The following is a 72,089-nucleotide window of genomic DNA, read 5'->3' as shown; positions in this document are numbered from 1 at the left end:
TTCCGAACCCAATTTGAAACAATTTGATATCTAACCAACTCCTGTTAAATAAAACAGAAAGAAACAAATCCAACAAGATAGCAGAGCCACCCTTCAAATAGCATCAAGTCAAGAGATAGGTTCGTTATACCATTCAAAAGTAGAATAAACGAAATTACCACTTTTTACCTTCAACCATTCCCAAGCTCGTATTCTGCTTCTATCAAATAGCTCTTCAGGATCAAAATTGCCATTTTTGAAAATCACCTCATTCCTACCGTGCCAAATATGCCAAATCACAGAGAGCTAAATAGCCATGAAACCCTTTCCTCCTAGAACCCGGCATCAACCCCACAAATTGTACCAAATGATCCTTGCAGGAGCCTGGGAACGTGAACAAGACTCCAAGCTAGGATAAAACCAGGGACCATATATTCCATACACAAGGACATGTGAAAAAAAGACGCAGTGCAGATTCATCCTCAAGACCACAAAGTGAGCACAGAGAGCTACCTATACCTGAATGTGTCTTCTCATTAAATTATCCTTTGTCTAGATTCTCAGTTGTCCAGCAAACAACACTTAGATGAGATTATAAAAAAGCTGTGATTATGTTATGAATTTGAGCTATTACCTGAAGATACTCATCAACTTCGAGCATGCTTAGTCCACGGTCCACCTCTTGAGAATATATTTTGCAGGAATAACAATTATATTTAAATAATTAAGTATTTGAAGAGCATGTCAACAAAGTAGATTGATAAACTGAAAAATTGATAACTACACCCAACACAGAACAAGAAAAGAGAAGGTAATAACAAACCAAACCACTAAATTTTCGGATAATGTTTGTTAGAATATAATATAAAACCATTAAAGTGGCCCTTACCCAACAGCTTAAGCTTTTGGGATTAAGTGGTTGTCTGACATGGTATCAGAGCCTCTATGACCGAGAGGTCTAGAGTTCGATCCTTGCTCCCCTCACTTTCTAATTAAAAAGTGGAATTTAATTAAGCACATGGTAGGTGGGCCTGTGCATTTATCCACGCTTCAAGCCCAAAGGGCTCTTGCGTGAGGGGGCGTGTTAGAATATAATATAAAACCATTAAAGTGGCCCTTACCCAACAGCTTAAGCTTTTGGGATTAAGTGGTTGTCTGACAATGTTGCTAATGAATCAGTTACAACCTTTTACAGGTAGACTAATAGGCCATATGAAAGGTCTCTAAACTTAGAAGTGTGCAGCAGCAAGCTTCACTATCCAGTACATAGAATCACTAAGTCATTAATACCTAATAGACATCATTACTATTAGGCTATCATGACTAATAGGTCATATGAGGCTATTTGAATTGACAATCAACATCAAGTTGAATTTCATAGAAGAAGATTAGTTATTTGTTTAATTTGATTTGAAGGAATGAAATAGAATGCTTCATCTTCTTCCATTTCCCCAACCTCTCAGAACATTGAAATGATTGTTGATATCTTTAGCAGTGCAGCCAACATTCTCTCTCTTTCAGGTTGTCGACTTAAACTTAAAAACTAATTTTTGGCGTATAGTATATCGAGTTGTCATTTCAACTTTAACAACTTGAGAGACAAAAACTCTCTTTTGTGTGGGCAGTTTCTGCTTGCTATTAGAGGTTGCATGCTCCTGATTATGTTCTTTTGCAAAAGATGTAACAACATATTTTCCACTTGATGCTCGATCAATGGTGATGTGTCCTAAACACCCCGGTTCTGATATCATTACGAGAAAATTTTCCTTCATAATCTTTGATCCTATTAAAAGCCTCCTTTTAAGCAAACATATTATTGAGATATCATAATCTTCTTATCTAATTTGCTTTTATTGAGATCTTCATGACCTCACTCATCCCATCATTGACTCTATAACCTATTTTTAGGTAGTAGGTGTGAGGCTCAAGATCTAGTCCTCACTAACAAGAGACCATTGGTTGTTAAATCACTGTGGATAGCTGGCGGCTAAGAAGGATCCAACACTCCATGTGCACCCAGATTTTAGGCACTCATGACACCCCTGAGCTACTCATACCCTACAAACGGGTATATAAGGCACTCTCACAAGAGGCGTCATGTACGCTATCTATTCTTCATAACATTGATATTTTCTTGGGTGGTCCAAACACTAAATTAGGCATCAGAGTGCCTTCGTAAGGACCTCTTTCGGGCTAAAAAATGATGCTTGGACCCCCAACCCACCCTCGTCACGCCTGACAAGCAAAGCCCTCCCCAACCAAGGTTCCACCACTTCCTCCTCAATCAATCCCTAGGTAATTTGATTGGCCTAATCCCATCAGAATTATTTTTAACATCAAACTCTATGCTAACATATTTTTAACATCAAACTCTATGCTAACATATTGGGTACAATCTTCTTGAGCCACTTCATGCTTTATATTTTCCTTCCACTTAACTACAAATAAGAAAATATATTAAAGACAAAATGCTTAAATGCTTATATTCTTGACTCAACCCGTTATAAACAGAGAAATGACTTATCCATTTTTGTTTTGTTGTTAATGTAAATAAAATCAGCATATTATATAGTACATTAGGACTTATTTATTGTGTGGTGCTAACATTATATTGTATATGCTTATTCATCAGCCTATCAAAAAAAATATGCTTATTCATCAATCTACTCTTATGCATTAAAATGATAGATTATTTAATTCACCATATAGATGATGAATAAGACATGGTATGAGTGTGATGTATAAGCTACCTGTAAATATTTAATCACCCCCACCCACCACTATCACTCTCCATCACCACCCTCCAACACCACTGTCACCACTACCCTCCATCGTCGCCACCACCATTTCCTCCATCGCCACCACCACCACCGCCACACTCCACTACTGCCATTACGTTGTTGCCACCACTGCTACCATCGTCGTCGTCATTGCCACAACAACCACCATCATCACCATCACCTTCCAACACCGTCTTCACAACACTGCGACCACCATAATACTCTCCACCACTACCACCAACACCGTCTTCACCCCCCTCCACCATGATCGCCATCATCGCACTACCTACTACCACGACCCACCACCACCACCACCAATACCGTCACAACCACCTCCCTCCACTGTCGCCACTACTCAGCATCATCACTACTATCTCTACAACCATCGCCAGAACCTCTACCCTCCATCACCGCCACCACTACCGTCGTAACGGCTACCACCTCCGTGCATCCTTTCAACTACACAATAATACAAGTAATACAACTACACAATTCTAATGTCACAATCTTGCATCTCATCGATCAAATTCACTAACTCTTATCACGGAATTCATAAAAACCACAGTTAGACCTCCAAAACGAACAACCTTCTCCTTTAATGATCATGTACATGTCCAAAGACTTCTAAGTAGCTTAATCCATTAGCCAATGATTCAACCTCGTAAGTAATCAAAATTTGTATCCCATTGTCCCTCTAAACACGTAGCATATAGGATCAAAGGACACAATCGGTCGACACAAAACCTAAACTTGTTACATACATGTAGACACAAAACCCTTCCTCGAATCTCTATTTTGGTTCCACAAAACCCTATTGGTAAAAGAATCATCAACGTTCACGAATTGAACATTGGTCCCCAATTAATCACTTCATTATAAGAGTCATCGAACTTCCAAGGATTCAAATCTTAATCCTCTACAACCAAATACTTATAACCAACCCCTAAACTTCTTAATACTCAAGATTCCGCCTCCAAATTTTCATAGCTCACCCATTTGTCCCAAAACTTCCACAAACATAATTAAGTCTCCAAATAAAGGTTAACCACATAGCTAGGTTTAAATAAAAGGTCATCATAAACTAAGATCTTAGTCATCGAGAAATTTGAAAGTGACACAATTATGTAAAATCAAAGACTTTAAAGTCTAGGCACCTAAAGTCTATCCTTGCATTTGCATATAAACATTGGTTCTAAAACTGTGAAGCACGGGTACTTTGAAATTGGCTACGCACCCGCACCGGGTACGTACCGGGTACCGGTACTCCGTGGGTACGCCATGGGTACTTTGAAACCATGCTTTTTTTTTTACAAGCTTTACCATGTGTTTGAATTGTTATTATATGCAAGATATATGAATATTGAGAGATTTGATATGTAATTAATAAAATTATGTAACATAGATTATTTGATATCTATTTTTTTACTTCACTATATATATATATTTATATATATTTTTAATATATATATTAACGTACCTATAACGTACCCGTACCTAGGATTTTCTAAAAATGCCGTACCTCGTACCCGGTACCGTACCCGTACCCGGTACCGCACCCGTACCTGTGCATCCTAGTTCTAAAATAAGTCCTCCAAGTAGCTCACTGTGTAAATTTATTCGTCTAACAATGAATCTTAGAGGAGACTTACGAATTTCTTGTGTCATCCTCAAGTTACTAATTCTCGCATGGCCTTGTACTCAGGATAGATATAACAATAGTTTCCTCTAAAGTTTCAATTGTGTTTGGTTACCCCGAAATAGATAAACAATAATCAGATATTGACATGTGAAACTAAAAGTTTAAGTCTTCTTCCAGTACGTAAACAACAAGAATTAACAAAAACTAAATTCAATTCATCAAGTGTAAGGTAAAAGCAGGCAAAGTACTAGGGTAAGGATTCTTTGTTGTCATCATTATTCAAAACAAGCATGGCTATCACATACTTACATAGGTTACATTGATATTAAGTCATGAACAGTGCAGGTATCTTGGGAGATTTACATTCACAGTCAAAACCAGTGGCTTTTAATATGTTATGCAACTAAGGAGGCTCGTTAACTTCGACCAAAATAAAGAACAAACCAGATTGTATCATAATGAACAATTCAAGAGTTCATACTTCAAGTCTAGGGCACACACACTAATCCACATTTTGCCTCATTAAATTTTTCAAAGCATTGGAAAAATGAAAAGCAAAATTGAAAACGGAATTATGAACTGGGAGAACATATAAACTTTGCAATTATCATTTGATCACAGCGAGGATCATAGTGGTGCCCCTGGTTTCTCCATTGGCGGCCGGATTTGGCCGGAAAACCAGAGAGATGTTGACGTCGCCGTTCCCACTCTGTTTTCTCGTCGTTTTCTGCACTATTCTGTCATGGTTTCACTCCCCGGAGACAGAGGAGAAGAGACGATGGAGGTGCTGCGTCGTGCTTGCTCGAAGACCCACGGTGGTGGCTGTTCGCATGCTCAAGGCTGCCTACGGTGGTTGTACAAGAGATGGAGATCAATAACAGTGGTGGTGCTCTAGGGCTCGTGATTGAGAGAAAGGTGGTGGTGGTTGTCAAAGATCAAAAGATGACAAGATATATAGATAACAAGAAATCTGTTCTGGAAAACTGTATGGCTCTTAGTTGGCCTTGCTATCTTAAATAGGCAGAAATCACTAACTCTACAATTACAAGAAGGTGAATTCTGTGGTACCCGCAATATTTTTGGGGTGTGATACCCATATTAGGTGATTCAGTAGACTAATGACATGTTATAATTGAATTTATAATTCTCAATGTTATAATTCTAGTCTCAATAGTACTCTCATTCATTGGGCAACTCAATTGTCCCCCGACAACCTTTGTTGACGTCCACCACGACCTTGCAGAGGTTGTAGTGAGTCTCGACCTTAACATTGAGTCTGAGCGACATGATTTCGATCAAGGGAGAGGCTTAACACCTATCTAATCGACGCCATTAATCGTAAGATACATTATTGAGAAAATACAATTGTTGACTCATGTGATACATGAGTATTTATTACTAGACTAACTCATTTAGGGTACCATACCTTAACCTGAAGTAAGGTACCACAACAAGCACCTTACAAGAAAGGCTACAGTTACAAACTAATTACACAAGAAAAATATAACAGTTACAATTAAGCCTAATATTAATTGCAACAGACTAGCCTAATAATCAATAGTTAATGTCCTGCTAACATTAACATCCCCCTCAAATTGATGCTGGTAAATCAACCAGTAGCAATTTGCTCACAAGAACGTGATGTCGCTGTCTCGTCATAGCTTTAGTAAACACATCATCCATTTGAAGATTTGTGGATATATATGGTAGAGAAATAACTCGGCTGTCCAATGCTTCCCGGATATAATCGCAGTCAACTTCAATATGTTTGGTGCGTTCGTGAAACACAGGCTGAAGACATGGCGCGTTATTCAGCTTCAATAGTGGATTTTGAAACACGATCTTGTTTCTTACATTTCCAAGAAATCAATGCATCACCTAGAAACACACACCATCTTGTAGTTGACCGACGAGTATCAGGACAACCAGCCCAATCAGCATCGCAGTATGCTGCCAACTGTAAAGAGGAGCAAGCGGGGAAAAATACTCCACAAGTATGGGAGCCAAGTAGGTAACGGATAATGCGGCAAACAACAGCTAGATGCAAATGCCTAGGAGAGGACATAAATTGGCTAACTTGATGAACTGCATATGCAATATCTGGTCTAGTTGTTGTCAAGTAGATAAGTCTTCCCACTAATCTTCTATATAAAGATCATCCACCAAGTCTCCCTCATCTTTCCGAAACGTGACATTTACTTCCATAGGATTGTCCACAGAAGTGTTTCCATTCAAAACAGCCAATGAAATAAGATCTTGAATATACTTTTGTTGATTTAAAAATATACCATTATACCGATAATGAATCTCCAATCCCAAGAAGTATGTTAGCTGTCCAAGACCTTTCATGTGAAATGTTTTATGCAGCATCTCTTGAAGCTTCAAAATTAAGTCATTGTCTGTACAGGTAATAACTATATCATCTACATAAACCAAAATGATCACTATTCTGGTGGAAGACTTGTAAAAGAAAAGAGAATGATCATATTGACTTTGCAGAAAGAAAAAAAAAGTTAAGAAGTGTAATGCGGAACTTCTCAAACCAAGCTCGAGGTGCTTGTTTAAACCCATACAGTGGACGCTTGAGTTTACACACACCATTAGGAGAAGTATTAGTCATACCGGAAGGAAGCTTCATATAGATGTCTTCTTTAAGATCACCATGAAGAAATACATTCTTCACATATATTTGACGCAGAGGTCAAGATTGAGAAGCTACAATGGCAAGAATTTTCCGAACAGCTGTCATCTTAGCTACAGGAGCAAATGTCTCCTCATAATCAACTCCATATTCTTGTCAGTTACCAAGGGCTACAAGATAAGAAGATGTGGTGTGAAGAAGATGAAGAGCATGGTGGTTTCATGGTGGTAAGGAGAAGAAATAAAAAGAAGAAGAAATATGGTGATGGTGGTGAAGCTTTGTTGCTGCAAAACCAGAAAGAAAAAGAAGAAGATGGGTGTGGTGAGAGAGTGAGGTCCTGAGAGAGAGTGAGTGGTCGAGAGAGTAATTTTTTGTTTGATAGAGAAGAGAGATAGAGATGAGAGACTAGAGAAGAGAGAAAAATGTGTAGAGAGAAAGATGTGAGGAATATAGTAGATTTATAGGTTGTTTGGTAAGGGTTGTCTAAATAACCCATGAGCATATTGAGCACTTTGAGCATATTAAAATGATCCATGAAAAAAATGAATAAAAACCAATGTTCGCAGAACCTGACCGGTCATCGAACTAGTGAAGTTACCTGTTTAAGATTTAAAGGTTGGAGCAAGGTCGAACTGGTGATAATTAAAAAGGTTTTTAAATAAAATATAACATAGGAAAATAAATACACTATTTGACCACTGTATTATTTTTCTTTTGGTTTTTAAAGTGTTACTAAATTTTAAATAAATATATATATAAGAAACGAGTTAACTTTAACCAAAAAAAGTTCGTAGAGAATCTACTTTGACCACCCTTTTATTATAAAATTATTTAATTTTTGTTTGAAAAATAATACAGACATTTCACGTATCCTTTTCTTCAATTTTGTGATTCCAAAAAGATTGCCAACTCAACCTAACAACCCAATAAAATTGGCATGGCCACAATAGATTTAAACCCTAATATTTACTACACTTTCATGTTCAATCCTTTTTTAGCTTAGCTGCCACACTACCTGCAAAATGAGATACCCAGTATGGAGATAGACACTATTTGGTTGAACATGAAAGTGAAGAAAGACTTTTCTTCTAGATCTTCTTCCAGACTACCACTTTCCATCTCCTTCTCCTCTCTATGTAGGCTGTAGGCATAGGCTGAGCGCGATTTAGATGGGGCACATGCACAACGATGATGTTATTTTACCGAGCCGGGTTAGATCGGAAAAGCAACGGTTTTGATCGGCTTCACCGGGTTTGCACCAGTTCCAACAGTTTTCAACCGGTTCTTGCGTTCTCCGGTTATCTGTGCAGAACGACCCGTTCATGACATCGGTTCTCGATCAAACCGGTTAGACCGTTCGGTCCGGTCCGGTTCTACAAACACTAGTAAAAACTTAGCTAAATAATAATTTGAAACAATTAGAGCAAATATGACGTCGTTATATTATACGTCTAAGGTATAATAAGTTATATGAAAAATGACTATAATATTTATCATCATTTGAGGGAAAATAACAAACGTTAGATAGCTCAATAATCATTGAATTGAGCTTCTGAAATAAAATAATGGGTTCCATGACTTATATTCCCTCCGGTCCTTTTTATAAGGAATACTTTGGAAAAATAATTGGTCCTTTATTTTTTATAAGAAACACTCTTATTAAATAAAGTCAAATAATCAATTCCAATGCAAAGAGACAAACTTCCCATGTAAAAATTTGGAGGGAAATTGCAAGCACCCAATAAGTATTGTCACCATTTGTGGTAATTAGCATGATTGTTCTTGGGAAAAGGAAAAAAAACATCATTGGAATTAAGCATAGTGGTTTATTTTATAAAAAATATTACTTTCCTTGGTTTGTGTGATTTTATCAAAGAGTTTCTTATAAGAATTACGGGGGGAGTAAAATATAAGAAAACTATAATATTATGTCTATTTTCAAAGAAACTCTATAAAATAAAATATTTTAGAGTTAATTATCATTTAAATAATTTCTATGATATAAGAAAATTATTCCGTAAGGTATTTCCCACCATCGTGGCGTGAATAATATTTCAATCACAAATAATTAATAAAATAGTATGTGTCGCTATAATGTACGAAAATTAAATAAATAAATTATTTAACTCCGGGTCTTACACCTTCGATGTTGAACCTAAACATCTTTTAAATTTACTACCTTAGAGAATATTTTTGCCACCTAAACATCTTCTCCTAGACCATTAATGAAAATAGCAAACGACATGTGTCAATCCCACGCCTGCCTCCGTGATGAATCCAGCTCACTTCGATCCACCTCCTCCCTCTGCACTCTCCTATCTTGCCTACCCCTCCCGTCTCGTGCTAGAGAAAAAGCACGCCAGGGTTACCATGCCCTAGATGAGCGGGAAGTCATTTCATTTTTCTTGATTAAAATCACTTTAAAAAAAATTATTTGTAGTATTTATAATTGAACAATATATATTTAAGAATATGAATATTATTACATAAATTAATTAATTATTTTATCTTAAATTATTATCAATTTTCTAATATTAAGTAAATTTAATCAATGCTTATGTTAAATTTGATAGTTAAATCGTAATTATGTGTCCCATTATATATGATAGTTAAATCTTATATAAGTTTTTGAAGGAATTTAAATTTTTTCACTAAAAATCATAATTAATAATTTGTCAACTCTTGGAGCTTGAGCCTTTGCTTTTGGCGGATGCGCTAGGAACTACTTTCATTAGGACTTAGCGGTTTTTTTTTTTCTGTTTTTGCTTTTCTTCCTGTTTTTATTCGACTCTTGTATCAAAAACAAATTACTACATTAAGTAATATAAATATTCTAATGATGAATTTATAAATTTTGTATCAAATTATAATTATTTTCTCATTATTATTTGGTCAAGTCAATTTTCATTAATATTTATATAATAAAATGTAACATTTTTTTTTTGAAAGCAAAAGGAGAAATAAATATATATCAAGAGAACTGAGGCTAAAGCTCAGGAAAAACAGGGGAAACTGATGATTAGTAGACCAAAAAGCTAGTCATCTATCACTAAACTCTACCCCCAAAGAGAAACACCCAAATGTAACATTTGAACTTATAAATTATTGATTCATGGTATTATTTGATTATTTCCAAACTTTTAAATTTATTGTTCATAATTTATATGTAATCGAATAATTTTAAGATTTAGTAATGTAATAATTACTTTTACATTATATTAAATATTATATTGTTTATTGTATTTAAAATATTACAAGTTAAGTAATTATCAGTCAACAAGGTAATTAATTGATTTTAATAATATATACTATTTTATCATTATTATCAATTAATAGTGATTATTTACTATGATGATTTTTTTATTTAATAATTTAAAGATATAAATTTTTTTCTAAATGTATTTATATATACATATATATATATATTATATATATTATTAAATAAATTTATAAAATTTTACTCCAATCATAATTAATTTTCAAATTTCAATTAAATTTTATTAATTACTATTTACTATTTCATATTTAATGGTTCATAGTATTATTTGATTATATTTAATTTTTTTTAGTAATTAATTTTTATTAATGTTGAAGGAATTTTACATTTATTGCCTTTACAATTCAATTTTACAATATTAAATCTTATTAAATGTGCTTTGATTATTTAAACTCAAGAAATAGTTAGTCAATATCATCGGTAAATGTTCTTTTTTTTTTGTACATCGGGAAATAACAACACGATCAAGAAAATATTATTTGGAATTTGACTAGTGTAAATGCATTTGAAAAACTGTTGTATTCTCTCCCAATAAAAGAATTTCTCAAATTTATATCATCATCTTTACAAAGTTCTAGCTAGCCTAAATACCCCTTGACATGCGTGAGGAGACATATAGATTTTTGTCATTGCCGGATACTGGTGGTGTGCCTTATACTAGCACAGGCTTTGGAGTTTTGGGGGATTGTCTGTGTCTTTATTATAACCATGAGGAAACCCATTTTATTGTGTGGCAAATGAGAGAGTTTGGAGTTCGAGAGTCTTGGACTCGATTGATGAGTGTCAGTTATGCACATCTTCGATGTGAAAGGTATGCATTTAGTCTACCAAAAATATGCTTATGTGAAGATGGTGACATCCTGATGCTTATACATGGATTCAAAGCTATCAAGTATAACCTAAGAGAGAATAGCGTGAAACATGTTCAACACCCCGACAACAAACTTTGGCTGAATGTCAACACTTATGTCCAAAGTTTGGTTTTACCTCGTTAAGATTAAGCTATCAAGTGTTTTGCTGCACTTAAGTTTGCAAGTGTACTGGTGTTTTATGTTGCTGTGTTATGAGGCCAAGGTGGTTATTTTCCATTGTTGAGTTAGCGACTTCTTATTAGTTAGTGGCATGCTTAAAAGTATGTACTCTTCTTCACTAGGGTTTTTCCCATTGGGTTTTTCCTAGTAAGATTTTAATGAGGCGTGCTCTTTAGTAAGACTTTTTTTAGAGGGGTTGTTGTTTGTAATAATTCGGCTATAGTGCTTTCTTTTTCTCATGAGAGATTTGTTCTCATGAGTGTTCCTTTATCAATAAATCTTTTTCTTTAGAAAAAAAGATTAAGCTGCTCACTGGCAATTTGTTTTTCCTAAATCTATATTGAATTATGCATGTGGTAATAGCTATTGGTGGTTCTTTAACTCCACTAAACTTTTGCTAACTTCATTGGCGGTTGTTTATTCGTTAAGTTTCTTTGTGCTCGAAAGGTTATGCTAGAAACTTCGTAGATTAAAAATTAAAATCCGTAGACATAATAACTTTCCCATTAACATATATATATATATATATATATGATTATTTTAATTCCATAATTTTACACTAATTTTTTTTTGTAAATATAAAATTTTGAGAATAAAAGTACAATAGTCAGACACAGGACACCAACTGTTCTTTCCAGAATTTGGAGTGTACGTCTTCCCCGTGCTAGGTGTTGGCCTGAGATGACTGAGACGTTTGCCTTGAGCGAAAGACACTCTAACACTCAAGTCAGTGAGAAGTAAAAAGAGACTTCATAGTCTACGAAGAACTCATAAATGTTAAGAATTAATAACATGTTACGTAAATGAATGACAAAACCTATATTTATAAGTATGATGTGCACGTTGATTTCTCTGCAAGTAAGTGGGGAATCTTTTAAGTGGACTTTTCGCGTACACAGTTGACTTTGATGTCATCGTGCTTACGTGGTTCTCTTGGCGCTTTGGAGGGCTGTTCGGACACTTTACAAGTCATTTCAGGGTGGTCTGTTCCTAGAACAGATCATTTTGCTTGATGACACAATGTCTGCTTATAACATTTTCTATTGTGCAGGCCACCACCTCTTCGGGTGGTAAGGCTTTTAGAGCCAACGGAACACCAACTAGCCAAGAGCTAAACAATGAAAAAGTCTCCTCAACAAACCAAAGAAAAAAAAAACAACCACGAAACCCTACCAACAAATTAAACCAGAAAAACCAAACAAATGGCAACCAAATAGACAAGGCTCTGCCTCCCCTCTAAGAAAACAGCTCAAGCGAACCACCACCAAATTATAAATTCGTTTCTTTGCATAAGAGGATTTTTATTTAAAATGAAACAAAAAATTCAAATAACAACGCGTGGTCGATATTATCAAAATAATTTATCTACTCAACTTGAAGGTAGAAAGAGGCTGAACAATAGTCGCAATTAATTAAAGTTGCAGATCCTCGTGTGATGATAGTTAAGACTTAAGTGGGAGTGGAACTGAATGAGCCAAAGACAAGGCTTTTTTTCTTCTTCTCTTACATCTTTGCTCTCGAGTGGGATGAATAGCTCACATGGTTAAGCTAAAAGTAATTGCAAAAAGGTCAGGGTTCGAATCATAAGAAAAGATAATTTGTACTAATTACTAACAAATAACATTACTTATAAAAAAAATACCATTGCTCTCTCTCTCTCTCACACACATAGTCACATGAAAAAAAAGAAAAACCACATAAGAGCAAGAGAACATGTTCTATTATTTAAACGGGTTCTCCTAGAGTCCTAGGCATGCGCTGTTTTTGGTCCTCTGTGTTCTATGATTTTGAAGACTCACTAAGTTGAAACTCTGAACATGAGGCCTCAAGCTCTATGTTTAATTTGTTGTGTAAAGGGCATGACATTGACACTCTTTAAGGTCCTTATTTTGACGCCCTGTTCTTGACTGGAAAAAATAGAAATGTTCATATTTTCCCGGACCTTACTAGTACACTAGATTTGAAGGAGATCAATGAAAAAACAAAAAAAAATGTAGAACAATAATTAATTTTGAGTAAAAACAACATGCATTTATAGGGTGAATATAGAAAAATGTGTTACACTAATTTAACTTGTGTCATATTAATATCAAGGGATGTATGATCTAGCTACACCATTCTGTAAAATTGGCGAATTCTGCATATACAATAGTCAAAAGCAAATTAAATTCATATAAGGCAGCATATAATCAATTTAACTTGGAAAAAATTAGAAAGACTAGCCATTGTATTATAGTATCTAAATAAATGGATCTGGTATGCTACAAGAATGATTGTGTCGTAATGAACTATACTTATAAGTACACTGTCTTCTTTTTTTCTACCTGAGATGTGTTTCTTTTTTATACCCTTTGCTTATATGTGTTATATACTTCATTAGTTTGCCGATTCACATCACCCACACTTGTACAATCAGCTTCAATGCAAACTTCCACCATTTTTCTTGCAAAGAAGAATCATCTTTGAATTTTCTTTGATAATTTTCTCCTTGTTGTAAGTTTTTTTTTCGGTAAGCAATAAGAATTATACTGAAGTGAAGTACAAGGGGTACTTCAACGCAATACAAGAGTGATAAAAGAGAAAAAAAAAACAGCAAAATACATAGTAATTTTTGTGACAACGTGCCTACAGTGACAACTTGCCTATAGCCTAAGAAACCCACCCTCTCCAAGTAAAAAGACTTTAGAGAAAAGACCTCATTAAAACCTTATAAGGAAAAACCCCCTTGAGAAAACCCAGTGAAGAAAAAAGAATACCCTTACCTAAAGTCAAAGATAATTTCCGAGGAGAATTACAAGATACCCACCCCAAATTAACAAAATAATTTGGCAACAACTTGAAACCAGAAATAGTGACCCTCAAAACCTCCAAACTAATATAATGAACTTCCATATTTGTGGCAACAATAGAACAGGTCCCTCTTCCGCGTAGCCTTCAAGGGATAAGCCCAACCTTCACAAATAATCACGCAGTAGCCTGGAAAGAATGCTTTAGAGTAACACAAGCCACCTTAACTTCCGAACCCAATTTGAAACAATTTGATATCTAACCAACTCCTGTTAAATAAAACAGAAAGAAACAAATCCAACAAGATAGCAGAGCCACCCTTCAAATAGCATCAAGTCAAGAGATAGGTTCGTTATACCATTCAAAAGTAGAATAAACGAAATTACCACTTTTTACCTTCAACCATTCCCAAGCTCGTATTCTGCTTCTATCAAATAGCTCTTCAGGATCAAAATTGCCATTTTTGAAAATCACCTCATTCCTACCGTGCCAAATATGCCAAATCACAGAGAGCTAAATAGCCATGAAACCCTTTCCTCCTAAAACCCGGCATCAACCCCACAAATTGTACCAAATGATCCTTGCAGGAGCCTGGGAACGTGAACAAGACTCCAAGCTAGGATAAAACCAGGGACCATATATTCCATACACAAGGACATGTGAAAAAAAGACGCAGTGCAGATTCATCCTCAAGACCACAAAGTGAGCACAGAGAGCTACCTATACCTGAATGTGTCTTCTTATTAAATTATCCTTTGTCTGGATTTTCAGTTGTCCAGCAAACAACACTTAGATGAGATTAAAAGAAAGCTGAGATTATGTTATGAATTTGAGCTATTGCCAGAAGATACTCATCAACTTCGAGCATGCTTAGTCCACCTCTTGAGAATATATTTTGTAGGAATAACAATTTTATTTAAATAATCAAGTATTTGAAGAACATGTCAACAAAGTAGATTGATGAACTGAAAAATTGATAACTACACCCAACACAGAAGAAGAAAAGAGAAGGTAATAACAAACCAAAGTACCAAACCACTAAATTTTCGGATAATGTTGCTAATGAATCAGTTACAACTTTTAACAGGTAGACTAATAGGCCATATGAAAGGTCTCTAAACTTAGAAGTGTGCAGCAGCAAGCTTCACTATCCAGTACATAGAGTCACTAAGTCATTAATCCCTAATAGACATCATTACTATTAGGCTATCATGACTAATAGGTCATATGAGGCTATTTGGTTATCAACATCAAGTTGAATTTCATAGAAGAAGATTAGTTCTTTGTTTAATTTGATTTGAAGGAATGAAATAGAATGCTTCATCTTCTTCCATTTCCCCAACCTCTCAGAACATTGAAATGATTGTTGATATCTTTAGCAGTGCAACCAACATTCTATCTCCTCTAGGTTGTCGACTTAAACTTAAAAACTAATTTTTGGCGTATAGTATATCGAGTTGTCGTTTCAACTTTAACAACTTGAGAGACAAAAACTCTCTTTTGTGAGGGCAATTTCTGCTTGCTATTAGGGGTTGCATGCTCCTGATTATGTTCTTTTGCAAAAGATGTAACAACATATTTTCCACTTGATGCTCGATCAATGGTGATGTGTCCTAAACACCCCGGTTCTGATATCATTACGAGAAAATTTTCCTTCATAATCTTTGATCCTATTAAAAGCCTCCTTTTAAGCAAACATATTATTGAGATATTATAATCTTCTTATCTAATTTTCTTTTATTGAGATCTTCATGACCTCACTCATCCCATCACTGACTCTATAACCTATTTTTAGGGAGTAGGTGTGAGGCTCAAGATCTAGTCCTCACTAACAAGAGACCATTGGTTGTTAGATCACTGTGGATAGCTGGCGGCTAAGAAGGATCCAACACTCCATGTGCACCCAGATTTTAGGCACTCATGACACCCCTGAGCTACTCATACCCTACGAACGGGTATATAAGGCTCTCTCACAAGAAGCGTCATGTACGCTATCTATTCTTCATAACATTGATATTTTCTTGGGTGGTCCAAACACTAAATTAGGCATCAGAGTGCCTTCGTAATCAAAGAAACGATGCTTGGACCCCCAACCCATCCTCGTCACGCCCGACAAGCAAAGCCCTCCCCAACCAAGGTTCCACCACTTCCTCCTCAATCAATCCCTAGGTAATTTGATTGGCCTAATCCCATCAGAATTATTTTTAACATCAAACTCTATGCTAACATATTTTTAACATCAAACTCTATGCTAACATATTGGGTACAATCTTCTTGAGCCACTTCATGCTTTATATTATCCTTCCACTTAACTACAAATAAGAAAATATATTAAAGACAAAATGCTTAAATGCTTATATTCTTGACTCAACCCGTTATAAACAGAGAAATGACTTATCCATTTTTGTTTTGTTGTTAATGTAAATAAAATCAGCATATTATATAGTACATTAGGACTTATTTATTGTTTGGTGCTAACATTATATTGTATATGCTTATTCATCAGCCTATCAAAAAAAATATGTTTTTCATCAATCTACTCTTATGCATTAAAATGATAGATTATTTAATTCACCATATAGATGATGGATAAGACATGGTAAGAGTGTGATGTATAAGCTACCTGTAAATATTTAATCACCCCCACCCACCACTATCACTCTCCATCACCACCCTCCAACACCACTGTCACCACTACCCTCCATCGTCGCCACCACCATTGCCTCCATCGCCACCACCACCACCGCCACACTCCACTATTGCCATTACGTTGTTGCCACCACTGCTACCATCGTCGTCGTCATTGCCACCACAACCACCATCATCACCATCACCTTCCAATACCACTGCCGCCTCACTACACTGCGACCACCATAATACTCTCCACCACTACCGCCAACACCGTCTTCACCTCCCTCCACCATGATCGCCATCATCGCACTACCTACTACCACGACCCACCACCACCACCAATACCGTCACAACCACCTCCCTCTACTGTCGCCACTACTCAACATCATCACTACTATCTCTACAACCATCGCCAGAACCTCTACCCTCCATCACTGCCACCACTACCGTCGTAACGGCTACCACCTCCGTGCATCCTTTCAACTACACAATAATACAAGTAATACAACTACACAATTCTAATGTCACAATCTTGCATCTCATCGATCAAATTCACTAAATCTTATCACGGAATTCATAAAAACCACAGTTAGACCTCCAAAACGAACAACCTTCTCCTTTAATGATCATGTACATGTCCAAAGACTTCTAAGTAGCTTAATCCATTAGCCAATGATTCAACCTCGTAAGTAATCAAAATTTGTATCCCATTGTCCCTCTAAACACGTAGCATATAGGATCATAGGACACAATCGGTCGACTCTAAGCTCCTTCAAAACAGTCGAATCATTTCTTTTAAACCTAAACTTGTTACATACATGTAGACACAAAACCCTTCCTTGAATCTCTATTTTGGTTCCACAAAACCCTATTGGTAAAAGAATCATCAACGTTCACGAATTGAACATTAGTCCCCAATTAATCACTTAATTATAAGAGTCATCGAACTTCCAAGGATTCAAATCTTAATCCTCTACAACCAAATACTTATAACCAACCCCTAAACTTCTAAACTTCTTAATACTCAAGATTTCGCCTCCAACTTTTCATAGCTCACCCATTTGTCCCAAAACTTCCACAAACATAATTAAGTCTCCAAATAAAGGTTAACCACATAGCTAGGTTTAAATAAAAGGTCATCATAAACTAAGGTCTTAGTCATCGAGAAATTTGAAAGTGACACAATTATGTAAAATCAAAGACGTTAAAGTCTAGGCACCTAAAGTCTATCCTTGCATTTGCATATAAACATTGGTTCTAAAATAAGTCCTCCAAGTAGCTCACTGTGTAAATTTATTCGTCTAACAATGAATCTTAGAGGAGACTTACGAATTTCTTGTGTCATCCTCATGTTACTAATTCTCACATGGCCTTGTACTCAGGATAGATATAACAATAGTTTTCTCTTAAGTTTCAATTGTGTTTGATTACCCCGAAATAGATAAACAATAATCAGATATTGACATGTGAAACTAAAAACTTAAGTCTTCTTCCAGTACGTAAACAACAAGAATTAACAAAAACTAAATTCATTTCATCAAGTGTAAGGTAAAAGCAGGCAAAGTACTAGGGTAAGGATTCTTTGTTGTCATCATTATTCAAAACAAGCATGGCTATCACATACTTACATAGGTTACATTGATATTAAGTCATGAACAGTGCAGGTATCTTGGGAGATTTACATTCACAGTCCAAACCAGTGGCTTTTAATATGTTATGCAACTAAGGAGGCTCGTTAACTTCGACCAAAATAAAGAACAAACCAGATTGTATCATAATGAACAATTCAAGAGTTCATACTTCAAGTCTAGCGCACACACACTAATCCACATTTCGCCTCATTAAATTTTTCAAAGCATTGGAAAAATGAAAAGCAAAATTGAAAACGGAATTATGAACTGGGAGAACATATAAACTTTGCAATAATCATTTGATCACAGCGAGGATCATCGTGGTGCCCAGTGACGGATCCAGAAAGAAATTTTATGTAGTGAGGGCGATATATACATATAAATTCGTAATAAGAAAATTAACATATTATATTAGAAGTGAAGACATTTTTTACCAAAGGAGACACAAGTGAAGACATTTTTTACCAAATGGGTCATAAAAAATCACATACTTTTACCACTCAAGTGAGAGCATTTAGGAATGTAGAACACAAGTGGGGGCATTTAACAATGTGGAATATAAGTGAGAGCAATTTTTATCAAAGGAATCATAAAAAACCACATACTTTTACTACTCAAATTTTTTTCTAATGTATTTTTTCATATTTAAGTGAGGGCACTTGCCCTCCTACTCCACTAAATAGATCCGTCCCTGGTGGTGCCCCTGGTTTCTCCATTGGCGGCCGGATTTGGCCCGAAAATCGGAGAGATGTTGACGTCGCCGTTCCCACTCTGTTTCTCGTCATTTTCTGCACTATTCTGTCATGGTTTCACTCCCCGAAGACAGAGGAGAAGAGACGATGGTGGTGCTGCGTCGTGCTTGCTCGAAGACCCACGGTGGTGGCTGTTCGCATGCTCAAGGCTGCCTACGGTGGCTGTACAAGAGAGGGAGATCAATAACAGTGGTGGTGCTCTAGGGCTCGTGATTGAGAGAAAGGTGGTGGTGGTTGTCAAAGATCAAAAGATGACAAGATATATAGATAACAAGAAATCTATTCTGGAAAACTGTATGGCTCTTAGTTGGCCTTGCTATCTTAAATAGGCAGAAATCATTAACTCTACAATTACAAGAAGGTGAATTATGTGGTACCCGCAATATTTTTTGGGTGTGATACCCATATTAGGTGATTCAGTAGACTAATGACATGTTATAATTGAATTTATAATTCTAGTCTCAATAGTACTCTCATTCATTGGGCAACTCAATTGTCCCCCGACAACCTTTATTGACGTCCACCACGACCTTGCAGAGGTTGTAGTGAGTCTCGACCTTAACATTGAGTCTGAGCGACATGATTTCGATCAAGGGAGAGGCTTAACACCTATCTAATCGACGCCATTAATCGTAAGGTACATTATTGAGAAAATACAATTGTTGACTCATGTGATACATGAGTCTTTATTACTAGACTAACTCATTTAGGGTACCATACCTTGACCTGAAGTAAGGTACCACAACAAGCACCTTACAAGAAAGGCTACAGTTACAAACTAATTACACAAGAAAATATAACAGTTACAATTAAGCCTAATATTAATTGCAACAGACTAGTCTAATAATCAATAGTTAATGTCCTGCAAACATTAACATCCCCCTCAAATTGATGCTGATAAGTCAACCAGTAGCAATTTGCCCACAACAAAGTGATGTCGTTGTCTCGTCATAGCTTTAGTAAATACATCATCCATTTGAAGATTTGTGGATATATATGGTAGAGAAATAACTCGGCTGTCCAATGCTTCCCGGATATAATGGCAGTCAACTTCAATATGTTTGGTGCGTTCGTGAAACACAGGATTTGCTGCAATTTGAATAGCACTTGTATTATCAGCATGTAGAGGTGTATATTTAGTCTGGGAATAGCCAAGCTCCACTAGAAGACTTCGAAGCCAAACAATTTCTGAACAAGCTGAAGACATGGCGTGTTATTCAGCTTCAATAGAGGATTTTGAAACACGATCTTGTTTCTTACATTTCCAAGAAATCAATGCATCACCTAGAAACACACACCATCTTGTAGTTGACCGACGAGTATCAGGACAACCAGCCCAATCAGCATCGCAGTATGCTGCCAACTGTAAAGAGGAGCTAGCGGGGAAAAATACTCCACGAGTATGGGAGCCAAGTAGGTAATGGATAATGCGGCAAAAAACAACTAGATGCAAATGCATAGGAGAGGACATAAATTGGCTAACTTGATGAACTGCTTATGCAATATCTGGTCTAGTTTTTGTCAAGTAGATAAGTCTTCCCACTAATCTTCTATATAAAGATCATCCACCAAGTCTCCCTCATCTTTCCGAAACTTGACATTTACTTCCATAGGAGTGTCCACAGAAGTGTTTCCATTCAAACCCGCCAATGAAATAAGATCTTGAATATACTTTTGCTGATTTAAAAATATACCATTATACCGATAATGAATCTCCAAGCCCAAGAAGTATGTTAGCTGTCCAAGATCTTTCATGTGAAAGGTTTTATGCAGCATCTCTTGAAGCTTCAAAATTAAGTCATTGTCTGTATCGGTAATAACTGTATCATCTACATAAACCAAAATGATCACTTTTCTGGTGGAAGACTTGTAAAAGAAAAGAGAATGATCATATTGACTTTGAAGAAAGAAAAAAAAAAGTTAAGAAGTGTAATGCGGAACTTCTCAAACCAAGCTCGAGGTGCTTGTTTCAACCCATACAATGGACGCATGAGTTTACACACACCATTAGGAGAAGTATTAGTCATACCGGAAGGAAGCTTCATATAGATGTCTTCTTTAAGATCACCATGAAGAAATACATTCTTCACATCTATTTGATGCAGAGGCCAAGATTGAGAAGCTACAATGGCAAGAATTTTCCGAACAGTTGTCATCTTAGCTACAGGAGCAAATGTCTCCTCATAATCAACTCCATATTCTTGTCAGTTACCAAGGGCTACAAGAGAAGAAGATGTGGTGAGAAGAAGATGAAGAGCATGGTGGTTTCATGGTGGTAAGGAGAAGAAGTAAAAAGAAGAAGAAATATGGTGATGGTGGTGAAGCTTTGTTGCTGCAAAACCAGAAAGAAAAAGAAGAAGATGGGTGTGGTGAGAGAGTGAGGTCCTGAGAGAGAGTGAGTGGTCGAGAGAGTAATGTTTTGTTTGATAGAGAAGAGAGATAGAGATGAGAGACTAGAGAAGAGAAAAAAATGAGTAGAGAGAAAGATGTGAAGAATATAGTAGATTTATAGGTTGTTTGGTAAGGGTTGTCTAAATAACCCATGAGCATATCTCCACTTTGAGCATATTAAAATGATCCATGAAAAAAATGAATAAAAACCAATGTTCGCAGAACCGGATCGGTCATCGAACTAGTGGAGGTACCGGTTTAAGGTTTAAAGGTTGGAGCAAGGTCGAACCAGTGATAATTAAAAAGTTTTTAAATAAAATATAACATATGAAAATAAATACTCTTTCTGACCACTGTATTATTTTTCTTTTGGTTTTTAAAGTGTTACTAAATTTTAAATAAATATATATTTAAGAAACGAGTTGACTTTAACCAAAAAAAAGTTCGTAGAGAATCTACTTTGACCACCCTTTTATTATAAAATTATTTAATTTTTGTTTGAAAAATAATATAGACATTTCACGTATCCTCTTCTTCAATTTTGTGATTCCAAAAACATTGCCAACTCAACCTAACAACCCAATAAAATTGGCCCAGCCCACAATAGATTTAAACCCTAATATTTACAACACTTTCATGTTCAACCCTTTTTTAGCTTAGCTGCCACACTACTTGCAAAATGAGATAGCCAGTGATGGAGATAGACACTATGTGATGTAACATGAAAGTGAAGAAAGACTTTTCTTCTAGATCTTCTTCCAGACTGCCACTTTCCATCTCCTTCTCCTTTCTATGTAGGCTGTAGGCATAGGCTGAGCGCGATTTAGATGGGGCACATGCACAACGATGATGTTATTTTACCGAGCCAGGTTAGACCGGAAAACCAACATTTTGATCGGTTTCACCGGCTTTGCACTAGTTCCAGCAGTTTTCAACCGGTTCTTGCGTTCTCCGGTTATCTGTGCAGAACGAACCGTTCATGACATCGGTTCTCGATCGAACCGGTTAGACAGTTCGGTCCGGTCCGGTTAAAAACTTAGCTAAATAATAATTTGAAAGAATTAGAGAAAATATGACGTCGTTATATTATACGTCTAAGGTATAATAAGTTATATGAAAAATGACAATAATATTTATCATCATTTCAGGGAAAATAACAAACGTTAGATAGTTCAATAATCATTGAATTGAGCTTCTGAAATAAAACAATGGGTTCCATGACTTATATTCCCTCCGGTCCTTTTTATAATGAATACTTTGGAAAAAAAATTGGTCCTTTATTTTTTATAAGAAACACTCATATTAAATTAAGTCAAATAATCAATTCCAATGCAAAGAGACAACATGTAAAAATTTGGAGGGAAATTGCAAACACTCAATAAGTATTGTCACCATTTGTGGTAATTAGCATGATTGTTCAGGGGAAAAGGAAAAAAAAAACACCATTGAAATTAAGCATAGTGGTTTACTTTATAAAAAATATTACTTTCCTTGGTTTGTGTGATTTTGTCAAAGAGTTTCTTATAAAAAGTACGGGGGAGTAAAATATAAGAAAACTATAATATTATGTCTATTTTCAAAGAAACTCTATAAAATAAAATATTTTAGAGTTAATTATCATTTAAATAATTTCTATGATATAAGAAAAATATTCCGTAAGGTATTTCCCACCATCGTGGCGTGAATAATATTTCAATAACAAATAATTAATAAAATAGTACGTGTCGCTATAATATATGAAAATTAAATAAATAAATTATTTAACTCCGGGTCTTACACCTTCGATGTTGAACCTAAACATCTTTTAAATTTACTACCTTAGAGAATATTTTTTCCACCTAAACATCTTCTCCTAGACCATTAATGAAAATAGCAAACGACATGTGTCAATCCCACGCCTGCCTCCGTGATGAATCCTGCTCACTTCGATCCACGTCCTCCCTCTGCACTCTCCTATCTTGCCTACCCCTCCCGTCTCGTGCTAGAGAAAAAGCTCGCAAGGGTTACCATGCCCTAGCTGAGCGGGAAGTCATTTCATTTTTCTTGATTAAAATCACTTTAAAAAAAATTATTTGTAGTATTTATAATAGAACAATATATATTTAAGAATATGAATATAATTACATAAATTAATTAATTATTTCATCTTAAATTATTATCAATTTTCTAATATTGAGTAAATTTAATCAATGCTTATGTTTAATATATGATAGTTAAATCTTATATAAGGTTTTGAAGGAATATAAATTTTTTCACTAAAAATCATAATTAATAATTTGTCAACTCTTGGAGCTTGAGCCTTTGCTTTTGGCGGATGCGCTAGGAACTACTTTCATTCAGACTTAGCGGTTTTTTTTGTTTTTGCTTTTTTTCCTGTTTTTATTCGACACTTGTATCAAAACAAATAACTACATTAAGTAATATAAATATTCTAATGATGAATTTATAAATTTTGTACCAAATTATAATTATTTTCTCATTATTATTTGATCAAGTCAATTTTCATTAATATTTATATAATAAAATGTAACATTTGAAATTATAAATTATTGATTCATGGTACTATTTGATTATTTCCAAACTTTTAAATTTATTGCTCATAATTTATATATAATCGTATAATTTTAAGATTTAGTAATGTAATAATTACTTTTACATTATATTAAATATTATATTATTTATTGTATTTAAAATATTACAAGTTAAGTAATTATCAGTCAACAAGGTAATTAATTGATTTTAATAATATATATTACTTTATCATTATTATCAATTAATAGTGATTATTTATTATGATGATTTTTTATTTAATAATTTAATGATATAAATTTTTTTCTAAATGTATTTATATATACATATATATATATTATAAATATTATTAAATAAATTTATAAAATTTTACTCCAATCATAATTAATTTTCAAATTTCAATTAAATTTTATTAATTACTATTTTCTATTTCATATTTAATGATTCATAATATTATTTGATTATATTTTATTTATTTTTAGTAATTAATTTTTATTAATGTTGAAGGAATTTTACATTTATTGCCTTTACAATTCAATTTTACAATATTAAATCTTATTAAATGTGCTTTGATTATTTAAACTCAAGAAATAGTTGATCAATATCATCGGTAAATGTTATTTTTTTTTTGTACATCGAGAAATAACAACACGATCAGGAAAATATTATTTGGAATTTGACTAGTGTAAATGCATTTGAAAAACTGTTGTATTCTCTCCCAATAAAATAATTTCTCAAATTTATATCATCATCTTTACAAAGTTCTAGTTTGCCTACATACCCCTTGACCAACATTGTTAAGTTATTATTGATTATAAATGTAATGACAGATGTATTTTGTAATTAAATATTTTATTAATGATATATTAATTGTATAGATAATTCCTAATGAATTTATATTTCTTTTACTAGAATCATAAATTCTCTAATTAATTCTTCATCAAATAAATCTCATATTAGGAAATTGAGTAAGTATATTAAAAGATACAAATCCCTTAGAAACATATTATTTGTGATTACTAAGTAGTATATATAATGTTGTTTTATGAGCCTCTTTGATTCAGACAATTTTCTTCCCACAACAATGAAAAAGCGTACCCAACCCGTCAAGCATGGTCCCGTTGTTCTCCCTTCGGAACTTGTGAGAGAAATCTTGTCGTGGCTTCCGATGAAGACCCTCATGCAATTCAAGGTTGTTTCCAAGTTTTGGAAATCACTAATCACTACAGACAAAGAGTTCGCAAAACTGCATCTGGGAAGATCACCAAAAACCAGTCACGTACTCCTCACCTTAAAAGAAGAAGAAGAAGACAGTAGAACTTGCGTCATCGCACCGTGCTCCGTGCGTCTTTTGCTCGAGGAGCCATTGTCCATGATCGATGAAGACCTATGTTACAATTTTTTGGCAAAGTACTTAGTCGTTGGATCATGTAACGGCTTGGTCTGTTTGGGTTCGGGAAACTTTTATGATTTTTATTTTGGCACTATGGACAATGAAATTCTGGTTCTCGCACACAGGACAGATGTCGAATGCGATGTTGGGACAATCGGTTCGACAATTGCACAACAGTACAGAAATTAAGCCACAACGTTTAATACAGTAGAAACAGCACAGTAGCAACAATAAATCACTAAAAAACACAGAGAATTGTTAACCCAGTTCGGTGTAACATCACCTACATCTGGAGGATACCAATCCAGGAGTCAATTCACTATCTTAGTAATAGCTCTCAGGTCATACATGAAAGTCTCTCCTATACCTAAGTTACTCCCCCTTAGTATAGAGCCTCTTCAATGTCTACCACTATTACAACTAGTGAATCTAGCTTAGCCCTTCCCTCTAAGCTACGAGGAAACTTCCTCTCCTAATGATCACTGCCACAGTGACCGATCCCTTACACAAGAGATTGAAAGATAGATCTCATGATCAAACTACAAACACAACAACTCTCAGCTAATACAAGAACATAAAGCTGCTGAGAGAACAACAGAAACACAGTGTGAACTCACGAATATGAAACCCTAATTTCTCCACAAAAAGGCACACCTAGCAACTAGGTTTAGGTCTTCATAAATAGCAGTTCTTCAGGTCTTGTCTTTGATGGGCTTGAACGAACAAAGGAGTCCACAACAAAACAGAAAGTCAATCTTTTTAAAACAGAACCAAATCTTATCAAATAAGATTTGAAAATAGATTGGAACTTTCACAACTTAAAACCATATCAAATCTTCTGAAACAGAAACATATTTGATCACACTTGATATATTCCTTGAGCAGCACACTGAAGCTTTTTTTCAACAACCCTAACTTGATTACCACGAAATCAATCCAAAGCTTCACAATTAATCATCCAAGCCCACAGCAGTTGGCTGGGACACATGTCATAGTCAAGATGTTAAGACATCGTGTCCGACATCTTGTCACAGACCAAAACATTAGCTAAAATGCAGACAATCATAACAAAGGAACAACAATCTCCCCCTTTGTCAAATTTTAGCTATTACAATCCACTACCATAAAGCTCTTCAGAAAACTTGCAGCTTGAAATATTAGATCATAGCAAATATAGTATATCAAGGTAGCTTACACAAATGAACACCTTTAACATAGCTATTGTCAGTACCTATGTACAGAACAATCTCTCAACCACACAGAAGATACCCACAACTAACCTCTTCACAGTAGTAAGATGCTACCACAGACACAAACACAGCAGCAGAAACTACACATACTATTACTCCCCCTTATTAGCACAATTTGACAAAGGTAGCTAGATGGAACCAGGAATTATGTTGAGACTAAATCCACAAATGCTTACCATAGATGTCCGTTGTAAGCAGCCCAAGTACACATAACAGGTAGTCATAGAGTTATGACAACCCAACATCAGCAAGAAAGTCCATGATATCCTTGCACTCCATAGCTTCTTGACTACACTCTTTCTCACAGGCAATCTTTTCCTGACAAACATATTTCCACTTCTGAACATTTGCTTCAGGATGGAATGACACATTATCCAGAGGAGCTGGGGGAACATTAACAGGAACTCCCTTGCCACTTATCTGTTTTCTAGCAGAGGGCACAATGTTCTGCACATCTGGTTCAACATTTGTCTCTGAATCATTAACAGAAACTTTCTTCCACTTCAGAGATCTTGTCTTGGTATGCAGATTCTCCTTCTTTCCTTCCTTCTTATCCAGTACAGCAGCAACATCCTTGTTGGTCCTGGGAAAAGGACTAGGAGCCTTCACAATCTTTTTCTCTTTAAGCCCTCTTGGTTTCCACTCTTTCCTTGCTTGAACAACATGTGAATTGATCCTTGGTTGATCATGTTGCTGAGGAAATCCATACAATCTGTAACAGTAGGGTCTTATATGTCCATATCTTCCACAATGATGACATCTCCAGCTCAAGTTCTTTGCCTTCTTTCCTTGTGGATAAGTATATGGTATTTGTTGGTACACATGTTCGACACCATGTTGTGGCATCTGGTTTGACATCTTGAATTCATTTTTTCTTTCTGCAGGAACAAACTTATGAGAGATCTTTTTGGATTCTTCTGGTGCAGAGTCACTCTCATATCCCAAACCTTTCATATCCTTAGCTGTCTTTCCTGTTTCTAACATCATATCAAACATATCAGTACCATTATTCAACATACGTACAGATTTTATCATACCTTCAAGTTTAGATTTCAGCACAGATACTTCCTCCTGAAGATTGTTATTGATATCCAACAGATTATGTTTTTCATTTTCAAGACCTTTGACAGTTCTCTCCAACTTCTTACCATAGTCACAAGCTTCTTGCCATTTCTTGAATAACAACTTGTATGTTTCAGCGAGTTCTTCTTCTGAAATTTCTTCATCACTGGACTCAGTATCAGAATTGTATTTCACAGTAAGTCCCAATGAAGGTATGAAAAACGGTAGAAAGGGGGGGGGGGGGTTTGAATAACGTTTTCAGAACAAAACTTCCACCTTAAAGATTTTGACAAATCTTTAGAGAACTTAAGTGCTAAAGATAAGAGATAGAAAAGCACACAAGGATTTTATCCTGGTTCACTTGATAAATCACTCAAGCTACTCCAGTCCACCCGTTAAGGTGATTTCTTCCTTCTTAGAATGAAGGCAATCCACTAATCAGGTAAGAGTTACAACTGCACTTGAAACCTACAAGTGACTAACAATTACACTGACTTAGCTCACACTAAGATTCACTCTCTTAGTCTTCTCTAGGATCCGATCAACCTTGATCTCCTAAAGGAACTAAACAAACTGTTTATCAAAGAATTGTTTACAAGAGATTTGCTTCTAAAAAGCTAATTGTAAACTCAATGAATTTCAGATGAAAGAAAGCTTAGAATATTTTGGATATGTCTTGCGCGTGTGTATTTCTTTCTTACTCGCCGCTTCTTTCAATCTTCAGCCTCTATATATACTCCAAGGATTAGGGTTGAGCGTTGCATGGGAAATGCTACCGTTGGAGGGCAGTTCTGGAAAATCCAGCTTCTGCTGTGGCTGAGAACGTTAGGTAGGTCGTCAGGAAGGTACACTTGCTTTTGTACTTGGATAGCGACTTGACCTTTTAACCTAGGAGACTTCTGATCAAGGGAATACTTCATATTGGAACTTGTGAAGCCGGTTGATCAGAGTCAGAGGGAAAGCACAGATCCTCTGACCATTGTATCTTCTGATTCTGAACTCAGAGGGAAGAACATGGCCTTCAGAGTTTCTTGCTTCTGGACTTCAGAGTTTCCACTATTCAGCTTCTGGATCTTCAGAGTCTTCTACACCATCAGAACATCTGAACCTTCAGTGTTTCTTGGTTATCAGAACTTCTGGATCTTCAGAGCTTCTAGCGACTGAGTCCACATCAGAGTTTGTATAGCTTCAGAACTTCTGAAGCTTTTCCACTGTTCATACTGAACATGGTGAATGCGAAAGCGTTGCTTGGGTTACCCTTTATACACAGTGCTTCTGATTTGTGTGAGATTGAGTTGAGGTCAGAGCCTGTAAATAGCACACTCAGAAAAACACGTTAGAGTACCACAATTGTTCATATCAAAAGGTTAACTTGTAATCATCAAAACATAGAGTTGTACTACTAGATCAAAACTTGATCTTACAATCTCCCCCTTTTTGATGATGACAAAACTAAGATTTTTGATGAACAATTCTTAAACATTAAACTGAATTCACTCAGAGTTTATAGATATAGAATAAGACTTATCCTGATGTGAATAGTTTATCTTGCTCATTCTGAATTCAAGTCACTGCTTGATTCTGAGCTTAGCTCCCCCTGAATCTAATACTTGATGAAAACGTTAGTAAAGTCTAGATTCTGAGCTAAAAAATATAAGAGTTCAGAGTGAAAAGCTTATGACATAGATGAAAAACGAATAATCAGAGCGCATAAGTGATCAGAGTCAGGGACAAGGTATCAGAGTCTTGGGTATCAGAGTCAACTTAGAATCACTTCAGAAGAAGTGAAATGTATTCCTTGTATTTGCCCAGTGACACATCTATGGTCATGAAGGTGGAACTCTTAAAATCTCCAAAAGAAAAATAAGTCACACTAACACATCTTACAAATCAAAAACTGGGTTTACTCCCCCTTTTTGTCATAAGCAAAAAGCTTGGGGTGTGAAAAACTTAGCTTGAAGTACAAGGTACTCCCCCTTAGAGAAGGTCTAAGTTTAAAAGAAAATGAAAACGATGTAAGAATCAGAGTTAGGCGAAAATAGATAGAAGAGTTAATGCAAGGGATGAACGTTTACCACCGGTCAAGTGAGTAAATAGAAGGGTCAGTTACCAAGAACTTAACCTCGAGAAACTGTAATAGCATTAACTTTCAGAGAGAAAGTGAAGCCTATAAAAAGCGTTGGAGAGAAAGGTAAGCTTCACACCTCGAATAATTTTCAGTAAAAAATGGCATCATACAACGTAGCACTAGAAGAGCTGAGGAAGAAGGCCTTTGAAGAGGACTTGTTCCTGAACATCAGGCATCCAGAGGGTGCAACTACCATCGCGGAGCTGACACGGACACTGCTGGAAGAGGACCTGCGTCCAGAGTTGGAGAAAGACCTGAAGGAATTTCTTGCCTTCGTGGAGGAGGTGCAAGAACTCAGCCGGCTTGAACTCAAGCTGCTGGAAGAGAAAGAGAGTTTGGAAGAGAAGCTCAAGACTTCAGAAGAGATTCTGGAGAGGGATGAGCTAAAGATCAGGCTCAGCAACATCCAGCATGTACTGGAGCGTCTGGAGAAGGATAGGTCAGAGCAGCGCCAGGAGTGCAGAAGAATGAGGAGAGATCCTCCATTCTAGATTATATGATGGAAAGAAATATGATGTAAACACAAAACAATTATGAATAAAACGAGTTTAGCAAACATATGTGACATAAGTATATAGTTATGCGTATATAATCACAAACGAACAAAAGAGAATAAATAAATAAAAAGAAACAGAGTTTAACAAAGGAAAACAAAGGTAACGAAAAAGAAGAAAAAGAAGAGATCCTAAAACTAAGGTTTGTCAGTGCGTCGCAGAAGTTCCATCATCATGTGCTTCATCTCAATCAGCATGGATTCATGAGTGTCAAGACGTTGTTCCATGATGTCGAGTCTGGATGAGCTTGTCTGAGTAGAACTGGAAGGAACATTCTGAGCAGCTTGAGGATCTGGAATGGAAGCAGAAGCAGCAGGAGTAAACACAACTGGTGCAAGTGCTTGGCATCTAAGAGCTTCAGCCTCAGCTTCAAGTCGCTCTGCCTCAAGTCTGGCTTGTTCAGCTTGAGCTGCTGCTTGACGTGCAGCTTCTTCTGCTTGTTCTTTCTTTCTCTTGGCTTCTTCAATAGCTTCAAGAAGCTTATTTCTCTGTTCTAGTTCATGAAGAGCCACCCTTCTAGCAAACCTTTGCTTGGCAGCCTCAATGCTCTGACTGCCCTCTGCATGCAGGAGCTGCATCATAATCGGAACTTGAGCCACTAGCCAAGTGCTCAGATTGTTCCACTCATCAGCCACATTTTCAGCATTCTCACTGAGATCAGTCTGACCGTGCACATTGCGGAGCCTCAAGGAGGCTTCATGATAGAAGATATTGATGCACTCAGAGAGAGATGTGGGTGGAAGGTGAGTATAGGGAATTATTGAGAGGTTGGGTGCAGGAGAGGTTGGGTGATTGCTGCTATGAGCTTCAGAAGCACCTTGTGGAGAACCAATGTTAATCATGGGAGCATTGGGTTCAGAGGTTCCAAGGTGAGGGTCTGAAGTTTCAACCAGAGGGTGAGGTGATCTAACCGAGGATTGGTTAGACACTGATTGTTCGGGTTCAGGGTCTGGTTGAATGGGCTCTTGTTGGTCAGGGACATGGTGAGCTTGTTGAACTAAGGGATCTGCCTCTTGGATAAGATTGGCCAAGATAGGTTCATCTGGGTCAACTAGACGTTCAGGTCTAGGGCCAGGATATCTCCTAGGGCTTGGACAGGTAAGGTAATACTCTTCCAAGGCAGACACCTTCTCTTTTCTAACCTCCATGAATTTTCTAATTGATTCAGAGTTATTGGAGGGAGAAGAATCAACAACATTGATTGGGAAGGATACAGGTGTAAAGGCTGTTGAAGAGTCTGTATCCGTGGTTCTGGCAGCAGGACGTGCTGATGCTCTGGGAGCAGAGTGATCAGACGTTCTGGGTTGTGGTTCTGTTTGGTTGGGCTCTGGTTGGTTATGGATGATGGGTTCAGAAGATAATGGGTCGTACGGAATGGTAAGGAGAGAGGTTGGATCTTCTGACCTAGAGGTTGGGTTCTGAAGCAAATTCCAGAGAGGTGCTTCGGTAGGAGAAGGTTGAAAGAAGGAGGATCGTGGGGAATGTGGTGGAGAGGTGGTTTGTGCGGCTGGTTGGGATTCAGGAATAGGAGTGAGGGGATTTGAGGAGTGTTGAAGCAAGGCAGAAATAGGAAGTGCATCAAATAAATTCAAATCATCATCAGAAGCAAGTGCAGGCTTACTTGAATGTGCTGATGATCGAGTCACTCTGGCAGGAGGTTCAGTCCTTCTGACCACTGCAGCAGCTGGTTCCACCCGAGTAGGCTTCACCACGATTCTGACCTTCTTCTGCTTCTTCTTTGGAGGACCATCCTCACTATCACTATCATCACCATCATCAGGCTTTCTCTTTGTCTTCTTGACCAGAGGGACATCAGATTCTTCAGAGGATTCTTCCAGAACCATCTTCCTCTGAGCTTTCTTCTTGGGAGGAGAAGGAAACTCTGGAGCTGGCGGCAGTCTGCTGAAGAAATCATCAAGATCAATCTCGAATCCTTGAGCCCTGAGGTCTTCAACATAGCATCTGATGGCTTCAGGATTGTCTGCTTGAGTCCACAGTGGGTAGTCATTCAGAGGCATCCTTCTTCCTCTGATCTCAAAAGATGTGTCTTCATGAGCAGGAGCAATCTTCTTCTGGACCAAACCCATCTTCTTCAGAGAGTTGGCAGTGAAGACATCGCTGACAATTGTGCTCAAGTCCTCTGTGCAACCAGCATTGATCAGGTCTTGAATGAGGCCACTCTCAATGAAGAGATCAGACAGCAGTCTCCCAAAGGGGATATACTTGATTGCTGACTTGATTGAGGCAGTAGTCCTAGACTTCCGGATACACTCCTTCAAGTAGGAGAACAGGAAGTAGGGAAGGCAGATCTTCCTCTTGTCTTGAATGAAAAACAGCATCGCCTTCTGGTTGAAGTTGATGTAATCTGGGGAACTGCCCTTCGGTCTCTGATTGATGCAGTTGAGCAGGATCTTGTGCCAGATCCTGAGTTTGGGGTGAAGGTCCATCACCTTGTAACTTGTCTTGCCCGGTTTGAAAGTGGTGTACAGGGCCTGGTTGGTTTTGTCTTTGGTGCTGGGTTTCAGCTTCGACTCAGTGAATTGGAATCGAAACCCATAAGCAGTGTCTGCACCTAGCAGATTCACGAATGACTTCTCTGTGATGATGATCTTCCTGCCAAGAATATGAGATACCACTTGAGTATCATCGCAGTCGGCGTGCTTCCAGAATTCCTTGACCAACTTCTCATACACCGGTCCTCGAAGTCGGTTGAAGTAGTTTCCCCAACCTTGAGCTTGGACTTCAGGACGAAGATCAAACCCATTTGCAGCCAGGTTGTCGAGGTCGAATCTCCATTCTGCCAGGACTTGGAGTTCCTCAGGAGCAAATACGCAGTGAACGGCACAGCCCCGTTCTGCAATTGGAACAATCTGCTCTTGAGCTTGAACTTGTTCTTGTGCCGGGTTCTCAGAGCCCCTTTGACCCGTTGCCAAACCAACTACCATGTGAGAGAACTGAGGTGCATCTGCAGTAGATCTTCTGGTTTGTCTCACCATTTTGAAGAGGTTGAAGGTTTGAGGTAGAAGATGAAGTTTGAAGGATGAAGAGAGATCGAGAGAGAAATCAAGAAAGAGGCGGTTTTGAAAAGCAGAGAGTGCGAGAGTGAAAACCGGAAGTGAACGAGAACGTGTGTGTATAGTGGGTTTTATCAAATAACCGTTGTTGATTCAAAAAGCACTTTAAGATCAACGGTTGAAAATTAAAGATAGATAGTAACAGTAAAATACACAATCACACACAGGAGATAAGCATATCTACACGCAATCATAACAGACTGTCACACGGGCACAAGGAATTATGCATCAGAAATTCTGACACACGTGTTGTTGTCTCAGCTTCAGAGTCAGTACCAGTGGGCACACACACTCTGATTGAGTTACCTTCTGGACTAGACATCTTCTGATCAAGAAGTATCATAGTCAGAGGTTCTGATCCATCTTCACTCTGGACAAAAGTCCATGTTTAGATTTTTCAGAATAAAATTAAATCTATCCTCTGTTAAGGGCTTTGTAAAGATATCTGCCCATTGATGGTCAGTATCAACAAACTTCAGAAGAAGTACGCCCTTCTGTACATAATCTCTAATAAAGTGATACTTTACCTCAATATGCTTTGCCCTTGAATGCAAGATAGGATTCTTACTCAATGAGATTGCAGCAGTGTTATCACAATAGATTGGGATATTGCTCTCAAGGATCTGATAATCCTCCAGCTGATGTTTCATCCAGAGCATCTGAGTGCTGCATATTGCTGCTGAGATATATTCTGCCTCTGCAGTTGATAGTGCAATGGTTGATTGCCTCTTGCTTGCCCATGAGACTAGATTGCTTCCCAGAAATTGACAATTTCCAGAAGTACTTTTTCTCTCTGTTCTATCTCCAGCATAATCAGCATCACAATAACCTGAAAGCTTATACTCTGATGTTTTCTTATACATTAAGCCAAGGTTAGTGGTGCCTTTCAGATACCTTAGGATCCTCTTAACAGCAGTTAAGTGGGTTTCCCTTGGATCTGATTGGAAACGAGCACATAAGTGAACACTAAATAATATGTCTGGCCTAGATGCAGTTAAGTATAGAAGTGAACCTATCATTCCACGATAGAGCTTCTGACATACTTTACCACTTTTATCTTCTTTCTCCAAAATGCATGTAGGATGCATTGGAGTCTTGGCCACTGTAGATTCCAGCATATTGAACTTCTTCAGAAGTTCTTTAGTGTACTTGCTCTGATGGATATATGTTCCTTCTGGTGTTTGATCAACTTGTATTCCCAGAAAGTACTTTAATTCTCCCATCATACTCATCTCAAATTCAGTCTGCATCATCTCAGAAAATTCTTTGCATAGAGATTGATTAGCAGAACCAAATATAATATCATCAACATAAATTTGCACAATTAAGATATCATCTTTATAAGTCTTGCAAAAAAGAGTTGTATCTACTTTACCCCTTACAAACTCATTCTCCAGAAGGAATGAGCTAAGTCTCTCATACCATGCTCTGGGAGCTTGCTTCAGACCGTAGAGTGATTTCTTCAATTTGAACACATGGTCTGGTTTCTTTTCATCTTCAAAACCTGGGGGTTGATGAACATAGACTTCCTCTGAGATATAACCATTTAGGAAGGCACTCTTTACGTCCATCTGATGTAGAACTATGTTGTGATTTACTGAGAAGGAGATCAACAGTCTGATTGCCTCCAGTCTTGCTACCGGAGCAAATGTTTCAGTGTAGTCTATTCCTTCCTGCTGGCTGTAGCCTTGAGCAACTAGCCTTGCCTTGTTTCTGACTACATCTCCTTTCTCATTTAGCTTGTTTCTGAATACCCATTTCGTTCCAATAACATGGACATTCTCAGGCTTCTTCACTAAGCTCCAAACATCGTTCTTGGAGAATTGATTTAATTCTTCTTCCATGGCCAGAATCCAATCCTTGTCCTGAAGAGCTTCATCTATGGACTTGGGTTCAATTAAGGACACCAATCCTTTCAGACTCAGCAAGGTCTCTTCAGAGGGTCTGAAGGCAGATCTGGTTCTGACTGGTTCATCTTTGTTGCCCAGAATCAATTCCTTAGGGTGAGCTGCAGTGATTCTGCTCTTCTTCAGAGTTTGTGAGTTAGAGGGACCAGCTTCTTCCTCTGGTTCATCTTCCTCTGGCTCAACTTCCTCTGGAGCTTTGCCTTTGTCAGAAACATTAATGCTTAAATCTGCAGACTTTTCAACTAGCTTTGACTGGTCAGAGTCAAGCTTATCATCAAATCTAACATGAATAGATTCTTCAATAGTCTTAGCATCAGTATTATAAAATCTAAAACCTTTAGATCTATCAGAATAACCAAGTAATAGACACTTAGAAGACTTAGCATCAAATTTATGCAATCTATCCTTAGTATTGAGAACATAACAAACACAGCCAAAAGGATGAAAATAAGAAATGTTGGGTTTTATGTTCTTCCACAATTCATAAGGAGTCTTATTCAGAATTGGTCTCACAGAGATTCTGTTCTGAATGTAACATGCTGTATTTACTGCCTCTGCCCAAAAGTGCTTAGCCATGCCAGTTTCTTGGAGCATGGTTCTAGCCATCTCCTGAAGAGTTCTGTTCTTCCTCTCAACAACACCATTTTGTTGAGGAGTTCTGGGACAAGAGAAATCATGTGCAATTCCATAGGAATCAAACAGACTCTCAAACTTGTCATTCTCAAACTCTCCACCATGGTCACTTCTGACACGCACAATCCTACAAGCCTTCTCGTTTTGCACTTGAGCAATGAAGGTAGAGAACACAGCATGAGACTCATCCTTGCGGGTTAGAAACTTTACCCATGTCCAGCGGCTATAGTCATCAACGATAACCATCCCATATCTCTTGCCACCTATAGACTCAGTTTTCACTGGTCCAAACAGGTCGATATGCAGAAGTTCTAACGGCCTTGAGGTTGAGACAACATTCTTTGCCTTGAAAGGGACTTTTGTGAATTTGCCTTTCTGACATGCTTCAGAAAGAGCGTCTGAAGCGAACTTCAGATTGGGTAAGCCCCTGACAAGATTTAGCTTGCTCAGCTGAGAAATCTTTCTCATACTGGCATGCCCTAACCGTCTATGCCATACCCACTGCTCTTCATCAACAGACAGAAGGCACTTCACATTCTGAGCCTCCAACTCAGATAATCTGATCTTATAAATGTTGTTCTTCCTCTTGCTGTTAAACAGAACAGAGCCATCGATCTGACTTACAGCCCGGCAGGACTTTTGATTGAATATAACATCATAACCCTTGTCAGCTAATTGACTTATAGACAATAAGTTATGTGTTAAGCCGTCTACCAATAAAACATTATCAATGCATGGACTACTATCTACACAAATAGTACCAGTACCAACAATTTTACCCTTTTCATTTCCTCCGAAGCCAACTTCGCCTCCAGGCTTAAGTTTCAGCTCTCGGAACATACGCTTTTCTCCCGTCATGTGACGCGAGCATCCACTGTCCAGATACCATGATTGGTGTTTCAGTGGAGCTATCAAGGATATCTGCAACATAGATAATCTTGTCCTTAGGTACCCACTTTCTGGGTCCTCTTTTGTTAGTTACCCCAGAGGTTCTGATCACCTTGGGTGTCTCAACATAATATTTTAAAGGAATATTTGCATGATATTTAGTCATAGAGAAAGATCCCTTTTTAAGAGGGTTTTTAGCAATTTTAGCAGGTACAGGATCAGGCAATATGGTACCAGAGGGAACAAAGCATTCATACAAGGATTTAGCTTTAGACACAGAAGGCTCATTTCTAATTGGTTTAGAATAGCCAATGCCATGCATTCCATTTCTACTTACGCCATAGATCATTGAAGCCATTAAGCTTCTATCCACGCTTTTAGCTAGGAATCTTTGAAAAGACTTTTCATACTTAGATTCATTTCTACAATCAGAGGCATCACAGGCAACAATTTCTTCTAACTTAGCAATCTGGTTCTTAAGCACAGAGTTAGAATTTACCAAAGCATGATTTTCATTTTTCAAATCAGAAATAATTTTCTCATGTTCAGAAGGAGTCTTGGAGACAGCAGATAAGTTCTTTTTCAACTTTTTATGCTTAGACAATAAAGAGTTATACTTATCCATGATATCAGACAAAGCATGTTTCAGTTCAGAGGTAGAGAAAGAAGCAAATACCTCATTTTCATCGTCTGAGTTAGGATCTCCTTTTGATTCTGAGTCAGAGTCAACAGCTTCCTTTGACTCTGCTTCCTTGTCTTTGACAATTGCCATGAGTCCTTGGACTTCACCATCAGAGTCAACATCCTCTGACTCTGATTCATCAAATGTCACCATCAGACTCTTCTTCGTCTTGAAGTGCTTCTTTGGCTTCTTGTCTTTCTTCAACTTTGGACAATCACTTTTGTAGTGCCCAGATTCTTTGCACTCAAAACATGTGACTTCCTTGATTGAAGACTTCTTCTGGCCTGAGGACTCATACTTTCCTTTTGCCTTTCCAGAGCCTTTGAACTTGCTCTGCCTGTGCTTCCAGATGCGGTTGAGTCTCTTGGAGATCAGAGTCAGCTCATCGTCATCAGAATCTTCTGATGCTTCTTCAGATTCTTCTTCTTCAGCTTGAAGAGCCTTTGACTTCTCAACCTTAGCCTTTTCAGATTTGGATTTCAAGGCTATGGACTTTTTCCTCAGATCTTGCATCTCTGAGCGTTTCAGCTCATGGCATTTCAAAATGCTGATGAGTTCTTCTAAACTCATATTCTCAACGTCTCTCGTGAGCTCTATTGAAGTCACCAAAGGCATCCAACTTTCAGGAAGACACCTGATGACCCTTATGACATGATCTTTTGTTGTGTAGCTCTTGTTGAGAGGTCGTATGCCAGCTACAAGCAATTGAAATCTGGAGAACATTTCTTCAATGGACTCATTTGGCTCCATGATGAAGGATTCATACTTTTGGATCAAAGACAATGCCTTTGATTCTTTGACTTTCTTGTTTCCTTCATGAGACATCTTCAGAGATTCAAAAATGCCTTTAGCAAACTCACGATCTGTAATCTTCTGGTACTCCTCATAGGAAATAGCACTTAGAAGAATTGCTCTTGCTTTGTGATGTTGTGAGTACAGCTTCTTTTGATCTGCAGTCATCTCTGACCTTGGGATCTTCTTGCCATCTGCATCAACTGGACGCTCATAGCCATCCACAATAATATCCCAGAGATCTGCATCGAAACCCAGAAAGAAACTTTCCAGTCTATCTTTCCAATATTCGAACCTTTGACCATCGAACATAGGAGGCTTTGCGTTGTAACCATCTCTTTGAGTTTCACTGGTGGTGGCAGCCATTGTTTTTCACACCGGCCCGGATCACTGAACACTGTTAGGTGTGGTAATCAGAACTTGCGCTCTGATACCAATTGAAGGTATGAAAAACGGTAGAAAGGGGGGGGTTTGAATAACGTTTTCAGAACAAAACTTCCACCTTAAAGATTTTGACAAATCTTTAGAGAACTTAAGTGCTAAAGATAAGAGATAGAAAAGCACACAAGGATTTTATCCTGGTTCACTTGATAAATCACTCAAGCTACTCCAGTCCACCCGTTAAGGTGATTTCTTCCTTCTTAGAATGAAGGCAATCCACTAATCAGGTAAGAGTTACAACTGCACTTGAAACCTACAAGTGACTAACAATTACACTGACTTAGCTCACACTAAGATTCACTCTCTTAGTCTTCTCTAGGATCCGATCAACCTTGATCTCCTAAAGGAACTAAACAAACTGTTTATCAAAGAATTGTTTACAAGAGATTTGCTTCTAAAAAGCTAATTGTAAACTCAATGAATTTCAGATGAAAGAAAGCTTAGAATATTTTGAATATGTCTTGCGCGTGTGTATTTCTTTCTTACTCGCCGCTTCTTTCAATCTTCAGCCTCTATATATACTCCAAGGATTAGGGTTGAGCGTTGCATGGGAAATGCTACCGTTGGAGGGCAGTTCTGGAAAATCCAGCTTCTGCTGTGGCTGAGAACGTTAGGTAGGTCGTCAGGAAGGTACACTTGCTTTTGTACTTGGATAGCGACTTGACCTTTTAACCTAGGAGACTTCTGATCAAGGAAATACTTCATATTGGAACTTGTGAAGCCGGTTGATCAGAGTCAGAGGGAAAGCACAGATCCTCTGACCATTGTATCTTCTGATTCTGAACTCAGAGGGAAGAACATGGCCTTCAGAGTTTCTTGCTTCTGGACTTCAGAGTTTCCACTATTCAGCTTCTGGATCTTCAGAGTCTTCTACACCATCAGAACATCTGAACCTTCAGTGTTTCTTGGTTATCAGAACTTCTGGATCTTCAGAGCTTCTAGCGACTGAGTCCACATCAGAGTTTGTATAGCTTCAGAACTTCTAAAGCTTTTCCACTGTTCATACTGAACATGGTGAATGCGAAAGCGTTGCTTGGGTTACCCTTTATACACAGTGCTTCTGATTTGTGTGAGATTGAGTTGAGGTCAGAGCCTGTAAATAGCACACTCAGAAAAACACGTTAGAGTACCACAATTGTTCATATCAAAAGGTTAACTTGTAATCATCAAAACATAGAGTTGTACTACTAGATCAAAACTTGATCTTACAATCTCCCCCTCTTTGAACTTCATCTTCTTCAGTGTTGGACACAAATGCTATATTTTTCTTCTTCTTATCAGATTTGTCATTGAGAGACATCTCAAATGTTTGTAAAGACCCAATGAGTTCATCAACCTTGATGTTGCTGACGTCTTGAGCTTCTTCAATGGCAGTAACTTTCATATCAAACTTCTTAGGTAGAGACCTGAGGATTTTTCTTGCCAACTTTTCTTCAGACATTTTTTCTCCTAACGCAAAGGATGTGTTGGCTAGATCACGCAAGCGTATATGAAAGTCAGAGATGGATTCATATTCCTTCATTTTAAGATTTTCAAACTGGGTTGTGAGCAACTGAAGTCTTGACATTCGAACTCTTGATGTTCCTTCATGAGTTGTCTTGAGAATCTCCCAGGCATCCTTAGCCACAGTGCATGTATTGATTAGCCTAAACATATTCCTGTCCACTCCATTGAAAATAACATTCAAGGCTTTGGAGTCTTCTACATCTTCTTCTTTCGTCCACTCTTCTTCGGGCTTCAATTCTTCTGTTGATGTTCCTTCTTTAGATACTACAACTGGATGTTTCCAACCTTTCACAATTGCTTTCCATGTTTTGCTGTCCATAGATTTAAGAAAAGCAACCATACGAGCCTTCCAATAATCATAGTTGGTACCATCCAATAAAGGTGGCCTAAGGAGTGATCCTCCTTCTTTAATGTTGTCCATGAAACCAGAATACATATTCCCTGGAACTCACCCAAACAGAATAGGGTGCCTGCTCTGATGCCAATTGAAATTCTGGTTCTCGCACACAGGACAGATGTCGAACGCGATGTTGGGACAATCGGTTCGACAATTGCACAACAGTACAGAAATTAAGCCACAACGTTTAATACAGTGGAAACAGCACAGTAGCAACAATAAATCACTAAAAAACACAGAGAATTGTTAACCCAGTTCGGTGTAACATCACCTACATCTGGAGGATACCAATCCAGGAGTCAATTCACTATCTTAGTAATAGCTCTCAGGTCATACATGAAAGTCTCTCCTATACCTAAGTTACTCCCCCTTAGTATAGAGCCTCTTCAATGTCTACCACTATTACAACTAGTGAATCTAGCTTAGCCCTTCCCTCTAAGCTACGAGGAAACTTCCTCTAACTCCTAATGATCACTGCCACAGTGACCGATCCCTTACACAAGAGATTGAAAGATAGATCTCATGATCAAACTACAAACACAACAACTCTCAGCTAATACAAGAACATAAAGCTGCTGAGAGAACAACAGAAACACAGTGTGAACTCACGAATATGAAACCCTAATTTCTCCACAAAAAGGCACACCTAGCAACTAGGTTTAGGTCTTCATAAATAGCAGTTCTTCAGGTCTTGTCTTTGATGGGCTTGAACGAACAAAGGAGTCCACAACAAAACAGAAAGTCAATCTTTTTAAAACAGAACCAAATCTTATCAAATAAGATTTGAAAATAGATTGGAACTTTCACAACTTAAAACCATATCAAATCTTCTGAAACAGAAACATATTTGATCACACTTGATATATTCCTTGAGCAGCACACTGAAGCTTTTTTTCAACAACCCTAACTTGATTACCACGAAATCAATCCAAAGCTTCACAATTAATCATCCAAGCACACAGCAGTTGGCTGGGACACATGTCATAGTCAAGATGTTAAGACATCGTGTCCGACATCTTGTCACAGACCAAAACATTAGCTAAAATGCAGACAATCATAACAAAGGAACAACAGACAAGTTTTGGGTCCGAATTTGGAACCCAGCCACACAATTAAGGTCCAAGAAATCACCATCCTTTAGTATCGGCAACAGCAGGAGGTTTGGGTTTGGCTATGATGATTCACGTGACACTTACAAGGTGAGTTAAAATTTCAATATCCAATCCTTTTGGGGATTGATATCTTTGAGAATATAAGTTTTTTTAAAAGATAAATACATACCATCAAAATTTTAGATTGCGATTACTTTTAGTGGTTAATCTTTAATATTGTGAAAAACTTAGGATAGCAAACCTTCAAGTTGTTGACCAAAAATTTAAAACCATAAAACTGTTTTCATTCACTCATATTATCATATATTATTCTTTGTATTTAGGAGAATTTTACAACTTAAGCTAGTCTTTAATATGAAAATAATGTTTATTTTGGTCAAGTCATCCCCACTTGTTATTACCATGAATGCGGAGTATTTTGATCATAAAAAGTAGAGAAGAATTTAGCGTACAGTTAAGTCAATGTAATATGAGCATGAATACAAATTCAAACACGACATAATTTTCATTATTCAACACATACACATGATCCTTTTGGTTTAATTTTATATTTCCTCATTGCAAGGTGGTGGTGCTTTCAGATTATCCTAGTCGTGGAAAGATGATAACAAAGACAATGGTTTATTGCATGGGTGATAGTCACTGGAGAAATATTTCGAGTGATCCCGGCAGACCACTTTCGCTAATGTCGAGAGTTGGGAAATTCGTGGGTGGCTGTGTTAATTGGTTATTAGAAGATCCCAACAATTTGTATGAACACATTGGGGATAGTGAGGACGATGAGTGCGACGATATTATCCAAATGGCGATTCTTTCATTTGACATGCGTGAGGAGACATATAGATTTTTGTCATTGCCGGATACTGGTGGCGTGCCTTATACTAGCACAGGCTTTGGAGTTTTGGGGGATTGTCTGTGTCTTTATTATAACCATGAGGAAACCCATTTTATTGTGTGGCAAATGAGAGAGTTTGGAGTTCGAGAGTCTTGGACTCGATAGATGAGTGTCAGTTATGCACATCTTCGATGTGAAAGGTATGCATTTAGTCTACCAAAAATATGCTTATGTGAAGATGGTGACATCCTGATGCTTATACATGGTTTCAAAGCTATCAAGTATAACCTAAGAGAGAATAGCGTGAAACATGTTCAACACCCCGACAACAAACTTTGGCTGAATGTCAACACTTATGTCCAAAGTTTGGTTTTACCTCGTTAAGATTAAGCTATCAAGTGTTTTGCTGCACTTAAGTTTGCAAGTGTACTGGTGTTTTATGTTGCTGTGTTATGAGGCCAAGGTGGTTATTTTCCATTGTTGAGTTAGCGACTTCTTATTAGTTAGTGGCATGCTTAAAAGTATGTACTCTTCTTCACTAGGTTTTTCCCATTGGGTTTTTCCTAGTAAGATTTTAATGAGGCATGCTCTTTAGTAAGACTTTTTTAGAGGGGGTGTTGTTTGTAATAATTCGGCTATAGTGCTTTCTTTTTCTCATGAGAGATTTGTTCTCATGAGTGTTCCTTTATCAATAAATCTTTTTCTTTAGAAAAAAAGATTAAGCTGCTCACTGGCAATTTGTTTTTTTCTAAATCTATATTGAATTATGCATGTGGTAATAGCTGTTGGTGGTTCTTTAACTCCACTAAACTTTTGCTAACTCCATTGGCGGTTGTTTATTCGTTAAGTTTCTTTTGTGCTCGAAAGGTTATGCCTAAGAAACTTCGTAGATTAAAAATTAAATGTGTAGATATAATATCTTTCCCATTAACGTATATATATAAGTGATTATTTTAATTCCATAATTTTACACTAATTTTTTTTTTGTAAATATAAAATTTTGAGAATAAAAGTACAATAGTCAGACACATGACACCAATTGTTCTTTCCAGAATTTGGAGTGTACCTCTTCCCCGTGCTCGGTGTTGGCCTGAGATGACTGAGACGTTTGCCTTGAGCGAAAGACACTCTAACACTCAAGTCAGTGAGAAGTAAAGAGAGACTTCATAGTCTACGAAGAACACATAAATGTTAAGAATTAATAACATGTTACGTAAATGAATGACAAAACCTATATTTATAAGTATGATGTGCACGTTGATTTCTCTGCAAGTAAGTGGGGAATCTTTTAAGTGGACTTTTCGCGTACACGGTTGACTTTGATGTCATCGTGCTTACGTGGTTCTCTTGGCGCTTTGGTGGGCTGTTCGGACACTTTACAAGTCATTTCAGGGTGGTCTGTTTTGGAGTTTCCACGTTATATTCTTGTGTTGTTGATTGCGCTCCTGGTTTATTTTACTTCTTCAGCTGTGTTATTTCCTAACAGTGGTATTAGAGCTTCCGGTTCAATGGATATCACTTTGTGTGGTATTGCGAAGGTGTTGAAGAAGTGTGACATTGTGAAGTGCTGTTTTGGGAGGTTATGGCTGAGAACCAACCAGTTGCACGATTTACAATCGGTCTGCAGCTGTGATGGAGGAGTTGATGCAATCATGATTACACAAGGCGTTCTGGGCATGAACTTGTCCAGGTGGCACACAGGCATTGGTTGATATAAATGCAAGGTGTGTGGTGATAGCGTGCAGGCATTGGTTGGCGTTGATGCAAGGTACGTGATTATGTCGATGGCTGATGAACTTCTGGAGAAAGCCAACATAGAAGTTGAACCATAAATTTTCAGCAAGGTTTCGGCAGGTGGAAATTCTTGGAATGGTTTAGTTCAAAGTGAAGAAAATTCTTGGGATGGTTTAGTTTTAAGTGTAGTGTACTCTTTATGGTGGAGTATGATAATTTAATTTGTCGGTATATAGACGATGAGAATTATGTTTGTCGGTGAAGACAATGATTGTCGGTGTAGACAATGAAAACTGAAGACCATTACAATCAAGGTGGAGATTGTTAGGGTTGATTGCAATGTAAGTCCTACATTGCTAATGAAGGAGAACAAAGATCAAGTTATGCATCTTGGAGAAGTCTCACATCGCTTAGATTACTGAGGGGTGGGAGAGTCCAAGACTATATATAGGGATCTCAAACTCTTTGTTTCAACAAACCAAAAACACCAAGCAGTAGCACGTGAAAACACTTTAAGTTTATATTTGTGTTTTTTTTTTTCTCTTATGCTCTTGTTTAAGAGCATTGTGAGATGTAGTTCAAATATTCACTTTGGAGAGTGTGGGTGTACTGGGGTCATGGGGTGGTTGAGAGTGAAGTCTATGTGTTGTAACTATTTTCACATAGTGTTTATTCTCTAGCTGTCGGTTTTAACAACGGCCGTGGTTTTTTCTCCGGTTTTGGAGTTTCCACGTTATATTCTTGTGTTGCTGATTGCGCTCATGGTTTATTTTACTTCTTCAGCTGTGTTATTTCCTACCACAATACACTATAGATGAGGCTCAAATGTAATATTTAAGTCAAGAGTCAAGCTCCACTATAAAAGGCTAGGCTCTTATTGAATAAAGCAGGTTCTCTCTTATGCTCAACAATAACTACCATAAATCCTAAAGGAAGGACCTACATGTTCATGTAAGAACACAAACCACTAAATTTTCGGATAATTTTGCTAAAGAATCAGTTACAACTTTTTACAGATAGACTAATAGGCCATATGAAAGGTCTTTAAACTCAAAAGTGTGCGGCAGCAAGCTTCACTATCTAATACATAGAGTTACTATGTCATTAATACCTAATATATAGACATCATTATTATTAGGTTATCATGACTAATAGGTCATATGAGGCTATTTGACTATCAACATCAAGTTGAATTTCATAGAAGAAAGATTAGTTCTTTGTTTAATTTGATTTGAAGTAACGAAATAGAATGTTTCATCTTCTTCCATTTCCCCAACCTCTCAGAACATTGAAATTATTGTTGATATCTTTAGCAGTGCAACTCTCCTCCAGGTTGTTGACTTAAACTTAAAAACTAATTTTTGGCGTATAGCATATCGAGTTGTCATTTCAACTTTAAAAACTTGGGAGACAAAAACTGTTTTGTGAGGGCAATTTCTGCTTACTATTAGAGGTTGCATGCTCCTGATTATGTTCTTTTGCAAAAGATGTAACAACATATTTTCCACTTGATGCTCGATCAATGGTGATGTGTCCTAAACACCCCGGTTCTGATATCTTTACGAGAAAATTTTCTTTCATAATCATTAATCCTATTAAAAGCCTTCTTTTAAGCAAACATATTATTGAGAAATCATAATCTTTTTATCTAATTTGCTTTTATTGAGATCTTCATCACCTCACTCATCCCATCACTGACTCTATGACCTATTTTTAGGGAGTAGGTGTGAGGCTCAAGATCTAGTTCTCACTAATAAGAGACCCTTGGTTGTTAGGTCACTGCGAGGATAGCTGGTGGCTAAGAAGGATCCAACACTCCATGTGCACCCATATTTTAGGCACTCATGACACCCCTGAGCTACTCATACCCTACGAACGGGTATATAAGGCTCTCTCACAAGAGGAGTCATGTACGCTATCTATTCTTCATAACTTGGATATTTTCTTGGGTGGCCCAACCACTAAATTAGGCATCAGAGTGCCTTCGTAAGGACCTCTCTCGAGCTCATGAACTATGCTTGGACCCCCAGCCCATCCTCGTCGCGCCCGCCAAGCAAAGCCTTCCCCAACCAAGGTTCCACCACTTCCTCCTCAATCGATCCCTAGGTAATTTGATTGGCCTAATCCGATCAGAATTATTTTTAATATCAAACTCTATGCTAACATATTGGGTACAATCTTCTTGAGCCACTTCATGTTTTATATTATCCTTCCACTTAACTACAAATAAGAAAATATATTAAAGACAAAATGCTTAAATGCTTATATTCTTGACTCAACCCGTTATAGATAGCGAAATGACTTATCCTTTTTTTTGGTGTTAATGTAAATAAAATCAACATATTATATAGTACATTATGGACTTATTTATTATTTGGTGTTAACATTGTATTGTATATGTTTATTCATCAATCTACTATTATACATTAAAATGATAGATTATTTAATCCACCATATAGATAATGGATAAAGCATGATAAGAGTGTGATGTATAAACTACTTGTAAATATTTAATCACCCTAACCCACCACTATCACTCTCCATCACCACCCTCCAACACCACTGTCACCACTACTCTCCATCGTCGCCACCACCACTGCCTCCACCGCCACCACCACCGCCACCACACTCCACTACTGCCATTACGTTGTTGTCACCACTGCTACCGTCGTCGTCGTCATTGTCGCCACAACCACCATCATCTCCATCACCTTCCAATACCACCGCCGCCCCACAACACTGCGACCACCATAATACTCCCCACCACTACCACCAACACCGTCTTCACCTCCCTCTACCACGATCGCCATCATCGCCCTACCTACTACCACGACGCACCATCACCGCCACCCCCACCACCACCGCCACAACCACCTCCCTCCATTGCCGCCACTACTCAGCATCATCACTATTATCTCTACAGTCATCGCCAGAACCTCTACCCTCTATCACCGCCACTACTATCGTCGTAACTGCTACCATCTCCGTCGTCACCGCCACTACTACCATGCATCACCACCATCTTAATCACCCACTAACATCATCATTATGTTTATACTATCTATCATTATTCAATATTTTAAGAAACATAAGATTATATTAATTTAAACGATAGAACAAGTTATATCGGTGTATGATCAAATATTTGAAGTAAATTGTGGGAAAAGAGTTAATGGAGATAACAAGAAAGGCGTAGGAGTTATTATCAATTATCATATCGCATGAACACATTAATTATTCAAGTGGTGATAATACGTTGTATATTGTTGTTTAAATACTAAATAGCTTAAATTACTTTCTTTCTTTATTGTCTTTTAACATATTCACTAACTTGTTCGAGAAGCAATTACATATCTCTTCTAATAAATATTTTTGGTGTTTGATGTGGTACCTTAAGTTAGGTCAAGTATGATACCCATAATGAGTTGATAAAGTAAAAAGACCCATGTATCACATGAATCAGCAATTGTATTTTTTCAATAATGTACCTCGAGATTAATGACATTAATTCAATCGTGTTAGACATCTCTGTAATCGAAACCATGTCGCTCAGGTTTAATGCTTGGTCGAATTTCGCAGCAATCGCTTCAAGGTTACGGTGGACGCTAATTAAGGTCGTTAGAGGATAATTGAGTTGCCCAACGAACAAAAGCAATACTGTACTGAAATTATAACTTCGTGAATTATAATTTCAACTACTACATGTTGTTAATCTACTAGAACATCTAATGTAGGTATCACACCAAAAAAATGCGTGTACCTTTACGAACTATATTTTACTTTTTGTTTCTAATTATTATAAATGATTATATGTAATCTGAGTACTCTATGTAATCTTCTAGACTTTTGGTGTTTGTTACCGTTGACACAAACCTTTGCAAAAAGTGCACCCGAGACATGCTGGACCCAGGACCCACTTCGTCTCGAGAATCAAGGCAATGAGTCCGGTCTCAGCACACGACACGCGTAGACAAGATGAGACAAGACCGTTTGTGACTTTCTTTCAGTGCTTATTTAGCTCCCAATTTCTTCAAACAAACATCAACTTTTTCTCTCTTTGTCGTTTTCTTCTTCTCTTCTCTACTCATCCGATGGAAGAAGAAGCTACTCGTGCGGCGGCGAACCGGGTTGAACCGGGTTCGGACATTGTGAGAGTGGAGATTGATACTTCGGCGCCATTTGAGTCGGTGAAAGAGGCGGTGACTCGATTCGGCGGTCTAGGTTACTGGAAGCCTGTTCTCAGTACCACTCATAATCATAGTAGCCTCATTGCTTCTCAGGAGGTAAACCTTTCTTTTTATGAATTATTATCATGTTTTGTTAGTTAATTTAATTTAGTAGTGTTGTGTTACACTTCACTCCAAAGTTTTGATTTTGATTATTTAATTATTATATATAATTAGTTTTTGTAATTTGTTTCGTGATGCATGTATGGCTAGTGGATTATGGTTTAAGGATCTGTTTGTGTTGTTTGTGCTGAGGGATTTCTGGGGAGGGAGGCTTGGATCTGTAAAGCTACAGTAATAAAAGAATGTAAATTGTGATGTTATCAGAATGTCTGAATTACATGATTTTGTATCTTCAAAATCTCATATTTGTGCCAAGTTGGCACAATTGGCCACATGTTCCAATTTTAACTCTCACTTACCCATAGTTGAGGATTCGAATCCTCTCTATTGGTGGACAACCCTCCTATTGAGATCCTCTAGCGCTCCTGTCTAGGAATTGGCATTTGCTTGTCCCGGGCATGTTATTGGCGCCCCGTCTCGTAGTCTGGAGATGTTTTCTCTCCGTTCTACCATATTTGTTACCAAACAAAAATCTCATCTGTTATTTATTATGGTTATGATTATTTTGTTTTGTTTTGACTTCTTCTGCATGATTACATTATTTGTGGTTATGTTCAAAAAAAAAAAAACCTTATTTGTGGTTTTTTTCTGAGTTGTATGGGTATTTCTTTTTGGAAGATTCTCAAGAGAAAAAATAACCATTGTCTTATATGCTACATTATTGCCAAGTATTTATTTTCTAGCAATTCTCTATTTATGATCAACTGGAATGAAGTTTGGGAGAGTAGTTGCTAGATAGATAATGCCTCTTCTTGTGTGAGAATGTGCATTTTGAATTACACTTGTTAGGCATTTGTGTTGTGGTGATAGATTGTGAAATTTTCTCTCTTTCTTTTTAGCGGCTTCACAAGGAAGAGCTTGACACTGGAAAACTGGAGGAGCAAGCTGGTGCACTGGAGAAAGAACTGATCCTGAAAGAAAGGGAAACTCTTGATGTCTTGAAAGAGCTGGAAAGTACCAAAAAGCTTGTGGAAAATCTGAAATCAAAGCTACAAGAATCCGAAGCGAATTTGAACAGTAAGATGACTTTATGTGATAATAAGGAGAATGAGAATGTACATGAAAAGGAAAACCATGTGAGTCATGTTCTTCAGCCTTCGAATGAAGGTTGTATTCCCAACCCTTCAACGGCTCCGGGCTTAATCTTAATGGAATTGAAGAAGGCAAAATTGAATCTGAACAGAACTACAAATGATATTGCTGAGGTTCGAGCTTCTGTCGAATCACTCAACAACAAGCTAGAGAAGGAAAGGATCTCACTTGGGAAAACTCGCGAGAGGTTAACTCAGAATTGTTCAAAAATGACTTCTCTAGAGGAAGAGCTAAACCAGACCAGACAGAAACTGCAAGTGGCCAAAGATGCTGAGATCAAAGTTGATCTAGATGATGATCCTTCAGATATTGCAAGAGAGCTCCAGCGATTGAGTTCCGAGGCAGAGCATTTCAAGAAAATGGGAGAAGCTGCAAAATCAGAAGTTCTGAGAGCAATGTCTGAGATTGAACACACCAAAGCTATGATAAGAACTGCTGAAATCAGATTAGTTGCTGCCAGGAAAATGAAGGAAGCTGCTAGAGCTGCAGAAGCTTCAGCTCTTGAAGAAATCAAAATTTTATCTCATCATGAGAGAGATTGTGATGGGGTTACTCTTTCCTTTGAAGAGTACACTGCTCTGACCTACAAAGCCCACGAAGCCGAGGAATGCTCTAAGAAGAGAGTCTTTGATGCTATGCTTCAAGTTGATGAGGCAAATTTATCAAAACTTGACATTTTGAAAAGGGTAGAGGAAGCTGCAGAAGAAGTTAAATTCAGCAAGAAGGCCCTTGAAGAAGCTTTGGAAAAAGTAGAGGCTGCAAATAGAGGAAAGTTTGCGGTGGAGGAGGCTCTAAGGAACTGGCGTTCCGACAGTCACAGGAGGCGTTCTTCGATACATTATTCTATGAAGTTCAAAAATTCTCACCCTTCTCACCGGCGAAGAGATTCGAGATCACTTGATGTGAGTGAGATGAATCTGGTTAATGATGAAGGCAGGACAGTTCTGCAGCCAACGCTGTCGATCGGGCAAATATTGAGCAGGAAGCTGATGGTGCCAGGAGAGTTTGAAACTGGGATGATGCTTAGAGGAAGAAGCTCGGTGAAGCGGAAGGTGTCATTGGCTCAGATGCTTGGCAAGCAAATCAATGATCCATACTATGAGAGGCAAGCTGAGAAAGAGAATGGTCAGAAGCAGTTCTGTGCAAAGAGGAAGAAGTTTGGATTTGGTCGATTCTCCATTCTTCTGACAAAACAACAAAAGAAGAAGCAACCAACATTGAACTTGAGGTGATGGCTGGGCTTCCTTGATGATCATTTTGCTCTTGCATCTAATGCTGACAAGAATGAGACTCTAATTGCTTCTTCTATCTCTTCAGATATGATATCTTTCTCTTATTGAGCCCGTTTGTTTAGATTCTTGTTTGTTGTTTTACCTTATTTTATTTATGGTCCTTGCTTGTATACTAAGTAGTGGTTTGTCTGTGCATGCTATGCTATACTTGTAGAGATTATTTATATGAATTTAACTCTTGTAATTTATGAATTTCATATGTTTATTTTACTCTTTCTACAATATATTGTCATTAGAGACGGAACTACTTAGAGTGAAAATGGGGCGATATCCACCAAGGAAAAAGATAAAATCTTTAATAAAATAGAATTTAAATGATGTATTGTCTGTTTTGTTTTCACTGCATTATTGAATTAGTCACACAAGACTTTGGTGTACAGTTCGGTTAAATTGTCTACGTCTGTCACTATAGAGCAACTATAGTTTCATTTATTGATTAAGATTCAGAATACTCTTGGGTTATAGTGTTACAACTTACAAGCTTATATAGGGAGATTATTCAAATTACAATAATGTCCCTAACTGCCCCTGCACCCCCACACCCTAGTCGCACCCCCAACAAACAGTTGGGTCAAATACAACTTGTCCACTTGACATTACCTATGAGTCATACTCAACAAGTTTCTTCTTGGAGCGTTCATTGTGTTCGATCGAATGTCAACAAGGCCTCCAAGTCCCTTTCACATTTGTGGCCTCAGAAAGCTCCAGTCCACTTTCAGTTGAACGCATTTTTCAGTCACATTCGATTACATTCTTATGAATAAAGATGAAAATTTGTTCACGTTACACTTAATTAGTATCCAAAATTCAAAGACCCACTATCAACATATTTGGATTGCGTTAGACGTGCACTCCAAACCACATTAGCAAAGAAGCTTCATAATATCATTACTAGCGCAACCCCCAAAAGTTCATAATTTCTTTATGTGAGTCACATATAAACAAATTTGGTAGCTTTTAGTCTAACCCTCGAAAATATTTTGCAGCTCTATGAGTCTTTCACTTTATTTTATTTATTATTTTATTATCATAAAGTATTTTTTAAATTGCCCAATATTTAGTTATCTTTTTATCCATTATTACAGTCAAAAATTTAATAATTTCAATCGTGGTTTTAATTCTCATGAATTTACATTAGATAAATGAAAAAAATTGAAATAAAGTAACTGTTGGGTTTTTTTTTTACAGCAAGTAACTGTTGGTTAGATCGATATATCTTTTATTCTAAATTTTAAGAAATAAAGATAAATCTTATCTCAATATAATGAAAATTATCTTTGTGCATATCTGAAATGATGAAAATATTATCAATATAATCATTTTGCAACAACAAATTAATCCATGGATTTGTTTATCATAAACCTTCAAATATTCGGATAAGATATTAAGATTAGAATTTAAAAATTTTTATGTTGAGAAAATTGTCAAAGTAATCAGATTCACATAATAAGTATTTAAAAAGGATACATGCATAGGAGTCAAAACAACCATTCTTGTACCCCAAAAGAGACAACCATTCTTCACCTCGTGCCCCTTCTCTTCTTCTCCAGCTCCTCATAGTTGGTTGGTTGCACCAGACACAGATTTCCAACCCTATCTTCTTCGATTCCTAAAAGGCAATCTTCTCTTTTTATTCATTCCTCTACTCGTTAATTTGATTGTCATCAAAACCATCGTTAAAATTCCCAGCTTTTTCATGTTTGATATTTCTCTCTTTCGCTATGAATTTCATGTGAATGTATGCCCTATATTTTCTTTCTTCTTTCCTTCTCTGAATGATGTAATTGCACTGAATTATTCCGTTATCTTATTTGGTTTTGCTATAAACAAATTTATGCTCTCATATTTATGTCACGTACTTTTGTAACATGATACACCAACATGGTAACAAATTGTTAAGTAGCGAATATTGTGTTGATGAAGTGATACATTTGTTATGCCTAAATTCCGGGGGTCTCAAGCTCAGAGGGTAAAGTCGAAGCTTAGGTTTCTAGCTCTTTATAACTTCTTTTAGGTGCTTCTCTTGTCCCTTGGGTTGCTAGGGATTTTTGGGTCATTTTGCGGATTGCTGGTGTATTGGTTATGGTAGTAATTGGCTTTAATCTCTTGGACTTTATGGATGATCTTAACTGTTGGGGTATCCTGCCGATTGGCTCCTGGGGTTATGGTCCCGGAGTAAGCCCTAGGCATGTGCCTTTGGCAGAAGTTATGCCCCTGCAATAGACCGAGTCATCATCGCCCGATGATTCAGGAGGGACACAGCCCTCCAAGCCCTTAAGGGAGTACGCTTGATGGGCTTAAGAAGCGCTCTAAAAATGACCAAGCCATCGAGAGGGACACAACCCTCCAAGCCCTTAAGTGTGAACGCTTAATGTGCTTAAGAAGCACTCTGTTAATGACCGAGACATCGTAGTCCGATGGCTCGGGAGGGACACAGACATATTATTTATTTCAGTTCAAAGTTTATTATATAGAGAACGGTTCATATAATTTGATATTGCATCTATATTTTGGGAAAGCCCTTAAACTTTTTATTGGCTTCTGCCTTTTCTCTATTGGAAGTTAACGTTAGGTTTTCTGAATGCTTGTTACAGGCACCATGAAGGGAAGAATGGGGCTATTATTTCTGATTGTACTCGGTGCTGCTTGGGCTTGTGATGCAAGAGAGCTAGCAAATCCAGGTAACATTGTTGGCTGATATTGTTCTCATTATTTTGGCTTTTTCATTATCCTGCTTATGTAGACTGATAGAATGTGAGGCTTTTATTATTCACTCTCCCATTATTCATCAGTCTGAGAAGGTATGGAGTGACAGATTATTCTTTAGCTTTTAACCATGAATTGGATAACAAGGACAAAAAGAAAATGGTGGTACTCACAACCAGTTATGTGTCAAAAGTAAGCTCGGCGTAGTGTGGAAAGTTGAGAATTTGCAAGTATTGAGATATGCTATTTTGATTAGTAAGGTATTCTAAAAGGAAATAAGTATCCGAAAAAATGGGTTCAAGAATAATAATGTATGCCAAAGATGAGCCATTCTGAAAGGCCATAAAGTCCAGTGTTAACACTTAACATGATATCTGCTAGTTCCCTCCTTCACACTAATGAGAAAATGCTTTGTAATTGAAGCAGATTTCTATTGATGTCAGCGAGTTCTGTTCTAGAGTTTTTCTTTATTTTTCTTGCTTTGGGTGTAGTGTGCCATCGCCCCAGTTCTCTTCCTGTTCTGATTGTATAGTAAAATACTTATGTCCATCAAACCTAGTCATTGAATTGCCCTGGTTATTTGCAGAGGTTCTTATATTTACTTGGTGGAGAAGGAAGACCGCAACATGGCATTTCTTCACTTAAGCTTGATTAATTTGTGTCAATTTTTTTTTCCCTTTCTTTTAGATAAAATGCTATAATCTTGATGAAGTATTGATGAACTTAATAAAGGTGCCACACTGCCACCTGTTATGGTGCGAGGGCCGAGGGGTATCTCCTCATTGTTGTAGCATGCGAGGGGCATGGTCATGAATAGATTCTTTTTTACACTTACCTAACAAGAACAATTTCTTCCAAATGCAGCTAGAATTTTGAAATACAAATGCCACATTAGTAATTCATCCTCTTGACATATCTTTCTTATGCAGAATTAAACAGAAAATCAGATGTCTGTGCACTTTGTGAGGAATATACTGTTGAGGCACTTGATTATCTAAAAGATAACAAGACCCAGAGTGAGATTATTGATGCCCTTCACAATACTTGCAATCAACTGTTCTCTTTTAAGCAGCAGGTTGGTCTCCTTTCTTGTAATGCTGTTTAATATTCTTATCCTACCAACATTATGGGCTCAGTTTTTGTTGAACCTGAATCAGGAACTATTTGGGTGAAACTTATTAAAACGTTTGAGTGATTATTTAAGACATAATAGTGGAAAAATTCTCAGCACCTTTTAGTTTGAGGAATTTATAGATGTTTGAGTGAATCAGACCTTATCATTATCAGATCCTAATTTCTCATCTCTGTTTATTACTTTTGTGTTCCACAGTGCATCGAATTGGTGGATAATTATGTTCCACTTTTCTTCATAGAACTCGCTTCAGTTCAACCTGAAGAACTCTGCAAAACAGTCTTCCTCTGTCAATCTGCAAAACTTTCTTCACAAGTTCGAGAAAATAGCTGTGGATTTTGCAAAGATGCTGTTTCAGCCTTACTGGTTAAGTTGAATGATCCTGACATTAAGGTTAGTCCTGAGTAATTTAACATGAGATGTGAAAGTTTACCTTATTCCCTCCTTTTTATAGGGAGAATTGTTCTACATTTTAAATTTCCAAACCTGACTTTTATCTACCACAAATGGATTTTGCATATTTTCCATGTACTTGTAAGTTAGACTTTTTCTTTTTCTGGGAAGCCTATTGTTTGCTGTCAAACAGAAAAAGGAATTTGGTTATGATAAGGATGTAGCATATGTAAATAATGTGGACAAAAAGGGCTTAAGCTTCTATCATTCCTGCATTTCTGCTTTTGCATTGACTGTCTTACTTTTTACAATAAAAGGAAGATCAAATTTAATATGTAGTATGCAATTTAGTGTTCTGCTATCTTTTCAACAAAAAGAATGGTGGATTTGCAAAAAATAATAACTTGACCCCATTCTTCAATGTCTATTCTCCCCTGCTTGGTTTTTGTCACCTTTTGTTGTACACACACAACTAACAATTTATTATAAATTGTCAGTTAGAGATAATGGAATCACTATTGAAGGCGTGCAATTCTATGGAGAAGAAGTTAGCGAAGGAGGTAAAAAATTCTCAGAAATACCCATGTGTTTTTTATCTCTTATTTGTTTAATTGCCCACCCTTGCATTCTTAAACACCATGTTTCTTGGAAGATTCCATAAAATGAAGTTTAAGGTTTTTATCCAGTTGACTAAACTTTTAATTTTCACCCACTGTTGTTTTCATGTAATGATAATCTTCAAAGACATCATTGCCCTAGTCAATAATTGAGCTCTAGAGTGAAAATTTTATGACTGCATTCTTCCTCCATCATCTAGAGGACAAACCCTGCCACTAAATTTAATGCAGATACTAGGAGGATGGTCCAACCCGGACTGAAATCTTATGTCCTCTTTTGGTGTCTTCTTCCATGTCTCACCAATAAAATTTTGCTATGTCATTTAAAAATCACTCGTTTTGTCTCACTCATACCTTTTTAATTAGCATGACACAATTTTATTGGTGGGACAAAGAGTTGGTCACTAAATGGGGACATAGGATCTTAATCTGTCCAACCAAATGACTGCAGTTTGGGAACCGGATAGATTGTTTTTTGGTGTTATAAATAGGGAGGTGTAAGACAATCTCATGTAGGAAAGATAAGATACACTCAAAAAGACTTGGTGCCAATATTTGAGCCACTTCTTCCCTACTAGGCAATGGCAAATACACCTTACAACAAAGACAAATTTTTGCAGTACTATATGTATGGAAAGTGTTCAAGAACTTAACTTGCATAATCAATTCATTCCTATTTTATCTTAGGTTTCTCATAACGATCAAATTGTTTGCAGTGCAAGAGGATGGTTTTCGAGTATGGACCTTTTGTCCTTATGAATGCAGAGAAGTTCCTGAAGACAACAGGTATATGCACTGCATTACATGCCTGCCCAGCTTCAACTGCAGTTAGCCAGGAAGCTTCAATCATGGGCGAAATACCCTTGCTTTCTGACTCTTAATCATAGGAAATTATGGAGCGATTCATGTCCTAGTGGTGGTGCTGCTACTACCACTTGTGCATAAGAAACCCACGTTATTGTACCTATGTTTGCGCTCTTGCCGTGCAAGATCTACTCTGGCTATTAACTATGAATGTTTATGATGTTTTTCATCACTTTGAAAGCAAGCTAGTAGTTGGCCATCATATTTGCAACCTGTGCTCAATCCAATCCCATTCTTCCTACTATAAATGTCACTATCATCGTGACAAAAATTTAGGTCCCTTTGAAGATTCTATACAATGTGCAGTAAGTTCTAAACAATGTCTTGTGCTCTCATTCTTCATCAAATAGCACATGGAAGATTCAACTTATCCGATGAGGTATTCCTCTCTAAAAAATGGACATTAGAGAGAAGTAATTAATGTATGTCTTGTAGCATGTACTTCACATGGTTTTAATTCACTTATCTTAAATGTGATTAGTCCACCTAAGACAATGAGTTAGTTAATCTAAACTTTTCCATGATCATTTAGACAAACAATAACCTTGTCGTCGCGATAAAAAAATTTAACAAATTAATGTATTTCAAAATAAAATGATTTACTTCCTGCTATATAATGAGTTTAGCTTCTCTCTAAAATATGTTTTTTGGTAAATGAGAAAATAGAGCATAAAATGAAGAAGAAGAAAAAAACCTACATGCTTAAGATATCTCTGGACAAAAAGGGCCCAACTCTCTCCATAAGTAAGTCAAGAGGAGTGAAAACCACATTAGAGACTCACTCCAATACCAGGTAAATAGCCTGCAAAAGCATTAACTTCTCTGTAGACATGACCCAAAAATAGAGACAACCAAAAAATTAAAAATAAATATCTGCTAAAAATACTTTTAATTTCAAATTAAGTGCATGTTTGGCTTTTAAGTTGAATTCAACTTAACCCCAATGAAAGTCCAAGGTCTTTTTACGCATTATGATGCCTTCTAACGTGCATTCTTAAATTTTAATGCACCGAATGTGATTTTCAACTGAAAACCAAACATGCATAAATCTCGAAGACTCGTAGCTAGTTCCTGGCGCTATATAGGCACATGCCATGATTCCTTTTCCGATTCCTAAAACACCAAAATTGAGAAGACCCTTTGAAACTATCACATTAAATAGGTAGTATCTTTCAACACAAAATAATAAGCATAATTATACTTATTCATGACTCATGAGTATGATAACATATAGTAGTACTTTTTTTAGTTAGTTTTGAATTTCAATTATTAACACGCGCCTTATGGAGGTCCACACCGGCGTAGACAGGCATGGGCGCCGGAATCTGAATCTGGAAGAAGAGACGGTGGTCCCGCATGTCAGCTGGATAACAAATTGTAATGTTACACATGTCAACAATCATTATGAATGTGAAGGCAACGTAACATGGGGAAGGGCGTATCTGGGTGAAGAATATCCATGCGATTAGTGAGACCTGTCTGTAGTTGGTTGAATATTCAAATGGTGTTCGTCAAACATCATTTTAATATGTAGCCAGCCTACCCCACACATTCTGATTAATCCTCCCTAACTCTCACCAAACACACACGCCTAATTGCATAAAATAAATTATTAGTTCTAGTGTCTAATTTGCGTTTTGTTTTCCTAATCAAATTTTGATTCTTAGTCAATTAATTCTACCAATAAAAATTTATAAATTCTATTTTTCCACATACAAGTATACTAGTGTGTTTTTGCTTTTATGTCCTATAGCTAGTGGTTAGAATTGCCTTTGGAGTATGTGATTGTGAAGCTACTTCTCAAACATGCAACTAGTTCTTGTTGAATTTTATGTGAAATTTATTAAATAGAGTAGTTTTTGGCTAAGCAATTTTACTTTATGAATTTTTAGTATAAAAAATATCATTTTTCTCTGATCGAGATTGTTTTATGAGTTTTGCTTTATTGTCTTATGAAAATAAAAAATATAAATAACGTAATGTTGTGAGACTTGAGGAATAGTGTTGCAAACTACAAGTTAAAGAACTCGTGATTAAAACAAAATTTGCATCAATTTTTTATGAGTTGCATAAAATTTATGTGACACTTTAAATTCACATGAATAATGTTAAGAACTAAGTTAAGTTAAGATAATAGGGATGAATGAAGATATTCTTACACTCCGCACTCTACAGGTAACAAACGGTGGTACGGTGGTTTGTGTTTGGCTGTTTGCAATGATTAAAACCTCACTTTTTGAATAGTGATACAATCAATACTTTACTTTATTGTTCATTACTCAATAATTTTTCCACAAGGCACAAGGGAAAATCATAACTAAAATAATGTACATGCCAATTATAACATTCACATTTTAAATTAATATAATTATAATATGCGTAATGATGTAGAATATTCTCTTGCCAAAAATCGACAGCAAGTTGCCTCTGTCTTCTTCCCTTCTGTTCTTTGAACTCGTGACCTGTATTTATAACGCCTACCTCCTGTCTTCTCTCTTCATTGCACTGCATCCAAAAACACAGATATTTCAAAACAAGAAGATCGCTTCAAACGCTTCAAATCATTTCCCAGGTAAATCGAGATTACTATATCAATTTCCTTTTTCTGAGTTATTATTGTTCTTCTGATCTTCTCCTTGTTTTGAAAACTTCAAAATCATGTTTTTCTTTTTGTGCATTGATGAATTGTTGTGAGAGTGACTTTATTCGTGTATGTAAATGTAATTCAAATCAGGATACAGGTTTTGCATGCTACAAGTTTTTTACAAGCCTCAAATTCTATTTTCTATGTATTGTATGTATTCTGATGCCATGCACTGATTCATTATTTTTTACTTAAATTCATTTCTTCTACACAGTGTGCAGCACCTCATGCTTGGATTTATTCTTAGATGTTGATATTGCATATTTCTCTACTAGCTGTTTATACTTGTTTTCTTTTACTGCATGAGCCATTTATATTCTGTTATCTCTAGAAACAACTAGATTTCTTGAGAGAACTGTAAATTATGTACTGAATATTTTGTCTTGAAACTAGTCCATTATTGTGTTTAGAAGTCGCCTAATACTTTTCAATTTAAGGATTTTACCCCTTTAGTCTGTTGAGGTTGAGATTGAATAAATCGGCATCTGAAAGAAGTTTTAAACACAAATGGTAGATAGTTCGGTTTAAATCTTTGGCCGTGTGTATAGAACTTAAAAGGCTTTCCTGGAAGATTCAAAACTCACTTAGGTGATCTTTTTCACTTTTTGCCTCAAAAGGGGTTATAGTCTCCGGCTATCATCCGGGGGAGATCCTTCGTGCACAAAAGACCTGACCATAAATATAATGACGGTCTTTGATATCTTATGCTGGTTGTGTACATAAATTTTCATGTAACTTGTTTAGCCAGAACTGATTCTTTGAGTACTTATTAAATTTGCTCCTCTTTGTTTTAGGTGTGTCTACTGGGTGATTGAAAGGTTAACTAGGTGCTGCTCTATTCTTAACAAGTTCAGACTAGTATCACACAAGAATCAGGGAATGCTGAAAGATGTGCTTCATAGTTAACAACTCCTTCTCCAAGGCTAATGAGGTTGTACCTCAATTTGAGTTAACCTTGATCATCCTTGATGAGATTGGATGTTTAGTTCAGTACCCACATCTATGCCATGCTCAAGTGACTGAGGTGGCTAGAATTCTTAGCCATTCTATGATTTCAAAGCATAATGTTTGTGAAGACGGTTGAGCTTTGAATTTCTCGAGAAGTGTTTTCCTGCTTCTGGCCAGTTATTCAATTGCCTATACTTAGCACTATTGATATTAGTATTGCTGGAAATGGAACAGAAAGGAAGTGTGCTTATGCAACGTTATGAGCTAGGGAGATTATTAGGCCAAGGAACTTTTGCAAAGGTCTACCATGCAAGGAACCTCATAAATGGCATGAGTGTGGCCATCAAAATTATTGATAAAGAGAAGGTTTTCAGGGTAGGGATGATTGATCAGATTAAACGCGAAATTTCAGTGATGAGACTAATCAAGCATCCTCATGTGGTGGAGCTTTATGAGGTAATGGCAAACAAATCCAAAATTTTCTTTGTCATAGAGTATGTCAAAGGGGGTGAGCTTTTTGGCAAGATATCCAAAGGAAGGCTCAAGCTGGATGATGCTAGGAGATACTTTCAGCAATTGATCAGTGCTGTTGACTACTGCCATAGCAGAGGTGTGTGTCACCGCGATCTAAAACCGGAAAATCTTCTATTGGATGAAAATGGAAATTTGAAGGTATCAGATTTCGGGTTAAGTGCTCTTGCTGAGTCTAAGCATCAAGATGGATTACTCCATACTACATGCGGTACTCCTGCCTATGTTGCTCCAGAAGTGATAAACAGAAAGGGATATGATGGAACCAAAGCTGATATATGGTCATGTGGGGTGATCTTGTATGTTTTATTGGCTGGTTATCTTCCATTTAGAGATTCAAACCTGATGGAGATGTACCGGAAGATCGGTAAGGCGGAATTCAAATTTCCTAACTGGTTTGCGCCTGATGTACGAAGATTGTTGTCCAAAATCTTGGATCCAAACCCAAGGACCAGGATATCATTGGCGAAAATCATGGAAAGTTCGTGGTTCAGAAAGGGGCTTCAGAAACCTGCTATTACTGAAAGCGGAGACAGAGAAATAGCTCCTCTTGATACTGATGGATTATTTGGAGCTTGTGAGAATGGAGGTCCTGTTGAACTATCAAAACCTTGTAATTTAAATGCTTTTGATATCATCTCCTATTCAACAGGTTTTGACTTGTCTGGATTGTTTGAGGAGACTGGTCGAAAGAAAGAAGAGCGTTTCACATCGAACAAGCCCGCCTCCATTATCATCTCCAAATTAGAAGAAATTTGCAAGCGTCTCGGGCTAAAAGTGAAGAAGAAAGATGGAGGTTTGTTCAAGTTGGAAGGTTGCAAGGAAGGTAGGAAAGGGCCTTTGGGTATTGATGCAGAGATTTTTGAGATCACACCAGTCTTCCATCTAGTGGAGTTAAAGAAGTCTAGTGGAGATACATTGGAGTACCAGAAGCTTTTGAAACAAGACGTTAGGCCTGCGCTTAAGGACATTGTTTGGAACTGGCAAGGAGAACAACCTCAACCACAGCCATTGCAACCTGAAATAGTGCAGAAAGAGGAACAGCCGTGTCATTCGGACATATCAGACGTTGTACCACAACCAATTCCTCAATGAATATGGTGTCCTTAAATTGGTTTTTCTAGGCTGTGTGCTTCTTCATATGTTCTTGGTCATATTGTTCATTGTCATTGTGACAGTTTTTCATAGAAAAAGGTGGTTAAACATGTATGGATACATGATTAGATTGTGTAATTAACTGCATGTATGACCATTTGAGTCTTTTGATTTCTCTGCATTGGCTATGTTAACAAGATCATTTGCATTTTGCAGTTTAAAGTAGCATTCCTAAATTAGCACCCATTTATTACCCTCTGTGTGAACCTCTTGAAATGAAACTGCTTCACCATGTCTTTCTTTGTTACCCTGTTTCTGGCTTTCTTATTTGTGTTGAAGATGAAAATCAAAATGTATGTTACGTTTATAATCTGTGTCAAGATCGTAGACGAAATTAGTGGTTTAGTTTTTATATTTTTAACAAGGAGCAGCTTAAAAAACTGTATTTAGGCTTTTATCAAAGTCATCTGATTTGAAAGGATCCAAATACTTGACACTGCAATCAAAGAAAGTAACATGCTAGAGCTATCCCCTAGCCATGGAGTTGGGTACTCTTGCCCTTTTTTGGTGCACCACACGTGTATTGTATTTCAGATGAGGCAATTATGTTTAAGCCCTAAAAGTCATATTGTTCTAAGAGCATAAGACCAAACCCACCCATTCTGAAATTGAGTTGATGATATCAAAGGTTTTGTATTTTATAAAGATACAAAACAAACTTAACCCAAACATATGATATATAATTAAATGATAATTTTAATAAAAACATTAAGAAGTTGAGCAAGATTAAAATAGGTTAGACTACTTGTAGAGCCTATGACCTAACCTACATCAAACTAAGGTCAAATTAATAACTGATGATGACTTTTTCAAAAATACCTACTTAGTTAAAAATGTTAGACTACAATCTTGTAAGCCTAATAGTTTAGCTTATTTAACTAACTATATATTTGCTCATATTTTTTTTTTGTCATTACATTCAATTTTTATTACAATATAGAGGGAGAAGGGGTGATGGGTGAGAAGAGGAAGAGGAAGAAGAGAGGATAATGAAGAATGACTAAATTTGATGAAAATGAATTTTAAAGGACAAAAACTGATGTGAAAATTACACGTGGACATGTGTAACTAACTGAGATTGTCACGTGGGATGGTGTCTAAATAAAAAAATGTTTTAAAAATGTTTTACGACGTCATAATGACTATTTTCAATCAAACAATTTTTTCAGAGACTAAAAACTATAGCATTTTTTATCAGACCACTTTTGATTTGGTTCATAGTTAGTGACAAAAACAAATTTCACTATTATTCTTTTTATTACATTTTCATATTTAATTGTGATTCAAACACAAATGAAAACTTTTGTCCTTTTATTATTTAAATGACATTTTTTTCTTGCAAGACCGGGCTACACCCTAAAAAGAAACAAAACGAAAACACATGGGGACTATTTCTGAACAAAAGACATCTCTAAAGTATTAGCTAACAATATCTCTAACCCAACATGAGACTCTTGCAATATCTCAAACGCAATGGATTGCTCGGTACCCATTTTGGCTAAGTCCTTGCCCTCTCTAAGAATATGCAGCAAATGACCTCCCAATACCTAGCAAGCAACTCTTTCACATCCCATATCAATCAAATTAGCAAAGAAAAGTGAGATAAAAGTAAACTCAAATTGAACTAATTGCATTAAGAGAATCCGAGTAGCAAATTATTTTACCTGTGATCCCAACACTACATGAATATGGTGATTTATCGGCGGCCAAAAATCTATCAATAAAGAATCCAAAAAAATTTGTTCTTCATATTTAATTTCTCATGTTATTTTTATTCATTATGTTATGATTTTCCTTACATGCCTCATTTTAAATTTATACAGATGTCGTTGTCAAACCCTCCTCCTCATAGAAATGTAGACCAGGGTGGGTGTATCTGATCAAAACTCTTATAGGAAGAAGAAAACTAAGCATAAATCTTTCAACCGGGGTGTTATAATAAATGAAAGTTGAAGTACGCTAGTTGAGCTTAGCCCTCTTCCCAATAGACCAATTCTTTAGGTATGGGCGGAGCTAGTTCAACTCTCCTAGTTAGAAGAAGGCTCTTTGGCGAATTCTTTAAATTTGGATAGAGTCTCGCTCATACCTTAGAAAATAAGAGATTCTCTTCTCTGATCACCGGAGCCGGCTGGTAATGGACCTACTTACCTTGCTTCTGGGCCAGCTGTAGAGGCGAACTCCGCTACTACGCTCACTAGGTAGAAAGTATCACACCAATCAATTTCTGATAGTGATTTTGATGATACTGTCAGTATCAACAATTGTGAACTACTGACGATTTTTTGTCCTTACCGATGACTTTTGGACGCTGGTAAATCTCGCTTTTCTTGTAGTGCAAGTCCAAACTAGACCACACACTAAATAGCCAGAAGCCCATATGTAAATATATTAACTGCCTTCATACCCATTACAACCGTCGTGACCCCAATCTTCCAAATCATTTCGAAAGCAACCTCCAAAGCCTCTCTAGCTAGAGAATGGAAAAAGCTCTCCACCATGTTCATAGTAATTACACCCTTAATATGAGGCTATCTAGAAATTGTTTAAACAAGTTGAGAAATCACTCTCTTTTGTTGTAACACATTCTGTTGTATAATCTGCCGAACAACGCACTCGTGGCCGATATTTTAAACTTTTATAATACATTGTCATTGGAGATATATATTCCAATAAATTTTCTAATTCATACAAATGATATATTTTAAACTTTTATATAAAATTGAAAAATTATTAACTTAGAAATCATCATATACGTTAATATCTACATATAAAAAAGATATCAGTTTATTTATTAGATAATTTTAAATATTTTATAAAATCTCCACACACAAAAAAAAAAATATTTTGCCAGCACTAGTATAAATATAAGGAGGCAGACCCACCCGTCTCTCTCTCTCTCTCTCTCTCTCTCTATAAACTCCAGATCTTTCCACACAAACGAAACGAACCACCCCCTTCTCTCTCTTTATATCTCACACAATCTGCAGACAAACACTCTCTCTTTCTCTCTCTTCACCTCACATCGCAACATCGCACATACAAATCTCAAAACCTTCTTCATTCATCATATAAAAGACACCCTTCTTTCGAATCCTTCCCGCTCTCTCTCTCTCTCACTCCAATTTCCAAAACCCTAATTTTTCCTCTCAATTCCAAGGTCTCATTCTTTCATTTCTCAATTGCAAAATCTAATTCATCCTATATAATTCCCCAAATTTCATCTCCATTTTTCAATATCAAATTACAATTGCTTCAATTTTTAGCTTTTAATTTTACTAAGACAACATTGGGATTCTTTCTTTCTTTTTTGTGTTTGAATTTTTATTTATAAAAATTGATTCTTTTTCATGTTAAGATCAAAAGGGGTCATTTATTTTTTTAATTTGTTTTTGGGGGAGGTTTGTGATTACTGATTAGTGTATGATATATATATGTTAGGGTTTATGGCTGACCAAGGATTGGAAGGAAGCCAGCCGGTTGATCTACAGAAGCACCCTTCTGGGATTGTGCCTACCCTCCAGTGAGTACCCATTTTATTATTTGATTACAAGTGCTGGCTTCATGGGTTGCATTTTTTTAGCATCGGATTGATTACCCTTGCGTTTCGTTTGCTTTATTGAATGATTAGACAGTTTTGTGTTGAGAACTGACTTGGTGTTGTTTGTATCCAATTGAGGCGGTTTCCCTGTGCTGTCTTGTCTTTTGACATGTATGATGATGATGATGTTGTTGTTGTAAATCTAGCTTTTAAATAGTGTTGTTAATGTTGGAGAGCCAAAAACCCACTATATTTGACAAATAGTGGCGGATTATATATATTGGCCATGGCGAAGAGCTAAAAACCTGCTATGGTGGATATTTGATGACACTGCTTTTGAATAATAATGGAGGATGTTGAGTGCTGTCACTGTGACTGATATTGTTGCTGGTTACATTGTGGTTTCAAAAGGGGTGAATCAGGTATGGCCTGATGGGTTTACCTAGACTTACAATAGTGATAATTAGGTTGCCATTTGTCCAATCCTAGTGGCTTGGATTAAGGGAAAAGGTCTTATCTGGTTAGCGCCTCTATTATTTCAAATTTCATTCATGGTAATTACCATTTATAACCGGAAATAGCAATGGGTGTGGCTACTTAACCTTATTGGAGCTGATGAACCGAATATGGGATGAGTTGTAACACAGGCTGACTGGTTTAATTTTAAATTTTTGGAAGTCCATATATCCATTGAATAACCAGTAAATACTTGACAAATCTTGCTAGGTATAGAGCCCATGTAAGACGGTTTCACCGTCAATGCACTCACAAATTTAATATTGCTGGGGTTTTAGTTTCTACCTTGTTATATTGTGCATAGTATTTATATATCTTCCTATAAGATTATCCATATTGCTGCAAAAAGATAGGTGATCGGTTCCTACTTTGATCTACCACTAGCTACTTTTGATCAATAACCTTTGCCTATAAATGCATTGGAATATTTGATAACTTTTCTTCTATTCGCATTGGAATTCAGAATTTTGGAGATTGTACCATATTTCAAGCTTCATGGTTTAAGTATCTTGGATCCATCATACAATGATGGAGAAGTAAATGCAAACCATAGTATTCAATCCTAGTGCCTGAAATGAAAGTGTGCTTTAGTTATTATTTGTGATACGAAATATTATTCAAGATTAAGGAATTTTTTTACTGAACATCTATAAAACCTATGTCACATGGAAGTGATGGAACAAGAGATAGGATGATGAGTACAGACTTGTACAGTTTCATCGAGAGCATAAGCTCAATTTTGAAAAAATAAAACAGAAAGTTTTGGTGGGTGAATGAACACGAAAGATAAGATGGGATTATGAGTACTTTGAGCTAGTTGGACAGCTTCTCTAATGTAAGAGATGTTAGAATGTTTTTGTAACTAGTTTGAGCTTTTATGGAGAAGACATGCAAAAGCCTCAGCAAGGAGAGTAATTTTGAGGGAGGTTAGCTTAATAGTTACAAGTATAGGGAGATAACAAAATTTTAGTCCTAACCATTAAGATATGAATCAACATCAGATATTTTGTCATTGTTTGATTCATATTAGCCGACCTCACCTTATGGGACATGACTTTTATTGTTGCTTCTATTCACATTGGAATATCTCATAATGTTTATATTTATAATTTTCTTGGGCATAAGTAATAAATTTGATTCTATTTAGATTGGCATATCTAGAAACTTTTCTTTTTGCATTGGAATTATCTAATAATCAAATTGTTTGTAATACCAGAAATATAGTGTCAACTGTCAATTTGGACTGTAAGTTGGACCTCAAAACCATTGCACTTCAGGCTCGTAATGCAGAGTATAATCCCAAGGCAAGTATCAATTGCTGATAGTGAATTTCACTTAAATTCATGTATATCCTGCACTGTGAAGTTTAACTTGTTGGTCGTTTATATCCTACTTTGTGAAAATCATTGCTTTTCTATCTGGGCAAGAGAAGCTCGGTTGATCTAATACTACTATTTTATATTAATATCACTTTTGATATCAGCTACTTGTGGCTTCTCTCCTGTTATTCAAAATAATAATGAGCCAATGTGGTAGATGCACTTGTTCTAGCTTGTCATTTGTAATTTTATGCAGTGCTGATATATGTGATATATTTGCTTTCAGCGTTTTGCTGCCGTCATCATGAGGATCAGGGAACCAAAAACAACTGCACTTATCTTTGCTTCTGGCAAGATGGTATGGTTCTTTGCTGCTAGTGCTACTTCTGTCATAGAAGTACATTTTGTTCTTCTTGTTCGCATTGTCCTCATAAAAGTGTATATGCAGTTGTATGTTTGTTATGAACTTATGATAGTTCCGAGTTGTATGGTTCTCTTATTGAATCCCATTTTCTTATCTCCTACATTTTAATTAACTGCAATTGAAAGATCAATAGATGGTCTGGTGTGAATTGGTTACTATATCAAATTTGGATTTGTGCATTTGCCTCTAGTTTATCATTGGAGATGATTGTAGCATGTTTGCAGACACAATTGTCATAATTGCGATAGTAGCAAGAATTAAGATACGATTCATATAATTTTTTATGTTGGTCTTCACCCAATCGGTACAGATCACATGTATTATTGTCACTAGAACGATAGGAATGTTGATTCTTCTGTGATTCTGGCTTTTCAAATCTTGGAGGGATAAGGAGCTGAATAGCCACCATACGGTGACAAATTTGAGGTGTTGATGGCTGGATGTGGCACGGTTAACATTGGTGCAGAGGTTTGCAGCTCTGCGTAAACTAGGAAAGGACTTGGATACCCTGTAACTCTGCCTAGATGAAAGTGCCCAGAGAACCAGTAATCAGGGCATGGGGCTGCTCCATTGATAGTGAGCCCCAGGTGGGATGAGGGTCTGTCACTGTTAATGAGGGTAGTGGGATCAGTATGTGGTAAAATGCGCCTCAGGTTTGTAAATCAGAGATGGGTAGTGGCCCTGGAAAGAGGAGTAAAACTCGCAGCTATAGAAATACTGGGTTTTGCGGAAAGAAATGTAGTGGAGAAATCCAAATTATTAATGTATATTAAAGAAAATAGTGAGATTATTATTTTATTTCTATATTCAGTTGTACTATATGGGAAAAATATATGTTATGCTACTTCAATAATTGATCACGAACCTTACAATTCACAATTTGGAGAATGGCCTTCTGATAACTTGACAAAATTTATCTGCTTTTTGCTTAAAGGTCTAATGTTTCTTTTTCAAATCCAAATTAATCAGCATGGTGCTTGTAAAGGGCTTTTATTTCTTACTGTGTTAAACTTTAACTGGTATGACCAGGTTTGTACTGGAGCTAAGAGTGAGCAACAGTCGAAATTGGCAGCAAGGAAGGTATGTTATGAATCTTGTTGGTTTTTTTTAATCTCATTCATCCTGTATATATCATTGATGTTTTCCAAGTGGAGGACTTTGAGGTTAATTATAATTAGACCGGAGAACAAGCCTTTTGTGTTGGCTTGGTTTTGGAGTTGAAGGAGCTTCTTATACTAATGGAGGAGGATGGATGGTTTTGTAGTACTCATTTGTTTTGTAAAAGCTTGATGCAACATGTTGCTATCTTTAGTTGGATTTGGGAAGTTCTTTAGGCTTCAAAATCATAGTATATCTAAATTTTTTTCGCTTTCCCCTTGCTTTTCAGTATGCTCGTATTATTCAAAAACTTGGTTTCAACGCTAAATTTAAGGTACTACTACTACTACTCATTCTCTTTGCTGAGATTATTTCGTTCTTTATATTTTATTTGCTATTTTTCTTATACCACCAATGGAGTGCTTGATTACCAATTCGTTCCTTTTGTATCATGCTTTAGGATTTCAAGATTCAGAACATTGTTGGTTCTTGTGATGTCAAGTTCCCAATACGGCTGGAGGGTCTTGCATATTCCCATGGTGCTTTCTCCAGTGTAAGTTATTTGTTTATTTTTCATAGAATTCTGAGGGTTGGTTTGGGCTTGTACTTAATTTTACGTTAAAACTAATCTTTATTTCACAATTGATGTTGGGCAATTGTATGTTTGTTTAGTGATATAATCTAATTTGTATGGGTGTTTTATTGAGCTTTCTTCCTGAGGCGAAATTGTCTACAGAGAAACTGTATTTTGTCCAAAATACCATGTTGCAAAAATATCTAACACATTTATTGACTCGTACTGAGATACAGATGCATAGCCAAACACTATATACATATATGATGAATGGTGATTCTTAACAAGCAGTTTTATGAATCATTATGCTTCGTGGTAAAGGAAGTGTAGATGATGGAAAAGACCATCTTCTCTGTGCATGTGCATATAGTTTCCTCTAGTCTTTTTATATGTGCGTTAAAGTCTAGAACTTGAGGAAAATATATGCTGAACTTGCTTGTTTGGGGTGTTAGTATGAACCAGAGCTGTTTCCAGGGCTTATATACCGTATGAAGCAACCCAAGATTGTCTTGCTTATATTTGTCTCTGGAAAAATTGTTCTAACAGGGGCTAAGGTATTTTTTTTACTTTCAATTCCTCTTTATAATCTTCCCCTCCCTCCCCCATTTTTTCCCGGTTTGCTTTATTTTTTATGTTTGTTGTTTTCTTTTTATTTTTTAGGTGAGAGATGAGACTTACACAGCCTTTGAGAACATATATCCTGTGCTTACTGAGTTCAGGAAAAACCAACAATGGTATGAATATGACTTGATGCAGTTTTTTTTCCCTCATTTTTATAAATGTGAGCTTCTGATGTCATATTTGGGATATTTGGTGTGGCAGATAATTGTCAAGAACAGGAGCAGTGTGGTCTCGCAGAGAACTTCGTGAAACTGTAAATATTAAGACAAAGGAGACATCTGAATCTGAATTGATATAAAATTAAGACAACCTTTTGTGTTGTTCTGTCTCTGTTTTTGATAGGTCTTGAACTCTTGATATAGTCTTAAGTGAAGGGTATTGGTCTATTGAATTGACATTTAAAAAGATGATATTCAAGAGGCAGAAGGGAAAAAAGAAGTGGGGTAGAGCTTGAAGGAAAGAGCATGTTGCGTTCTGATAGCTGGGCAGTTGGGCATCTGATGAAGTTTTAAACTCTTGATTTGGTTCCTTAAAGTTTTGATGGTTATTGTCGATCAGATCTTAGTAGTCATATACTTAAGGAGTATGGAATGTCTTAAACAACAAATAAAAGCTTAGTTGCCACCATTTCTTGGCACACCTGGTCGTCAGGACTTAGGTTTGAGCCCTCACCCCAATGGTGTGGATTTGAATCCCCTTATTGACAGAAATCCAAGTTGAAGGGCATTCCTACTTAGGCAAAATTCACCCCCCCCGGTTTTCACTATGTTATTTGCGCTCTGTCAGGTAGGCCTGGAACTGCATCTCCGAGCCTGCCACCTTTTTTTTACCAAAAAAATTAAATAAAAGCTTAGTTGCTACAATTTCTACCGTTGTATGTAATGTGTTAGCCATCTAATATTAGACTTGATGAAGTAGTCCTGAACTATCTGCTTTACACTTTTACTAATTAAAAAATGACTATATCTTCTAATGAGATGTCCTAGACCACAAACAATGACTAGTGATAAATAGAAACAAGTTTATAGAAAAAAGAGAAATTACAACAAAATAAGTATAAGGAATACATAGACAAACCTTGTATCTAGAGTATTTTCCGGTCACCACCCCTTCGCTCCCTTGCTGCCCCATCCTCTAGCGTCACTCTCTTTCATCCTTATTTCTGAATTCTTTTACTAGTAATCTCAATGTATGTCCCTGAAACCGTGGATATCCATATGCCCGTACCTTTTAGCAAACCCAAATTTAACTTTCACGATTTATTGAATAGAAAATCAAAATATAAGTAAAATTATAAAATATAAATGATCATCTTAATATTTAAGAAGTAGAATCACTCGAATAAAAATAAGTGAGAAAGTGAAGCTTTAAATTAATGAGTTTAGATTGTTAATAAACTCCTAAAGTTTTTTTTTTTGAAATGTAATAAACTACTAAAGTTGTAGATTCATAACTTATTTTAAAAATTAGTGAGAATGATCACAAACCATATATATAATATTAAGATTTCATTTACTTATTTTTTTAAAAGAAGTTAAGAAGTTATACTTTGTTTATTACTCTAATACTACCAATTATGTGTATGTGTGTATAATATGTGTGCGGGCGTAGAGGGTTGGGTATTATGGTACCCATACTCACACCCACACTCATACCCATTAATTTTTACGAGTATTTATCCATGCTCAACCTCATACTCATCTAAAGGGTTTTTACCCTACTAATTGTGGGTATTTTTTTGCGGGTACCCAATGGTTCCGTTACCCATTTTCATCCCTAGTGGAGGATGAGTTTTTTTTATGGAAATGATATTTTAGTAA

General features: G+C 36.8%; 4 protein-coding genes across 5 annotated transcripts; all 4 read left to right on the top strand.

Moving 5' to 3' along the window:
* Window positions 1-48,438: 48,438 nt before the first annotated feature.
* LOC130748305 (WEB family protein At2g38370-like) lies at window positions 48,439-51,411 on the top strand. The gene is made up of 2 exons (XM_057601486.1): window positions 48,439-48,739; window positions 49,645-51,411. Exons 1-2 carry the CDS (start codon window positions 48,548-48,550, stop codon window positions 51,127-51,129), a joined length of 1,677 nt encoding a protein of 558 aa, XP_057457469.1. The 5' UTR covers window positions 48,439-48,547; the 3' UTR covers window positions 51,130-51,411.
* Window positions 51,412-52,639: 1,228 nt separating this feature from the next.
* On the top strand, window positions 52,640-57,105 carry LOC130748807 (uncharacterized). Of its 2 annotated transcripts, none has more exons than XM_057602049.1 (6): window positions 52,640-52,805; window positions 53,784-53,870; window positions 54,825-54,970; window positions 55,226-55,420; window positions 55,918-55,980; window positions 56,754-57,105. In XM_057602049.1, exons 2-6 carry the CDS (start codon window positions 53,789-53,791, stop codon window positions 56,916-56,918), a joined length of 651 nt encoding a protein of 216 aa, XP_057458032.1. In that variant the 5' UTR covers window positions 52,640-52,805; window positions 53,784-53,788; the 3' UTR covers window positions 56,919-57,105. The 2 variants fall into 2 exon arrangements, with proteins under 2 accessions (XP_057458032.1, XP_057458034.1); XM_057602051.1 differs by having other exon boundaries at window positions 52,788-52,927.
* Window positions 57,106-59,316: 2,211 nt separating this feature from the next.
* LOC130745463 (CBL-interacting protein kinase 2-like) lies at window positions 59,317-62,421 on the top strand. Its single transcript, XM_057597747.1, has 2 exons — window positions 59,317-59,473; window positions 60,340-62,421. The coding sequence occupies exon 2, from the start codon at window positions 60,719-60,721 to the stop codon at window positions 62,117-62,119; it is 1,401 nt and encodes a 466-aa protein (XP_057453730.1). The 5' UTR covers window positions 59,317-59,473; window positions 60,340-60,718; the 3' UTR covers window positions 62,120-62,421.
* Window positions 62,422-65,073: 2,652 nt separating this feature from the next.
* LOC130748103 (TATA-box-binding protein) lies at window positions 65,074-71,132 on the top strand. The gene is made up of 10 exons (XM_057601249.1): window positions 65,074-65,336; window positions 65,618-65,699; window positions 67,450-67,537; window positions 67,839-67,910; window positions 69,006-69,056; window positions 69,364-69,408; window positions 69,535-69,627; window positions 70,101-70,202; window positions 70,309-70,382; window positions 70,471-71,132. Coding segments are annotated over exons 2-10 (603 nt in total). The 5' UTR covers window positions 65,074-65,336; window positions 65,618-65,622; the 3' UTR covers window positions 70,472-71,132.
* The last annotated feature ends 957 nt before the right edge of the window (window positions 71,133-72,089 follow it).

Source organism: Lotus japonicus, chromosome 3 (genome assembly GCF_012489685.1).
Source record: "Lotus japonicus ecotype B-129 chromosome 3, LjGifu_v1.2".
Classification (NCBI taxonomy): Eukaryota; Viridiplantae; Streptophyta; class Magnoliopsida; order Fabales; family Fabaceae; genus Lotus; species Lotus japonicus.
The sequence above is the reverse complement of the archived record's forward strand: the minus strand, read 5'-3'. Positions and strand labels throughout refer to the sequence as shown.

Excerpts from the sequence above, each read along its gene's own strand:
- LOC130748807 (XM_057602049.1), top strand. The coding sequence starts at position 53,789 with ATGAAGGGAAGAATGGGGCTATTATTTCTGATTGTACTCGGTGCTGCT. Across the intron at positions 54,971-55,225 it reads TGTTCTCTTTTAAGCAGCAG|TGCATCGAATTGGTGGATAA; the intron begins GTTGGTCTCCTT and ends TGTGTTCCACAG. Across the intron at positions 55,981-56,753 it reads AGAAGAAGTTAGCGAAGGAG|TGCAAGAGGATGGTTTTCGA; the intron begins GTAAAAAATTCT and ends AATTGTTTGCAG.
- LOC130748103 (XM_057601249.1), top strand. The coding sequence starts at position 65,623 with ATGGCTGACCAAGGATTGGAAGGAAGCCAGCCGGTTGATCTACAGAAG. Across the intron at positions 67,911-69,005 it reads TCTTTGCTTCTGGCAAGATG|GTTTGTACTGGAGCTAAGAG; the intron begins GTATGGTTCTTT and ends TGGTATGACCAG. Across the intron at positions 69,409-69,534 it reads GTTTCAACGCTAAATTTAAG|GATTTCAAGATTCAGAACAT; the intron begins GTACTACTACTA and ends ATCATGCTTTAG.
- LOC130748305 (XM_057601486.1), top strand. The coding sequence starts at position 48,548 with ATGGAAGAAGAAGCTACTCGTGCGGCGGCGAACCGGGTTGAACCGGGT. Across the intron at positions 48,740-49,644 it reads GCCTCATTGCTTCTCAGGAG|CGGCTTCACAAGGAAGAGCT; the intron begins GTAAACCTTTCT and ends CTTTCTTTTTAG.
- LOC130745463 (XM_057597747.1), top strand. The coding sequence starts at position 60,719 with ATGGAACAGAAAGGAAGTGTGCTTATGCAACGTTATGAGCTAGGGAGA.